This window comes from Engystomops pustulosus, chromosome 1, assembly GCF_040894005.1.
Source record: "Engystomops pustulosus chromosome 1, aEngPut4.maternal, whole genome shotgun sequence".
Classification (NCBI taxonomy): Eukaryota; Metazoa; Chordata; class Amphibia; order Anura; family Leptodactylidae; genus Engystomops; species Engystomops pustulosus.
In genome coordinates this window covers 202885730-202957818 of record NC_092411.1, presented here as the reverse complement: position 1 = coordinate 202957818, position 72089 = coordinate 202885730, and the positions used below count along the sequence as shown (strand labels likewise).

The following is a 72089-nucleotide window of genomic DNA, read 5'->3' as shown; positions in this document are numbered from 1 at the left end:
CACACAGCCCCCCACCCCCACTCAGCCCCCCAGTAAGTAATGTCCTCACACAGCCCCCCCAGTAAGTAATGTCCCCACACAGCCCCCCAGTAAGTAATGTGCCCACACAGCCCCCCCAGTAAGAAATGTCCTCACACAGCCCCCCCGCAGTAAGTAATGTGCCCACACACAGCCCCCCCAGTAAGTAATGTACCTACACAACCCCCCTGTAAGTAATTTCCTCCACACAGCCCCCCCAGTAAGTAATGTGCCCACACAGCCCCCCAGTAAGTAATGTGCCCACACAGCCCCCCAGTAAGTAATGTTCCCACACACAGCCCCCCAGTAAGTAATGTGCCCACACAGTCCCCCCCCCCAGTAAGTTATGTGCCCACACAGCCCCCCAGTAAGTAATGTGCCCACACAGCCCCCCAGTAAGTAATGTGCCCACACAGCCCCCCAGTAAGTAATGACCCCCACACAGCCCCCAGTAAGTAATGTCCCCCACACAGCCTCCCAGTAAGTAATGTGCCCACACAGTCCCCCAGTAAGTAATGTGCCCACACAGCCCCCCAGTAAGTAATGTTCTCACACACATTCCCCCAGTAATATGCCCACACACAGCCCCCCAGTAAGTAATGTTCTCACACACATTCCCCCAGTAAGTAATGTGCCCACACACAGCCCCCCAGTAAGTAATGTCCTCACACAACCTGCCATGTTCTTCCCCTTCCCTGGCCCCTGTCATGTCTCCCCCTCACCTCACTCAGGCAGCTCTCTCTGTGTGTGCACTGCTTTTCCCGGCAGGTCATGTGACCATTGCATCATCAAAGGTCCTTCAGCCTCCTGGAGTCTTATACTCCAAGAGGGTGCAGCAACTGCTGGGGAAAGCAGTCACTATACATGTTCTCATCACGATCTGTGTCCTGAGGACACAGATCGTTATGAGAGAGGGAAGGATGATCTAGCGATCCCCCTACTGTACTCACCATTCAGTGGTCCCACGCAGCTCCCTCATCTTCTCCAGCCAGCAGCCGCTCTGTGAAGGGACACAGGTGGGCACGTGGTGTCGTCATCACGCCGACCTGTGTCTTGCAGAGCGGTATTTTACAGGTGGCACTGCCCTTCCAGCCATTGGCAAGTCCGTGCTACCAGCGGCAAAATGCCGCTCTTAAAATTGGTCCGCTATCTGCCGCCTGAGAATTTAATAGTTGCCACCATCGTTCCTGGATAAACAACATACCGAAAGGCCAATTAAAAAGGATTCAAAGGAATTGTAGTAAACAAGAGGTTTTTTCTGCACAGGCTGAAATAATTTTAAATAGGTTTAAAGAAAGGAACTACACCAGCGACATCCTGGGGAGGGCGTATGAAGAGGTATCTAACAACAGGCAAGTAAGTTTAGGGGAAAAGAAAGACAAAAGAGAAGAAACTTCCACCAACCCCATCTTCATTACTAATTACTGTAGGGAGGCACTGGATGTTAAAAAAATAATAGAGAAACATTGGCATCTCATAACTAGCGATCCGGTGTTAAGTGCAGTGGTTACTGCTAGACCTATGACTGTTTTCAAAAGATCACATAATATTAGGGATTAGGTTACCTCAAGCTTTGTAAGAGAGGGAACAACAAAAAGTCTAGGGATACAAGGATTCTCTAGCTGCAAAAAATGTCAGGGCTGTAAGTATAGGAGTTGGGTGGATAAAGGGGTAGTTAAGGAATTTAACCTGGATAGGAGCTCACCCACATACAAGATAAAAGATTTTATTAATTGTGACTCTTGTGCTATTATTTATTTAATTGTTTCTCCATGTGGACTCAAGTATGTTGGGAGGACGGGGAGAAAATAAAAAATCAGAATCGGCGAACATGTAAGAAATATATAAAGGGTTTAAGGACACACAGCTTGTCTGCCCACTTTCGGGAGATACATGATCAGAGCCCTAAAGATTTAATCTTTTTTGGTCTGGAAAGGGTTGAGGCACATTGGAGGGGAGAAGACTTGAACAAAAAACTAAATGTCAGGGAAGGTTTCTGGATTTACCATCTAAACACCCTCCAACCACCTGGCCTCAACATAGATTTCGAGCTAAAAAGCTTTCTTGTATAAAAATAAGAGCAATTACTAAAACGAAAAAATCTTTTATTCTAAAGATATACCCCCTTTTTCATCTACGAATACTGTTTTTTATAACTATGGTTTTATTTTCCATTTGTGTGCACCACATACGATGGTATAAGATGAAGGGAATACAAAGACCGTTTACATTTTGCGCTCTGCACAAGGACCTAAAAAAGTTTTGTTTGGGTGTGAAAGGGTTTTCTACCCGATAAGCACTGTTGTAAGGGTAGAACTGACAGACTACTGCACTCTGACTCCACTGCAATGTTCTAACTTGAGAATCATTGCAAGCCTCGCGATCGGGATGGGAGAAAGGGTGGGTGAGGGATGTGTGTTGAGCTCGACTGCTGATTGGTCCATGCAGTCCCGGCTTAGGAATAGCTGCCACTACGAACTAGCGAGACTGTGCAAGTATATTAGAAGCTAACGAATGCCGATATAAGAATGAAGGAGGTTATCTTAATATGAAAAGCGAGAATACTGGATTATTATTTAGGGGTTCTTTTTTAGAGTTGTTTGCACTTAGGGAGGGTATTGTATATTTTTAGATGTAAGTTAACTTCGGTTTGTATATTAATATATGATATCATGTTTACGTGGACAAAAAGGCTTTGTTTCTCTGAAATATGGAGGAAACACATTTTATGTCGTTATTCGAGAGATGTTTGTATAAAAACATGCATGCATGCATGCCCCGGAAGAAGCATGAAGAGGCGAAACCTGGGTCGGGCGAGGTGTTTTTGGCGTCTTATGTTTTTACTATATGCGCGCTTTTAAATTTGGAATGTGTGAGTATATATAATAAATACTATTTCCCTTTGAACCTGGAAATCTGCACTATTTTTTTGCAACCTCCTGATGCAGGATTGAGAATACACCGCGGACACGGCAACGAGACGAGGATTGTGTTTGAACCCACTAAAGGAGGACCATTGGTGATGCAAGGAGTCGGGGATATCTTTTATTTCCAGTCTACAACGAGGTGGTGAGAGGCTCATAGTAGCGACAGAGCTTCATTATCATAATGTTATATCTGTTTTATCAGCAAAACCACTCAGCACAGGGATTAACCAAGATCACAGGGATTAATCAAGGTATGTTTGCTTCATAAAGCATCAAATCAAATGGTAGTTTTCCTTTAAATCAGCCCCTTTCCCTAGAACTGATATAAAGATAAAAAATATGTTTTTCATAAAAAATAGCAGCCATGTCCAAAATGCCATTTTTTTTTACATTTTTCAACACATTTTTAAAAAGTATTAAAAAGGTCCAGCAGTCCCCAAAATGGTAGCAATGTAAATGTCATTAGGTTTGCACAAAAAATACCTTGTAAAGGTCTGTGTGCCAAAGTATGAAAAAGTTATTAGCATCCTAGTCAGCAGAAGCTAGGCTTATACCACTGTCACTGTGCCTGCGAGACCAGCAGCTGGGCTAGACAGCATTCAATAGGAGCCCCCACCAGATTTCGTGCACAAGGGCCTCCACCTTTACCCGACCTTTTATAACTTCAGTAGCTTTTATGGAATCCCATAGTGAATTCTTATGCAGTAACATGAAGTTTTTCTCACTTTCACAGTTTAAACAGCCACAACTCATCTGAAAGGTTTTTGTTAACATGTTGATGTTAGTAACCCCAATGGGTATTGTTCCCACGAATTGTGCTGTTTGTGCATATAAACCTATATCATTAAAGGGGCTGTCCATGTTGGCCTTGGTGGCAGTAAAATAATATAAACCTGTTCTAACCTTCCCAAGGCACTGTCTGTCGACAGGCACGCTTGGTCACCACAACTTCCGCCCATCTGGTACGTCCTCCTGTCCTCGGTCTCAATGTCTGATACACATTGAAATTACTGCTTTATCATGCGCTGGGACAGGGGATGGGGGGTGTGCCAGATGGGCGAAAGTTGTTGGAGCTGAGTATGCCTGCAAATAAACAGGGGCATGCCTCACCATGGCCCCACCCAGGCCACCTCTAGATTTAAAAAAAAAATCTCAGATGACCCCTTTAAGCTCCATATTCACAGTTCATACAGTAGGGTGATGTTAAATCAGTGTCTGCTACTTCATTGCTTTGGTTACTAAATTATTCCAGTTCTCAATAACATCACTCACATTAGACTACAGTAGATGAAATATTGAAGTGGGGAGAAAAACAGTGACATCCAATTACTATTCCAAAATGTTTACAATGGCAATAGGATTTAATTCTGTAATGAGGATTAGTGCCTTCACCCTTCACCTTCTCCAAATCATACTACATCTTTGAGACATGGATGCTATTAATAATGAGAGGGCTACACATGGCTCCTTCTCTGCTTCATTATTCTTTCTGTGACACAGAAGTTTGATATCATCATTACAACCTCCCGAGCTTAGAGAAAAGGCCAAAGCACAATATTAGGAAGACACAGTGGGAACGCAGGGAAGGTAAGTATTTTTCTTATTTTACAAAGGCGTCTCTGTAGATATTAAAATTATTGTGGATATGCAGTAACTAATTACTGTATGCACAAATTCATTATTGTAGGCACTGACTGTTCTAATTAATCATAGGGGGTACTCAATGCACTAATTCATAATTGTGGGCATTTATACACTAATTAATTAAACGGGCACTGTATGCATCCTGTCCTGTATTTCTGGGAGGAGCCTAGTTATTAATAAGAATTCCTTTATTTATATAACGCATACAATTACACACCGCTGCACAGAGCTTGCCAAATTGTTCCCTATCCCAAAAGGGGCTGACAATGTAATCAACCTACCAGTATGTTTTGGAGAGTGGGAGGAAGCCGGAGGACCCAGAGGAAACCCATGCAAACACGGAGAGAACATACAAACTCTTTGCAAATGTTGACCCTGGGACTTGAACCCAGGACCCCGGTGCTGCAAGGCTGTAATGCTAACCACTAAGCCACCATGCTGCCCCATTGGTGTATTTCTTAACCAAGCCTTGTCCAGCTGCTGTATTATGCAACATATTGGAACATATTTATCCAACATAAATATCCATAAGACAAAGTAATATAATGAGTCTCAATCACAACCTTTACCTAGTATTCATTTGAGAAACATTAAATTAGCCTATTAACCTAAGTCATCTCACAATCCAGTAATACTGAATAAAAGCTGTATATGCTTTAATTTTTTTTTTTCACAAAGCAACAGCTCTTGGATATAGAACACCTATTATCTTTGTTATCTACGGTATGTCCAGCAGTTTCTTTGTTATCCTCCTTAGTTTAACCTACTCTTGCAGCAGCTGTGTCTCCTAGCTGTGCTGACTTCTCCTGTTATTCAGTAGAGTTGTTTACAGATTTGTTTTCACAGAGGGGAGGCGCTGCTGCTCTCTGCTCCCTCTGGAGGGTGGAGAGGGAGGTCATGTGACAGTGCTCTCATTGTGTAGCTAGCAGGAAAGCCTTGTGTGTTCAGTTAGGTGTATGCAGAAATCTTATACACGGAATATTGAAGTACATTATCTGCCCTATTCCCTATTAGTCGCTCTGTCCCAGTCTTTCAGAACTACAGAACTTCCCCTGTCTCTCTTTCTACTTATCATGCTGTGTCATAGCCTCCTCTGCACCCCTCCCCCACCTGGGGAGGGGTGCTGAAGCTATTAACTGTTAGTATTAACACAGCATACATTTCACGTAACTGTTTTACTGCTAGTTTTTACTACTTATTGCATATTCCATGCTCCTCCATGTGGTGAAATCTGCCAGGCTAGTCAGTATATAGTCCTTTATTTATACTATACACAGCTCAATGGATTTACTGCTAAATTACGTAATGAGAAAGCCCAAGGCATCATGGAAAAAGTGGTCATCCTAAATTTGACTGAGCTTGAGGGTGGATTCAAGAGGATATAAATCTCCACCTACAATTTTTTTGGAAAACGCATATGATAAAAATATTGGTAAAAATCATTATGAAGTCATAGATGAACTTTGAGTAAAACTAGTAAGAGCCAAATGCATGTAAAATAAGTATGCAGTATATTTTTTACTTTAAATATAAAAATGAAAAATTGCTTGTCATTATTAAAGGCAGAAACAGGTAGTTTCGAAATCAGGCCCTTATTCATCAAAGCCATTTTGGCTGTAACTAGGTTGACTAACTGGAAACAATCTACAATTGTAAAGTACAGGTGGTCCCCTACTTAAGGACACCCGACTTACAGACAACCCATAGTTACAGACAGACCCCTCTGACCTCTGGTGAAGCTCTCTGAATGCTTTGCTATAGTCCCAGATTGCAATAATCAGATGTAAGGTGTCTGTAATGAAGCTTTATTGATAATCATTGGTCCCATTACAGCAAAAAATGTTTAAACTCCAATTGTCACTGGGGCAAAAATTTTTTTAGTCTGGATCTACAATTATTAAATACATAGTTTCGACTTACATACAAATTCAACTTAAGAACAAACCTCCGGACCCTATCTTGTATGTAATCCGGGGACTGCCTGTAAAGTAAAGACCGTGCACCACTGTAGAATATGCATTTGATTTTGTTTTTTTTAAATAGGCAGTGTGCACAGTGACGTTTTGACCACGTAGAGCCTATGTCAAACACACTGTAGAAAATACTGAAAGTGTACATACTACGCCATACACACATGCAGTCAGCACTATCCTGCAGAGCGTTCCACACACTTTCAGTCATTTCTACAGTGTGATTGACAAGGCCCTATGTGGCCAAAACATAACTGTGATCCCTTTCTACTTTCAATAAAAATCAACTGCATATTCTACAGTGGTGCATAACTTTTACTTATACACACAGGGGTAGGACCCCTAGGTTTGATGCACACCCCTACTTGTGGCAGGGCGAACCGTTTATATTTACAATTGAAAACAATCTACAGTAAGGGATGGGGGATGTTTTAGACAAATAAATGGTGGAATTGGAAAGCTGTCACAGGAAATCTGGTCTCCCTAAGCGGGCGATCTTTTTTTTAAATATATAAATGTAATAAATACCCTGTCATCATTATTATAAGTACTTTTTGGCAAGGTGTCATATATAGTTATTGTTGTATATTCCTATACAACAGCAGCACACAAATCATTTGAGAACGTTTTGGCAGGAAACTGGTTAAATAACTAAAGGCAATCATCACTATAGCGTGGGATGGTTGGCACATTACAGACTATGTTCAGCATGAGAAGGCATATTATGATAAAGTGAAGATTATGCAATGGTAGACAGACAAGTAACAAGGGGATAATATTGTATAAGCACTGTGTGCAGGAGCAAACACTTGTATATAACTGAACATAAATATAAAAGAAATAAAATTTAGGTCATATTCTGGTATTTTGCATTAGTCTTTGTAAGTCAAGGTCAAAAATGCATCCTTCAAATGCTACAAACACATAAATGCAAATCATGGTCATTTATTTTCTCTCTGTTGGCCTAAATGCTGTTTAAGGCTTTCGAATACAGACCATACATTGATTGAATAATAGAGGACTGACATAGGAGATAGAAAAAGGGGTATTGTATCCTTGAAATGCGTTGTGGTTCTGTCTTATGCATTTTCTAAATAAAGTATCACACGTTTGTAACTGACAATGTGGAATCCAATCTGGTGTGTGCCCTCCTCTTCCACTCACAATTGTCTACACTCCAGGTGATCCAGCCATCCAGACTTGAGTTTAAATTTGCCGGCTGTACCAATGGGAAATACCTAAAATGCCTCCACTAGAGTTGTGCCTTACATTCTGCACAACTCCTCTAGGTAAGCAGACTATTTATACACATGTTCTTGTTTACCTCTGCAATATTACCTGCTATCTGCTATCTTCTTCATAATTTTTTTTATTTTTCTAAATATGCTTTCAGAACACGTTTTTGGCATCACTCTATTCTGACCCATAGCTAATTAATATTTCTGTGTAAGGGCAAGTTGCAGTTTTTATTTATATACATTTTGAGCATATATAGTTTTTTCATTGCATAAAAGGAAACCACTCAATTTCCATGATTGTATGTCAGGGCTCGGGGTCAGTGGACCCTCTGGACCACCGCAGGAGATGGTGCTAGCCGACACCTGCGACCGGAATCTAAGTTGCACCTGGTCACCAGAGCCTGCCCGAAAGCGGGATAGTCTTGCTGCGGTGGGGGTGCCACCAGGTCGTTCCACGGGTGCGACTAGGCCCGCGGCGGGAGCCAAGGTAGCAGGGATAGGAGGAGGAGATTAAAACCACAGAAACAACAAAACAGAAGGGTGGTGGTCAGAGTAGTAATAACAATACATTCCACAGTGGGATATCACAATCAGGAACATAAAGGACAATCGAGTTGTAAGTTATGAAGGTAATACCAGTGCCCAAAACAGGGCACAATGTAGCCTGCAAGTGCCTACCAATGGTGTTCGAATCACCAGACCACCAGTCCATGTGTGGCATATAAATCCAAAGTAGGTACGCCCATATTAAGGATTAACCAATAGTTAAGCTTACCCAAGATTATGAATTGTCCAGGTGTGTATAGCGGCGCGGATCCCCCGCGTCATCATGAGTCCGGACCCGCCACCAGGATGCGCATGCGCACCGAAGGAATGCGCTCCACCCGGCCATCTTGGATATTGGCAAGATGTGGGCCGTACCTAAACATTAGGTAAAACGAATTGCGTGCACTCGATATGATGGAAGGCATGTAATATAACTGTCTAAATACAATTATTTATACAACACGTAGGCAGTTGCGCAAGTTAATACATACAATACATACAATTAATTGCAGCATATAAAAAATATATAAATATATGATGGATACATTTAATGACCATAAATAGAAGTTATAAGAATTTGGCACGCCCTCGTCTTCTGCACGCCCGGATGTGTGTGCAGCCGCCGAGGGAGTGTGCCGCTATACACACCTGGACAATTCATAATCTTGGGTAAGCTTAACTATTGGTTAATCCTTAATATGGGCGTACCTACTTTGGATTTATATGCCACACACGGACTGGTGGTCTGGTGATTCGAACACCATTGGTAGGCACTTGCAGGCTACATTGTGCCCTGTTTTGGGCACTGGTATTACCTTCATAACTTACAACTCGATTGTCCTTTATGTGCCTGATTGTGATATCCCACTGTGGAATGTATTGTTATTACTACTCTGACCACCACCCTTCTGTTTTGTTGTTTCTGTGGTTTTAATCTTGCTTTTATTATATTTTTGGAGTGTCAATATATGGTATAATAAAGTTTGAATTAATCTAATACCGGCATGGTACTTGTGTATTGATAGTGGTATGAATCTTTGATCCTATATACTGCTTTTTGGTATTTGTCTCTTGATTGGTATAGGGATTACATTTGATTGTAGAGAGTATCTTTGTTGGTATTCGTAGGAGGAGGAGATGCAGGCCACAGTCAAGCCTGGGGTGACAGCAGGAGAACGGCTTGGAAGCAGGAGCTGGCATACGACACCGGCAGACAGGAACAGACAGGCCCATGTAGGAATGCTGGTGACTTGGAAGCGTATGGGAACGCTGGAGACACAGAGGATCGTATGGGAATGCTGTAGACACAGAAGTGTATGGGAACGCTGGAAGGGTTTTCTCTTCAATAAGCACCGCTATGGGAAGCGAGGTCTGGAAACCTCGGAAGATCCTTGGGAAATGCTGAAGATCTGGCCAGGAAGAAAGGGAGGTGCCGGATTCTAAGGGCTGAGCTGGATTAGCCAGCCAAATACGAAAAGATGAAAAAAAATGCTAATGCTCACCCACGGGAATGCATGTAAAAGGTAACTCCGTGCTGGAAGGGAAATGGAGTCCACTTGGTCTAGGTCCAAGGAAAATGGCGAGGAAAAAAGAAAAAAGAAAATATCCACTCGATCCGCACTGGTGTAAAGTTAAAAAGTTGTCCTGACAAAGCATTGGTGTGAGGTTGTATATATGGAAACGAACACCGGAAACAGGAGACTCCCTGGGGAGTTGAACAGGTGTGTGAAGACCAACGAGGGAGTTAGGGTATACGTCATGAAAGAAGAAATGTCATGTGATCGAGGTGCACGTGATCAGAAAGAAAAACAATTCCCGAGAGACAGGCAGAGTCATGGTAGCCAAGCAACCATGAAGGTCATAGTATGTAAAAGCGTAGAAACTTAATATGTTTAAGCATTGTTGAGGTAGCAAAATTATACAAAAGAAGAAGAATGTTAAGAGCAACAATGTAATAGCATATGTCAATAGATGTACATTAAATCATTTTTATAATTCATGCCCTTCGGGAATCTAGTTTCTAATCGCACAATAAGCCTCGCGTAAGTGTAAGCGTTTTTCTCGATCACCACCTCGTTTATCAAAGGGGATTTGTTCAATAGCTGTAATGCTTAAATGTTGTACTGAACCTTTATGTATGTCTCGGAAGTGTTTTGAGATGCCAGATATGCTGCGGGTACTGTTGTAACTATTGGTGTTAGCTCTACTAATGTGTTCTGAAAAATGTGTTCAGGAGGACGCTGGCCCTTTAAGTCCAGAAGAGCCGGCGTGCACGCCCTTGGAGTGGGGATGCGCGCAGCCTAGTCGGATGAGAGGCAGGCTCGTGGAAAGTTAAGTCCGTACTGGGGGCCCGGCACCACACATGGGGAGGCATGGGTGTGCCCGCGATCCGCTAATAATTATGCACGCCTATTATAGCCACCCACTCCACTCCCCCTGCTCAAGAGCTGGTGACATTGTCCAGATCTCGGGAAGTCTTGTGAGTGCGAGCGCTCATCTGTAAAGGAAGCACTGGCCTGTGAGAAGCGGCGAGCGCTCACACACAGGTGACTTCCCGAGAGCTGGGTGACGTCACTGGCTCTCAGACAGGAGTATGGGAGTGGGTGGTTATTGTAGGTGTGCATGGGTAGTAGCTAAAAGAGCGCCGGGTCGCCTGTGTGACATCTACAGATGCGAATTAGTATATTTTAAAACTCCGGAATAAAGGTATTGTAGCACTATTCAAGATATGTCCCGGAGTCTGGGGCAGCAGGCGTGGTGGTAAATTTCTTTTAATATTTTGAATATTCTCTACAACCCAAATCTTTTTATTTAGTAAGGAAATATAATATATGTGGGAAGTGCCATTTATATGGTGGGTGATGCTAAATCTTGTAAAATTAATAAAATAAATGTAAAAGCCTTAATAAGAGTCGCTGGGCTTGATATTTTTATGTAGATGTAATACTTTACACAGCTTTTAAAACCTTATAAAAGCACCTAGTTTTTGTGGTATTATGTCTGTCTTTTGTGCCACTGGCAACTTTATTGAATAAGGTGCTCTGTCTTCTATTAGACTTCCCGAACACGAATGTGCTTGGTCCATGAAAAGAACTGTTAAAGCGTTTTAGCTGCTGTTCGGCGGGCAGGCAGGGACTCCTTGGATCATATATCACCATGATGCTTGGACTCCTGTCAGTTTTTTGTGTGCCACAGGCCATAATCATTTGGTTATAGCAGAATCATCTGCAGTTAATTCACAACAATTTACAACCAGTACACAGCAGAAAGTTTTCTACAAATCCCACCCCCATGCTGCAAGGAACAGTGGAAACTGATATCCACAATATTATTTATTGAAGTGCAATGCCAACCTCTAAAGCAACTGGAATATTCACAGTTAAGATTCTGCAGCAATTCTGATGCTTTTTTTGTGTCAGTTTTAAATAAGTCTCTTAATCCAAGATAATGAGACTACACTTCTGTCTTTTGAATCCAGTTCCTTGGTGGCTTTATGTAAGGCGCTGTTATTTGCGCTTTGAGTTTCCAACCTTCTCAAATATTTTCAAGCTTACAGTACAAGGAAATACATGCGTTACTATTTGTTTTGACTGCTAGTCCACTTCACATTCAGTAAATTGTTGATGAATGCTCTCCATGCTTTTAAAACTTGGATGCAGAAAGGGTTGCTAAAAGAGTTTTTCCAGTGCTCTGTGCCATATGAGCTACGAGAATGTTTAGATTGGCCTACAGCAAGGGACACGAATTAACTGAAATTAAAGCTGGACTATTTGATATCAACATCTCAATATGCTGCTCACTGGTGAACATTGTATCAAGTGCCAACATGTCCTGAGGGTCATTCTTGTTTGGATTTCTACTTTCATAGACACTCCTCTTTTGTATATTAGTTTAAGTTACTGTAAGGTTCCCATAATGATTGTAGATAGTATTTACCTTTCATACCATATCCAAAACCAAAAGCCTTTATAACTAGTATTTTTTCCTTCCTGTCCTCTTCGCTGGATATGCTGAGATACGAGTATTACATATGAAGCTTCTTTTGACAAATAGATTTACAATGAAATCCCCACCCTCTGTTCCCAGGTACATCAAAGGCTCCAGACTCTTTATGTATCTACAGGTCGGGCTGCACATTTTTTATTTCTATGCCAGGTCCTATCTGTTGTAGAAATATGCATGGCAGGAGAACTTTCACTTCCAAGGTGGCCCCCACCGGCTGATCCTTTCTTCACACTCCTCCAAGCTTCTTTGGCATGGAGATGGTGTAAAGGAGAACATAATCACAATTTCTGGTGGTTCACTGGCTATTAGGATAATTTCTTTCTTCTTTCTACTTCAGAAGCCCTGATAAATCTCCCCATTGATTACTTTTGTTGTTTCAATACATTGGTTTAGTCGACTACAGCCTATGGTTTTCCCTGAATGCTACACATAGGAAGATTTGGAACAGGTGGACTGGTTCCTATATGTCCGTTATTCTTTTGACAAATCAAAATGATTTTATGACTGTTTAACCCCATGCTAATTATCATAAATGTGTCTCTGTGCCAATGAAGTGGGAGGTGTGTGAACTGCAGTATTTGAAAGCTTTTATCATATTGTGTAATTATGTATTAAATGTATTTTATGCAATTGTATAAGTTAATCAAACTGGAGATCAGTAAAGTGTATAAGCATCTCTTTATGTATCTTTATGTATGCATAGTTATAAGGATTATTATTTCATCCTGATACTGACATAAAAAATGGTCAGGAAGCATGTAACCACTAAAGCCAATCAGCGAGTGTTGAAGTGTTGATGTTCCTTATGGCTCGATGACCAGACCTTTTGTGTAAGGAATATAACTGCTTTTCTAATTGTCTTTAGCTGTCAATTGCCTGTGATTAAAAGATTAAATACAAATTTTATTATTTACATTTTTTTCTTCAACCTGAAAAGATATGACAGGATTTGGGCCTATTGAATAGATATTGTATTTTGCCACCATATGGGGCAAATTTAAGTTTTTGCACTTATTGTGCAGTTTATAGTAGTGTAGCATTTTTTATCTGATATTGCACCTATATTCTGAAGCAGCTGGGGACCCTAACTACATGTTGGTCTGTGAAGAATACCATATATGTCATGTTTCAGCGGTAGCGGACCCACCGCAGATCACAACGTAAGCCCACACCTGGGAGTGTTACCCGGTTTTCACCAGAGCCTGCTGCAAAGCAAGTTGGACTTGCTGAGGCATGGTACCACCAGCAACTTTGTCCGCCGTGGTGGTCAAGGCGGTGTGCAGAATCATGAGGCAAAGATGGAGTCGGGGACAGGCAGCACAGGATCAAAGTCGGGGATGTAGCGGAAGGTCAGCACAGGCTGATGTTCCTTGAATGCCTCTTAGCATTGCCGGATTTTAATGTATGCACACACGCCCCACCTCACTGTAAAAGTACCTCCTGCTCCCGGCCGGTGAGCTAAAAGAGAGCACACACAGCCTTGCTATCTCCACTTCCCAGGCCTCTGACAGGCCAGCCGACTCCTAGCTCCCTGGCCAGGAGCAGGAGGTACTGTTACAGTGGTGATGGCGTACAATTAAATTCGGCGATTAGTGCATAAGGACATGAGCATGTCATGCTGGACGTTTACCATTAGTCAAATTGAAGGTAGATGTTCACTAAGTTATTTACCACAAAAATATAATATAGAACCAATAAAAGGATATTTGAAAAGAAAAGGGAATATAAAAATAATTTGTAATTAATTTTCATAATTTTTTTATAATTTTTTACACTGTTCAAATTTGCCCTAATAAATGATATCTTAAAGAAATCCTGTCACCACATTTTATCATAAACACAACTGGTAACAGGTTCCAATACAGCCCTATTAGCTTAATGCTACCTATCTGTTAGCTAAACATATTTTCCTTACATCCATATAAAATTAACTGTGTTTTCTTTCCTGGCTTAAAGCCACGAGTGAGTCTCAGGGAGCATGTCCGCTCATCCTCACTCATTTCTACTCCTCCCCATTCCCCATGCCTTATCCTCACCATTCAGCACTTCATCTTATGTGACCAGAGCGTTGTAATCTAAGATCCATTACATTTGCAAAATCTACACCATGTATGTATCTGATCACAAGAAATAACATCATACCTCCATGAAGGAATGGGGAGGAGTAGTAGTCCATGGAGGAATGCTGTTATTTCATGTGATCAGAAAGATACTTTGGGTATATTTTGCAGATAGTAGTGGCTAAAGGACCTTAGATGACAACATTCTGGTCACATGACATAAAGTGCTGAATGGTTATAAGTACGCATGGGGCATGTGGATGAGTAGAAATGAGTGAGGATGTGAAGACATGACCCCTTTGACTCGCTCGGGATGGGACTTTTTACCTGGTAAGATAACAAAGTTGATTTTATGGAAATTTGGGAACTTATAACTAGGAAAATGGTGGCATGTTCCTTTTAAGGTTGTCACAGTAACGTGGAAAACCCATAATTCTATTTTTTTTTTAAAAAGAAACTCACTAGAATGGGTATTCTGGTTACAGAAAATGATCAACTATCCACAAGATAAGTGATGACCTGATGATCACGAGATAAAAAGAATGCAATTAGACATGGGTTAGCCCTTTTGTCATCCAATGGCACTAATATGCATACATCTTACATTAACTCAGGAATGGAAACAAATTATGAATGGATTTAGATGCAGAATCAAGAGTATGTGAACATGGTCTTCAGCTGTGATGTTTAAGTATGCAGAATTGTATCGTCAATGTGCTAAAAGCTAATTTATTCCTCAACTGACTGTCATGTACAGTACATTCTTTTACCTCATGTTCAATGTCCTCCTCATACAACCTGTGGCATATTGTCTCTCAGAACTACTGTAAATAGGAAAACACCCATGGAAGTATTATAGTGTAAAGTAAGTCAATATTATTTTATCTCTCTCTTAGGCAAACAGACAAGCCAGGGAATAAATGAAGACGGTGCATTGAAAATGTTATGGGTGTATTCACACTGATAATTGTAAATGGGATCCTTTTGATGGCATTTGATTGTATGGGTTTGTGCAAATGACAATATGGGTCAATTGGACAGCCACAGAAATGTCTTCCCTCCATACAATTCTTTGTTTTCATTTTGTATGCCCTTTGGTCATGTGTGTTCTGCACTATAGCTCCTTATATTACTATACTATAGTATATATTTCAGGTGGATTATTTCCATACTCCAGAACTGTTTGCATGCTCTGGACACCCTGGCTACAGACCCCCTGACAGTGGCAAAATTTTAAACTGTGTTTGACACATTTGGATGCAGATACAGTTGCGTACAGTGCTGCAATACAGTGGAGGATTGGTGAGTATAGTAGATATTGAAAAGATCCAGGCTGGTCCTGTCACAAACTGACATCAAGATCAGCAAGTAGCCAGAAAAGTGGCTTAAGAAGATGAATGGTGAATGAATGAATGAATGGTGCCAGACAGAAAGAAAGAAGTGGAGCTACTGGAAGGTGTAGAGAAAGAGGATCAGGTTAGGGAATGGAGATAGAATTGGGCAAAACTGGAATAGAAAAGGCAATGGGAGCATAACAAAATATTGAATGGAGGAACAGTGAGGAGGTGCTACACAATAATTAATTAAGGGTGTTATTACACTGGGAGATGAAAGGATAGGAGTTGTGGTTACATGAAGTGTGATTATTGTAGTATGCCATTGGCTTTGCCTGAACATTGTCAATGTGCAGAATTTCCACAGCAACGCTCCTGTGGTGGTTATAGTCCACCGGGCTGTCTGTTATAGGGTCCAGGATGGTTAGTCAAATAGATGGTTAGACAAATTCACAGATATAATAGACATCCAAACTTACATTTACTGAGGCCTTTGCTTGAAAATTACAAATGGGTAAGAAAATCACATGAACAAGGTGTCTGGATGGAAACCACAAAGGTCTTAATAGTGTTTTTCCCAGATGGCAGTCAATAGGTAACTCTACATTCTGTACCTGTGGGATGCCGGTATCTGTCTGAGACAGAACGTTTCAGATGCTGCTTAGAGAAAGTCCATGGAGTCTCACAAAAGTGTTTGCTGCATAATGCGCAATATAGGGTATGTTATAGTATCTAACCAGAAGCCTGATACAGCAGTGACTCAAATCAAAGGGCAGTAGCTACTACTAATGGCACACACAGTGTTATAGTTAAAAAACTCTAGGAGGCCAATACCTAACACTGTTTGTTGCTGTATAGTCAAAACTGCTGGTAGACTCCCTTTAACTCATAAAACACAGGTCAAGCTGTGCTAACTTTATATGAAATGGCCCTGCAACTTTCTACTCATCACTAAAAGATTGTATAACATTCATGTAACTTTTAGGACCAACCTACCGTTGAACCCTATAAACATCCATGAGACTTTTCTCATTCTATGTTTTAGTACGGTATAACATCTGAAAATAATGAAACAAAAATTAAGCGCAAACAAGATTTCAGCCAACAAAAGTCCTTAGCCAAAACTGTTAATGTGATCAAACAAAGCGACTTGATGTCGTTTATTAACAAAGCCAAAAGCTTTGGTAAGGCACTATGTAATTGTAGTTGTAATGAGGTTCTGCATTCCAATGAAATTAAGCTGTTTTCTATAACTAGGATGAGGCCAATTCATCTGGTAAGGAAGTTAGTGGGATGTCCAAGAACAAAGGAGCTCTCCCTGACTGGAAGAGTTACTATTATGCTTTAATTCACTCCCAGGTGTTGTATTTTTTATGATTTTTCTTTGGGAAAAATTACTCATTAAGTCAGTAGTACAGATTTGTTAATATTTCCGTACAAAGGCCATAATGTCAGTCTTTTAGATTTTTTATCTTTTAATACTCATCACAGCTGTTTCTTCCAATCTCTTTTTTGTCTGCGACATACATATGTATACTTTTTTTCACTCTCAAAGTTTTATATTTATATCTCCTTTATCAAAACTTCTCCCTGATGGTATGAGCTCTTTTAGGGCTCCATTTCTTTCTGAACAATTTCAGCATTTTAGTGAAATGCAGTGAAATTTTCAGTTTTAATTGTAAAGGATGTTTTCTAAATTTGAATGCATAAGTCATGTGGAATCTCCTCCTACTCATTTCATTTCAGTATTACTATTTGTGGATTTTTTCTCACCAGTTCCTTCAATATATTGCCCTCTTATTATGAGGCATAGAAAATGGAGGTAAGGACATTTTTTAAAAAATTGCGATGTATCTAGCGGACAACCAGACCTTGTCACCAGGAGAAAAAACAGGATAAGGCCTGCCTTTCTTATCAGCTTAGAGTTTGGTACGGACGGAAGCCTGCAGCAATGAGTTTGCTCCCAGATGGTCTTCAGATCTCGTAAGAAAATATTGCGATTACCTGCTTTCCTGTGTCTCCTGCGTTCCTGTGTCTCTGGCGTTCCTGAGTCCCTCTGTGTTCCTGTGTTACCTGAGCTCCTCCGCGCTGCTCACCTGTGTGCCGTGTTCCTGTACCCCTCGGCTCTGGTGAAAACCGGGTACCACTTAGACTACGGTACCAGGTAGTGGCTTGTGTCATCGTCTGCAGTGGTCCAGAGGATCCACACCCGCTAGCCTGCCACCTACATTGTTATACCACTGCTTTTTGAATGTTTCAAAGATTGTTGGCACTGTGGTCGGCATTTTTGGTGGGGTAACCTAACTGGCAAACATCCAAAGGAAATCCAGCACAGTCACGGAGAATGCATTAAAATCCGATAGCTTTTACTTCTTCATATTAAAAACGCTTGACAACACATAGAGCAACACATGGACAAGTCAGACCTAAATCTAAATCGACTTAATCATGGACCATGTGTTGCTCTATGTGTTGTCAAACGTTTTTAATATGAAGAAATAAAAGCTATCGGATTTTAATGCATTCTCCGTGACTGTGCTGGATTTCCTTTGGATGTTTGCCTTTTCACTGCGTGGAGGGTCCGCACGCTGAACACATCCGTGCATTGGGAGGATTGCATCTTTACCACGAAGGTGCGCTGGCTACACCGTTTCAGTAACCTAACTGCACTTGAATAAATACTGTTCTTTATATGCTACCCACATGTTCTTTCTCAGACCTAATGGCTCTCTGAAGTGTACTAACCCCATCAAATAGTTAACATTACAGAACAGCTGGAAAAGTTCCATCATACTTTAAAACATGGACAGAATATTTTATATAAGATCTGTATCAATCAGTATTATAGTTGGTATATACCAACTCCTCTATTGATGATGATGATTTTTATTTTTTATGTGAAAGTTTAATTGGTAATTTAGTTGTATTCTTTTTTCTAAACATTTTAATTCCTTTATTCCCTTTATTATACTTCCCCCTTTTATCATCTTCATCTGTCTTTAGATTTGTCTAGGATTACAGTTGGTATATTGCCTATTGTTAGTTTAATTGTAAAATAATTAACATGGTCATTCTACTATGAAATGAACATGCTTATTCGCTGTTTATTGGTATCATAAAGTGACCATTAAAGGGTTTGGCCACTTTTCAATAAATCTGTTCCATTAGATATGCCTCTGCATGTATATGAACCTGTAACTTTGCCTTCTTTGAGAACTTCATCTCTCTCACTACTCCAGCTCGTCCCCATGGCATCACCCACTGTTTCTCTCTCTCACTGACAGAGATAAGAAGAGGGGGATGGGAGGGAGCAGGATGAGTCATAATTCTCTTGCTGTAGGTGCTTTCTAGAGTCTGCAAACGGCACTAAAGTATGTAATCATTTGATGATCATTCAAGGATTATTATTGAGGCAACAAAAGCACATTAAAAACTTATGTAAAAGAGTGGCCAACCCCTTTATAAAGAAGCTAGGAAGTATGTTATACTGCCTAAGGGTACCGACATGTATAGCAGACTTTAGTGAAATTATGGTAAATTATAGGTTGAGAAATGTCCCTTAGCAGAAATATTCACTGTATGGACACATAAGGGCAGAAAGTCTCTACTATTTGAGCTGGCAGCAGAAATAGTTTTTCCCATTAATTACATAAAATAACAAACATTAGCTTAAGAATTGTAAATTATAGGATACAAATATTTGTCCATTACGTTATCTGCTTACAATAAATGATCCTATATACCCACATTGTGTTCACATGTTAGGCCATAAAGAAGTTGTCCAGTAAAAAAATTGTGTGTATTGACACTGTATCCGGGAGGAAGTAGAATGATAAAACATTTCTAACAGCTCCCTGCCTCTCTGCCACTCCTTTCATCTCTGCATTTAGAGTGTCTCCTGATACTATAGGATAAATTAGGAGAGGCCTTTCAGCCAATCGCTAGTTGGAACAATGGCAGGCATCAGCATGTGATTGGCTGGTCAGGCCTCCTCTAAATTTAATGGAGCAGCATTGGATAAGGAAAGAGTAAGTCATATCATTTTATTGCCCATCTGTAGTGCAGTTCTCAACACATTTTAACTTTTATTCTTAATTGTCATTGGCAGCCTTGTGTCCAATGGACCAAAACAATTCTGACTTTCTTTGGCTTTCATATTAGAAGAGAAGATTTAGCAGAGTTTGTCCAAAACTATCTGATGTGTACTGCTTCTTCATACTGTTCGAAGCACATTAGGTGATATATTATTTATTAGAGTTTTGCATTATTTTGTTGCCGTGAAGGGAGCAGCTTATTTGGCATCTAAACCTTTAAAAAGCAAACAGCAAAGTGAGTGTGGGAGCTTTTACGAGTGTGCGTTGTCCAAAGTGTGATTTAGGAATAAGCTACTTGAGATTGAGGGACTTGAGGAGGTAACTGCTGAATTTTTATGGTATTCTGTTTCTGTGAATTCTTACTTCACTGAAGCTTTTTTTTCTTGCAACAGTGCAAGGGGCATACTGCTGTATGGGAATTGTGAACATTGCTCACCTGGAAGCCCAGATTCTGAATCTAAATGAGCAAGTTTTAAGGCTGGGGCAATCACCAATATCAATTGGAGTTTGCTGCTCCTCAAGCACAAACTCACTGGGTAAGATGGGTTTGGGATGGAAGTATGGAGGCGCAGAGTGAGGGCACAGTTAGTTGAGTAACATGTACTGTAAAAGGTGTGGTAGGAGGGAGGGTAGCAGGGAGTCTACTTCTGTTCTGGTGCAAGTAAGTTTGCTAAGCTGGTGGATAAGGGGGATATCAGCACAGACAGGGCCGGTTCTAGACAAAGTTCAATCACAAGAGATTACAAATGTTTATAATTTTGCTATATAGCTTGGTGAGAGGTTCATTTCTAACATTTTGGAAACTGTACTGCACAACCTTTTGGTCCCTTTTAATAATAATAATAATAATAATACAGTTCTTTACAGTTCTTGAAGCTTAGGACTTATGATTGCTTACACAAAATTCTGCATTGCAGCACAGCATTTTGAAAATGCAAAAGGTTACACCTGGCCTCTGGCATGAGTTTAATTGTTTTATCATATCAATGGAAAAATATTCATCCATGTGTTTTCTTATAAAAATGATTAAAAACACATGTGTTTTCATGACAGTTAAAATGTTTCTAAACACAGTAAAAGCACATTACAAATGCAGAATCATTGTCTCCTAAGAAGCTAAGTGATAAAACCATCTGCTGGAAGCCACCACTAGTGGGTGCTCAATACATAGGAATGAATACAGCTACCATTGAATGCAATGAAAAGCTGCATGAACGTCATTGAACTGAAATCCCCCTTAATGGCAGCTGCAGTTTATGTTGGAAAGCAGAAGACCATCTGGATGGTGATGCAGCAGCAGCATGGACTGGACAAAGAATTTTCTGATGATACCCAAGCAGGCCAGTTAAAGAACCATCAGGTAATTGAATGGTAGATGCTTACTACTCACCTCCCCATCCCATGGACATCAACAGTAAGCTTTTTTGCATATATCTTAGAAGTACTGCGTTTAGTAGAAATAAAGCTTTTACAAATATGCAAATGAGTAATTATTCATGGCTCCCTGCCAACTGGCTCTGCCTTCACAGCAGTCAGAGAGCCGGTGACATTACTGGCTCTTCCAATGCAATTCTTGCTCTATACACAATCATAGCGTTGCCTCTTTCATAGTATGAAAATTGCAGATGGAGAGCTGGTGACATCACCAGCTCTCTGGCCGCTGTGTAGGTAGATGCATTCGGGCCAGGAGCCATGGATAATTACTATTATTGGTGGAGCAAAGAGGTCTCTCAGCAGAGCGCCTCAGGCGTATTTGCATATTTTTAAAAGCTTTATTTATATAAACCATGGTACTTCTAAGGCATACTAAAAGGAGCTTACTGCAGTTGATTGGCATCAGCAATTATCCAGGGCCATAAAAGCATCATGCTCTAGAAAACATTTTCTGCCTCATACGGTACAAGGTACTGATGGTGGTGGTTTATTACATTCATTTCTGGAGTCAGTTTTCTTTATAGTGTAAAGTACATTGCATTTCAGTGAGTCAATCTGCTCCCTATATGCCTGAGGATAGAGATCAATGATTCAAAATGTGTTGTACTTTACCCTTTACGTCTTTTAATCATTAAGTGACAGCAATTCAGTTACCTAGTTTTCCATATCAATTCTTTTACTCATGGATTATTGTCTAGTACATATAAAAGAGATCTATAAATCTTTTTTTTCGAATATCAAACAGGTTCAAAAACTTCAACTATAAACAGAACACAAGTTAAATGTATTCACAATGACTGCTCGCTATTTTATTATAATGTATTTATGATGGTCAGTGCTGGTCAGTGTAAAATTCCAGAGCATAGGCGGGGACTCTATAAGATAGATGCTGTGTGCTGACAATGTGCATAGATTATCAGGGTACAAGGTTTATACACACTTTCATTTAGCTTCTGAACATTCACATTCAGAAATGAGAGATGATGGGATGCATATAACACATAACATTCTCAGCTCTGCTATCACAACCATAACATACACTGTCAGCTCTGCTGTGCCTCCCTCCCCTTCCCCTGAATAAAGACCTGTAGCTTGTAGGTTTACTCTCCTCACACTGCTGTTTTCTGGCAGGAAGTCTGTGTGTATCTGTGTGTGAGCTCGTCTTTGAATGCAATCGTGGGGGTCACTGCAGAGAAGAGCTCATTGCAGCATCAGACAGGAGAACAATGTGTCCTGCAGAACAGGTTGGAATTATATCTGTGAAATTTTTGTTAATAACAGTGAATTACAGAATTTGTTATTTTGTTATCCTGAGTATGTTTAAGAATCTTGTTTTTGTGGAAATTACAACAGAGCCTTTCTATGGTATGTGTCTTGTTGTGTAGACTTTCATACTATAATGATGTTAGTATTTTATTCATATGAGATCAGTCTTGGATAAGTTACATATTTCTAAACAATCATATGAAGCAATGCTTTCTGCTTTGATGAACAATGAGCCTTTGTGTTGAACGCTGTATGGTTTCAGAACTTCAACACTGTACGTATGCTGTAGAGAAAGATAGAAAAAAGATAACAATTACATTTAGTGGTAAAACTACATTGAGGGATATATTGTACATTGTAACAAATCATACAATCAGGGTGACCATGCAGCATGTCATTTATTGCTTTTGTTAAACATTCTGCATTTTTTTGGGGACTGATCACTCCTGTTAATTATTTTTTATCTATTTGAGTTGCCTATTTTACACCAAAATAATAGCCCATTGATTCTAATATTTCAATATTCTGGTTGGATTAAAAATACACCATTTGTCAACATTCCTTTGACAAAGCCTGGTATTGGAAATTATTGCATGAATCTGTTGGTGGATAAAGTTTTACACATTCAAGTTAAATCAACAGTGGGGTCAATGTATTATCACTGTTGCCCTTGTTTTTGTGTGCGTGTTGTTGTGGTTTCTTTTTTATGCCCCACTTTCGACTGATTTGTGTTTCCTTCTGGCGCCTTATATTTTCAAGCCAGTATGTTTTCAGAAATCTTCACTAGATTTATATTGTGCTAGACCCCTTTAGTGGCACCACTTTTTGTGCATTATTAGACCACAAGTCAACCATTGTAAGATACAAACGACAATGTAACTCGTCTTTTGGGCACACAGGTGTTTTATTAGCAGTGTGCCAAAAGTATTACCAGGCATTCAACACATTGAGGGGATTTATTAGTGCTTTTACAGCAGTCTTGTGGAGTACATGAAATGGTCGCAAGATTTTGGCACATGCGCAAGTGGACGTACACCACGCTTAAGTGGACCAGCATAGGGTATCCCGCTGCGTGTTTGGACACTACCTCTACCATGTACCAGGATCTAGCGGAGGCTATGGGCCAGGGACTGCCTGGCATAGAACTGACGCACTGCATGTCGGTCACCAAATATATGATATAACATTATAGGATACCGGGGGTAATGATAAATCATACCCATAAATGATTAAATTGTAACTGTAAATTCAGTTAACTGAAACACCAAATTGTGATTCTGTATTCTATCTGTACCCATTTAAATTTTAAATACATTCTATAAATACAAAATTCCTGCTCTTATGCAATTGTTAATGGTTTGCACTAAATTGAATATCAATTTTTTTGCAACAGAATTGTCCTGTGATATTTTCATCCATACCCTCTTTCCTGGAGAGTTTAGAAGTCATTCAAGGTATCCAAATTTGTGATAAAGGTGAAATTTCAAGAATTTTCAAGTGAGTAATTTGTGATCTAGAATAACAAACAGTTGGCTTTTCTGGCAGTGGTTAACTGCTGCAATTAAGGGGGTATGATGAACAATTAACTTCTTAAAGGTGCAAGTTTCCTTTTATACATGTGGCTGACAGTGTTCATATGTGTCTTCTAATGATTCCTTAAACCACTATCATTGGATAGACAGTACTAGGTGATATGCCTATGGGTTGCAACATATTTTGGGCTGAAATTTCTATGATAATCCAGAATCAAAAATCTTCTATGATGTAAAAAACTACAAAATTACTTAAGGACTAATACCTTCATTGGTTAAAAAAAAATATATTTGTTGCAAGCTTACAGGGCACACAGGTCCCTTCATCAGGCAAGGTTTCAAGAGAAAAATACAACATTTGAGAGATGTTACACTAAGATGATTAGTAGATATGGAGACACCAAACATGAAAATTCTCCTGGTAAGAAGTGCCCTCTCATCACCAACACAGACGGGCACTTTTCCCTGCAACAGCAAATGGTGCAAGACTTGTGCCCCTGTTCTATCATCAAGCACAGTCCACATCCCCAACACACAACAGGACTTAAATTCGGTGCACATTCTCCTGCACATCCTCCAATGTTTTACATTATACTGTGCATGAAGTGTCGCAAATATTATATATACATTGGGGAGACTAAACAAAAACTACAAAAAAATCTTCAGAGCAGGATGAATTCTCACAAGCAAGGAGATGGATACACCTGTGGGAAAACACTTCTCAGGAGCAGGCCACAGCGAGAAGGACTTAAATACTCCCAATACTGAAAGGTGACTTTAAGGATAGCAGAGAAAGGAAAACCCAGGAGTTCAAGCTGATGATGACCTTCCAGTCACTGACACAAGGCCTCAATATTCCACCTGGGTTTATGTCTCATTACATGGACTCACCTCAAATCCCACAAAAGACTGACTCCTGACCCCTGCTATCCTAGGCCATCCCACTCCATGGCCCTTCTCTGTGTAACATAACCTCCAGTTTTATTACCCCAGCTTATCTTAATTGTGTCTCACAATATGTACTAATTATCTTAGTTTATACTTAATTTGTATTCATGCCTGATGAAGGGGCCTGTTTGCCAGAAAGCTTAAAACAAAAATAATTTTCTGGTTAGCAAATAAAGGTATAATTCTTTAACCCCTTCCCGACGCGGCGTACTAGTATGGCGCACGCCGGGTCCCGGTGCATGGATAGGGCTCACGAAACGAGCCTTCTCCATAGCCGCTAAGTCTTTGCTGCATATTGCAGCAAAGACTTACCGGTAACACCCACAATCAGTAACACACGTCGATCGCATGGGCGCCGCCATCTTGCCGCGGATCGTCGCTCCCTGATAATGTCACGGGGAGCGGCGATCCGTTGCCATGACAGCTTCGGGTCTCACGTAGGCCCAAAGCTTTCTCGTTTTAACCCATTCATTACAATGTGCTATCAGCAGTATGGCAGTATATGTTAGGAGCGATCAGACAACCTAGGGTTAAAGTACCCTAGGGCGTCTAAAAAATAGTAAAAGTGAGAATAAAAAAAAGTTAAAAAAAAAATTATAATAAAAATACCTAAAAATTCAAATCACTCCCCCTTCCCTAGAGCTGATATAAATATTAATAAACAGTAAAAATCATAAACACATTAGGCATCGCCGCGTCCGAAAATGCCCAATCTATCAAAATGTAATAACGGTTTTTACTGCGTTTAACCTCGTAACGGAAAATAGCACCCAAAGTCGAAAATGGCACTTTTTTGCCATTTTGAAAAATATTAAAAAATGTATAAAAAGTGATCAAAAGGCCGTACAGTCCTAAAAAATATAGCAATGAAAACGCCATCTAAAGTTGCAAAAAATGACACCACTCACAGCTCCGTACACCAAAGTATGAAAAAGTTATTGGTGCCAGAAGATGACAAAATCCCCCCAAAAAATTTTGTACAGGAGGTTTTAATTTTTGTAAATGTACGAAAACATTATAAAACCTATACAAATTTGGTATCCCCATAATCATACTGACCCAAAGAATAAAGAAGATATGTAATTTGTGGTGCACAGTGAAATCCGTAAAATCCAAGCCCACAAGAAAACGTCGAAAATTTGTTTTTTCACCATTTTCACTGCATTTGGAATTTTTTTCCCTGCTTCCCAGTACATGGTATGGAATATTAAATATCGTCACTATGAAGTGCAATTTGTTATGCAGAAAATAAGCAATCACACAGCTCTTTATGTGGAAAAATAAAAAAGTTACAGATTTTTGAAACTAAAAAGGGCCAGGTTGTTAAGGGGTTAAGCACTCTTTTAGTTTTTACACAAAATTATTTACATCATAGAAGATTTTTCCTGGCTAACACGGTACTTCTACACTTTTCTCAACATACTATGATAATCCAGCAAACATATTTCTCCACTTGTGGAAAAAGTAAACAAGATGCTTTATTTACCGAATAGAATCCCGTCTAATACCACTACAAATTTAGACCGTGCAGTTCAAAAAACTGCAAAGTGTACATGCTGACCTGGACTTTGATGCCCGTGTGAATGTACTATATGGTGGTAAAACATTACTGAGGGAAAAAAGGACACAAAACAGTTGTATAGTAAGGACAGTGTCAGTGCTGCTGTTTAGTGAAGAAACATGGACACCTTACATCATAAATAGTTCAGATATCAGGAGTCCCTTCGTCAGCAGTGTTGTCAGTCTGTGACACAGGATTCTGAACAATCTGTAGTTCATGGACACACAACACCAGTATGACACTGCCCTAAGTCTTTCAGTGCAAGTTTCACATACTTTTTTACACCTCTTTGCACCGGTTTCAAAAGTTGAAGAAAACATTCTGGAATGTGGAATTACTTGCCGCTGTTAAAGAATGTAATATTGCTAGTAATGTTCTAAATCCCATGTTGCCAAGTTCAGTCTACTTCTACTAGTATACTTAAATAGTGGATCTGAAACCTCATAATGTATCTCACCACCTCAGACATACAAACAGACTGTAGTGGCTTTTTACAAAACACACTTATTTTCCTTGAATGAAGGTAAATTGTAATATGGATTTTGGGGCTAGGATGGGTTCAGCTTGGTCTGTGTTCACATGACCGGTGATAAATGTCTGAAAGGTAGCAGTCCTACCACTGGAACTCACGCTGTTCATGATATGCTCCTGTATGTGTATACCAGCAGATCAAGCATGCTTACTGCTAAATGCTTACTGCTGATCAGTTTATCTCTATGGGCCTGCTAAGGGTAGACAAGCACTGTACTTTTTTTTCAGATATCATTTCTATACAGATAATAGAAGTGTAAAACCTGGCACCATATGAGAGATCTCAATCCTCCTGATCTGGCTTACGTTGTCTGATATCAATATATCACCACTGGTCTTTATGGGTTGTCAGAATTTACAATTTACAATTTACAATGTGTAAAACTGTGCAATGAGGTAATTGTATAAATGAATGGAGCACCAAACTGAGCATGCTCTCGAGTTATACTGGTGCTGTTCTCTGCTGGTAAATGACAGAGATTATTGCAGCGGAAGTATCCATTGGTTTCCAAAATGTGGCATTTATAATATATTTGTTTTTAATTTTCTAAACAATAATAGAATATACCTTTCACCATTCCGCAACATTTCAAATCCTTTATTAATTTCATTGAATGGCAAATTGTGTGATATCAAACCATCCACTTTGAACTTCTCAGCAATCAAATCTGATACCAATTGAGGAACACATTCTTTGCTTTTAAAGCCTAAAATAATAATGTTATTATTATATGTTATGCCATAAATATGCAGTGTTTCACTTGATAAGAATCTTTTCCAAATCAAATATACAGTACTTTGCAAAATATAAACACATATTTTTGTAATTTGTGGTCAATTAATAAAGATTTGTTTGTGTGCTACTTGACACATGGTACTTATGTATTTTTCATTCTTCATTAATCTGGCGCCCAGTGCACTGCTTGCGATGTATGCACCAACATTTCTTTGATGCACCTTTAACAAAGAGCGTGCAAAACCATTCTGTTGAGTCACTGTGGTGCACATTCTGCTCCAGAACACCCTGTAAGGTGCAGAATTTTATGGCGCGTCGGGTATAGTGCAGCAACGACACAATACTGGTGCAGACACTTTAAAATTTCATGTGCAAGCAGTTTGCACATTCTTTTCAGTGCAAAGCCAGGCAGAAAACTGGCGCAAACACTTAAATAAATCTGGGCCATAGTTTTGTTACTCACCTCCAAATAAAGCTCCTTTTATAGTTCGTCCAGTGAGAAGCAACATTGGTGCAAATGAGAGTGTAGATACTGAAGGAGCTACTCCAACTATAACAGCAGTGCCACAGCTGACGTGGCTGGACAATAATGCAGAAACCTGTGTTAAAACACAAAGAAAACAGTAAAAAATCTAGGAATACATTTATAAATGGTAGATTTGAGAGAGTCAAACCTCCTCTTATATACAATTCATTGTTAGGCCACCACAGTAGGAACAGGCTTACATTTTTCCAGTCACAGTTTTTAATTCTGATTATTTTGGGACATTTTTTTCCCCACAACAGTGTTTATAGCGTTTATAGCACAAACTATTACATTTTCTTCTTTTTTTAAAATAATCAATTCAGTTGATATATGCATCAGCTCAACTTTTCATTTCCATGTAAATCGGTTAATTTTTTGTGTTGTCTAAACTAACCTTTCATAGTTAACATGACCGTGTCCATGCCAGCTGTTACAGAAGAACGAAGAAAAAAGAGGAGCCGCGGGCAGAGAGAAGAGGAGCCATGCGGACATCGGGGAGCCGGACTGAGCATCGGGGCCGCCGGAGGGTGAGTATATGAGTTTATTTTTTTTAAGTGCTGGCTGGCTGTATACTACTGGGGGCTGGCAGGCTGTATACTACAGGGGGCATGCTGGCTGTATACTACAGGGGGCAGGCTGGCTGTATACTACAGGGGGCAGGCTGGCTGTATACTACAGGGGGCAGGCTGGCTGTATACTACTGGTGGCTGGCTGTATACTACAGGGGCTGGGTGTATACTACGGGGGCTGGCTGGCTGTATACTACTGGGGGCTGGCTGGCTGTATACTACTGGGGGCTGGCTAGCTGTATACTACTGGGGCTGGCTAGCTGTATACTACTGGGGGCTGGCTGGTTGTATACTACATGGGGCTACTACAATTCAGTTGATATATGCATCAACTCAACTTTTCATTTCCATGTAAATCGATTAATTTTTTGTCTTGTCTAGACTAACCTTTCATAGTTAACATGATCGTGTCTATGCCAGCTGTTACAGAAGAATGAAGAAAGAAGAGGAGCCGCGGGAAGAGAGAAGAGGAGCCACGTGGACATCTGGGAGCCGGACTGAGCATACTTTTTTTAAGTGCTGGGTGGGCTGTATACTACTGGGGGCTGGCAGGCTGTATACTACAGGGGGCATGCTGGCTGTATACTACAGGGGGCATGCTGGCTGTATACTACAGGGGGCAGGCTGGCTGTATACTACAGGGGGCAGGCTGGCTGTATACTACTGGTGGTTGGCTGTATACTACAGGGGCTGGGTGTATACTACGGGGGCTGGCTGTATACTACTGGGGGCTGGCTGGCTGTATACTACTGGCGGCTGGCTAGCTGTATACTACTGGGGGCTGGCTAGCTGTATACTACTGGGGCTGGCTGGTTGTATACTACGTGGGGCTACTACAATTCAGTTGATATATGCATCAACTCAACTTTTCATTTCCATGTAAATCGATTAATTTTTTGTCTTGTCTAGACTAACCTTTCATAGTTAACATGATCGTGTCTATGCCAGCTGTTACAGAAGAATGAAAAAAGAAGAGGAGCCGCGGGAAGAGAGAAGAGGAGCCACGTGGACATCGGGGAGCCGGACTGAGCATCGGGGCCGCCAGAGGGTGAGTATATGAGTTTATTATTTTTAAGTGCTGGGTGGGCTGTATACTACAGGGGGCAGGCTGTCTGTATACTACTGGGGGCTGCCAGGCTGTATACTACAGGAAGCATGCTGGCTGTATACTACAGTGGGCAGGCTGGCTGTATACTACAGTGGGCAGGCTGGCTGTATAATACAGGGGGCAGGCTGGCTGTATACTACTTATACTACTGGGGGCTGGCTAGCTGTATACTACTGGGGGCTGGCTAGTTGTATACTACAGGGGCTGGCGGACTGTATACTACATGGGGCAGGCTGGCTGTATACTACAGGGGGCAGGCTGGCTGTATACTACAGGGGGCAGGCTGGCTGTATACTACAGGGGGCAGGCTGGCTATATACTACTGGGAGCTGGTTGTCTATATACTACTGGGGGCTTGCTGGCTATATACTAGAGGGGCTGTGACCAATGCATTTCCCACCCTCAGCTTATTCTTGAGTAAATAGGTTTTCTCAGTTTTTGGTTGTAAAATTATAAAATTAGGGGTCTAGGCTTATACTTGGGTCGGCTTATACTCGAGTATGAAATTTGTAAAAAATTTTGAAAAATTCTTAATTTTCAGAGTTCTAAATTATTGGCTTTTCAGGTAGATAGTCATACTACCCAAATAACTTTATAAATAACATTTCCCAAATGTTCCCTTTACATTGCCATGCCTTTATGCATCCTCTCATTTTACTAGGTTGATGTGGGGCTTAGAATTGTGGTTGCAGTTTTTCACTTTTTTATGAAAATCGCCAAAACTTATATATACAGACACCTGCTCAGTTTTCAGGTGACTTTGAGAGGTCTAATAATAGTAAAACCACATAAATTACCCCATTATAGAAATTACACCCCTCAATGTATGAGAAGTTTGTTAACCCTTTAGCTGTTTTACAGAGGTAAAAACAAAATAGAGGTGGAATTTACAATTTGTAATTTTGTTTGGACAATACATTAATTTTGGTCAAAGCTTAAAAAATCACAACGTATTAAATGACAAAAAGCTCCATAAAGTTTGATAAACAATTTCTCTGGAGCATGCCGAGTATGGGCACACACCAGGGCATACAAGGAAAGGAGCGTCATTCAGAGCAGAGTTACATTATCACATATTAAAGGCTATAAAATGTTTACTTTTTTGTAATGTGGACATATGGGGGCTTATTATTTCCAGGATGAGATCTGCTTTTCAGATGCATCACTTAGGGGGTTCAATAGCTAATTGATGAGATTTTATTACGGTAACTCTTTCTTGGTGGGGACAAGAAAATCATTAATTTTGGTTTAGGGTTTTTATTTTTTTCTTTGTAGGCAGTTGACTGCTCCATACAAATAATATGTTATCTTTATTCTACAGGTCACCACGATTACAGCGATACCCAATTTATATAGCTTTTTTTATGGTTACCTTGTTTTGCAGAATATAAAGAAAAGTTGTTGTGAAATTTGCTTGTTTTTGCATCACAATGATCTAAAAGTTTACCACAAGGGTTAAGTATCCATTTCATTTTATTCTATGGGTTGTTACGGACATGGTGATACCCAATGTGTCTTGTTTTGTGGTGATTTTTACTTTTTTTATTTACACTTTGTTAAAAAACTTTTTTTCCCATGTTTTACTTTGTCCCAGGGTGGGACATGAACAAGTGATCATTTGAGCCCAGCTGTCACATACAGCATGGGCTCTGTTACTGAGCTCGGGCAATCGCGGAGAAGTACATGTAACTCGGGATGCGGCAAGTGACCGCATTTCCCGATGTACATGTACGTCATATTGCGCTAAGGGGCTAAATACTGGCTTACAGACTGTTACAGTCAAATTCAGAAGAGAAGAGTAATGTTTCTCCAGGCTGCTAGTGAACCATGCCTTCTTTTGATTGACAGCTCTTTGTCCCATCAGATGTTTGGGGAGTGATTTTGCTGGTGAGAGGAGGCAGATTTAAGCTGGGACGTTTACACTGCACTTTTCAACAAAAGCACAGTGTGGGGTTCAGTAAGGTTCAGTAAATTACCAGCATTCAGAGAACATTGCCAGAGGTCACTGTGGGCAGAGAGGTCCATTTGTGACAGTCTGTAAGTTAGGTGCTCTCAGGTCAGAGACTGCCTGTATATGTATAGAATAGCATTTGGACATTATATCACTCTTTCTGAAGACTTCAAAACAAACTCCCAGTTCTAAATACTGGAAGCTATATGTCCAGCTAGTATCATTATTTCTAAAAAGAAGCAGATATGTAGCTAAAGGTGCAAAGATAACAATTGGTGAAACCTAAGTGAACCTATACAGAACAACACATAAGAAGACCTACTTAGCTGAATTAGCTTAGCTGTACCTACAGGTATGTCTTTTAAAAAAATAAAAAAAATTGGTGAGCTGCCCTCCTTTTTGTGATTTGTAAGTAATGGAAGAGATATTTTCTCAGATAAAATGAATTACAAATCTTCTTTCGTTTGCTTGTGGTACTAGTACGTGGAAAGTTATTGACCATTTAAAAGTTTTACTTATGTCCCCTATCGCCATTCTTACACGTGTTGGTGATGTAGAACCTCTTGGGGGCTATATGAAACAATCCGGACATCAAAGGTATCCGGATTGCAGGAATGGAGTACAAATGTTCAGCTTTCTCTGACTATCTACTGGTTTATATTACAGAACCTCCCTCCTTCCTCCCGGCCTTGATGTCTGAGCTAGATAACTTTGCCTGCTGGTCCAACTTCAAGGTCAATAGTACAAGATCTGAAGTTCTTCATGTTTCTTTTTCAGCTTCCAATGTACCCCCTCTGATGTCTGGATGTCGTTTTGTCTGGCCACCAGGGTGTAATAAATACTTGGGGACCAAAATCTGCAAGGACTTGAACTGTATATTTTCTGACAATTTCAACCCTTTACTGGCCAGGTTTGGGCTGGATTTAGCCTCCTGGAAAAGAATTAGTTTCCTGATTTGGGCGGCTTAACATTCTCAAAATGATGCCCTGACTGCTGTACAGACAATACCAATCTTCATACCTCTTTCCTTCTGGACAAAGGTTCAGAAATGCTTTAGTTCCTTCCTTTGGTCCCCAGGTAGGCCCAGGATCCAACAGGAAACTTTGTTTCCTCCTAAAGATATGGGGGTTATAGGACTGACTGCTGACTTTGCTATCTGTTTGCCACCTACTGACGCCTTCTTGATTTCTTCCATAGTAAGGCCTCTAAGACATGGATAGGCCTGGCACAAGGAGAGAACTAGAGAACTTTCCCTAGAGAACTTTCCACTCCTCCATGGATTTGGAACCCGGCCATGCAAGACTCCATCCCCCTTTGTTTTTGTTCCCTGAGAGGGGTGGTAAAAGGCCTCTCCCTGATGGACATGAAAGGTTTCTTGTATCGGTTTGTGGACATTCCCTCTTAGGAATGACGGTTGGCTCTTTCCTCACTCGCCCACAACATACGCCACTTAGATTTCCCCAGGTGCTCGCAGGCTCTACTATTCAAAATGTACAGGTCCTAATCCCTAACGTGACACCCACCTCCGCACACCTTCTCCAATATGACAACTAAAACATTTCTATGACTACATCTAGAACTCCACTGACCTTGCCCGGGCCCCATTAGACTTTGAGCAGGCATGCTTGGTCTCCACAGCCACTCCTGATATTTCTTTAATCTACAAGCTGCAAACTACCTCGCAGTCTACCTCACTTACCCCATGCTGTGCGGCAGGGGAAGTTGTGCTGGGTAAGTCCTTCTCCCCAGAACAGTGGTTTAATGTTTCCCCCTTTCTCTGCAATCTGCGATTGCCACCAGGCATCAAAAGACTTGTGACAAGATTTTACACAGGTGGTACAGAGTTCCCTCGCGACTGCAAAGTCCCTGATGTCTGCTTGCAGTGTGGCTCTAGCAGAGGCATCATGGCTCACCTTTGTTGGTCTTGGCCACACCTAAGTTATTTTTGGTCCACTGTCTTCACCTGTATAAAGGACGTTACAGGCACGAAAACCCGAATACCCCTGAAGCAACTCTTTTATTCATGTTTGACATGCCGGCTTCAATATATATAAAATCCCTCTCCTGACAACTTCTCCAGGCTTCCAAGACAGTAATCCCCATGAGAAGATGTTCAGATTCTTCCACCCCTCCTTGATTTCCAAATGGTTAGCAGAAATTGCCTCCACCCATAGGATGGAGGAATTAATTGCACTCACATTAATTTTTGACATCTCCTGCATACCACGCACTACAGGATAAATGGTGTCTGTGGGTCTAGTGGATCCTATCCCTACTCCTTTGTGCTCGCCTGTCTGGCCCCCTTTCTCACGCATTTGTCGCTTTCCTCCCCCTTCTTATGTCCCAATTCTTGCTTACTCTCTAGTAAATCCTTCATCTTGTCTCTTTATTCTTCACCTAGTTCGTTTTACATAGTTTTTGCAATATTGCTTGATTTTATATGGCTATCGGTTTCATTCTGCCCCAAAAAGCAATGTATCCCTGTCATTTTATTGTCATGCCATTGTTCTAAATCTGTCTCAATAAAACTTTTTCTATATTAAAAGAAGAAAGGTATTGAAGTGAATAATGGATTGAACCTTTCTCCAGGTACTATGATGTTAAATAACAATGTCCCTAAATAACCCTGCCATTAACAATACATGATAATAACATGAGGCTATATACGGGTCATCATTGTTTTGGAGGAGTTTACTTTCCTGTGTTTATCATGTAAAGTAAACACAGCTGCGATTAAATTATTTCCATATCATTTGGTTTTTAATTTTCTTGGCGGTTGTAAGAATCTCAATCCTTTTTTCTCTCCAATTTGTTTTTATTGGACCTTTATGCGATGTTGAATCCAAAACTAGTTTTTGTTTAATTATTGATTTTTTGCATATATTTTTTTAAATTTTAAAGACAATGAGGAGAAAACTGTTATTTCTTTTGTTAGGGTTGTGTTCACCCTGTACTACTATATATGTGCTATATGAAAATATGCAGTAGATGTTAAAAAAAGAAAGTTTTAAAATTTAAAGGACATCTACCACCAGGATAAAAAACTGTATGCAAATGAGCCTGAGGGGCTCCATGCTCTATTAACAACTATGTAGCCTGGAGCTCCTCGGGCTCATTTGCATACAGCCCTTCATCCTGGTGGTAGATGCCCTTTAACTTAAAATGGTGTCTTCTCTATATAGCATCAAAGTCTCCTCACACCTGCAAAGTCAATGGCAAAGTCTCTTTAACCACTTGCTGTCACTGAGCTAGCTTTTCATAGCAGGAGCTAGAAGCTGTGTATGAAAAGATCACGCGTTTAAGTCCCATAGGAGGACTTAAAAAATGTCAAAAAATTGATTAAATAAAATGTTCCAAAAATCCCCTCATTAGGTATTGTGTGTCCATAACAACCGTATAATAATATATCAATAATAATTAATATATTAACAATAATATAGTATATTGAACCTGCATAGTGAACACCAAAATAATCAGGGTGAGCTGGTGCCGGCACTTATCTTCGTTATGTTCTTAAACGGTTTTAAAGCGTCTAAACGGTTTAGTCATCTTTATATATGAAGCAGCTTCACCGCACGGTGGTACGTGCAGTGAAGCTACTTCGTATATAAAGGTTACTGAAGCGTTTAAACGCTTTACCCCTTAAGGACAAAGGGTTTTTCGGCTGATTTCTCGCTCTCCAACTTCAAAAATCCATAACTTTTTCATTTTTACGTGTACAGACCTGTGTGAGGGCTTATTTTGTTTGTAACAAATTTTACTTTCCCGTGATGTTATTTATTTTAACATGCCATGTACTGCAAAGCTGAAAAAAAATTCCAAATGTGGAAAAATTGTGGGCTCAGTTTTTACGAATTTCACTCTTCACTCCAAATAACATGCCTACTTTATTCTTTGGTTCGGTGCGATCGCGGTGATACCAAATTTATATAGGTTTTATTGTGTTTTAATACATTTTCAAAAATTAAACGAATGTGTACAAAAAAGAAAAAAAAATTTTTGCCATCTTCTGACGCTAATAACTTTTTCATACTTTAGCGCACGGAGATGTGTGAGGGGTCATTTTTTGCGAAATGAGGCGACGTTTTCATTGCTACCATTTTGAGGTCTGTGCGACATTTTGATCATTTTTTATTTCATTTTTTATGTTATGTAAAAAGGTGTAAAAGTCGCATTTCGGACATTTGGGCGCCATTTCCCACCTCGGAGGTCACCGCCGGCCGTAACCGTTTTTATATTTTGATAGATCGGGCATTTTGGGACGCAGCGATACCTAATATGTCTGTGATTTTTACTGTTTGTTATGTTTTATATCCGTTCTAGGGAAAGGGGGGTGATTTGAACTTTTAATATTTTATTAATTTTTTTTATTTTTTAAACTTTTTTTTTTTCGTTTTTTTTTTCACTATCTTTTAGACCATCTAGGGTACATTAACCCTAGATGGTCAGATCGCTCCTACCATATACTGCAATACTACAGTATTGCAATATATGGCATTTTTACAGCACATTCATTACAATGAGCCACTGGCTCATTGTAACGAACCTGCATAAACCATGTAGCCTCGTGTCAAAAGAAGACCCGAGGCTACCATGGTAACCGATCGCCGCCCCCCGATGACGTTCGGGGGCTTGGCGATCGGAAAAAAGATGGAGGCGCCCGCGTGCCGCCGTCTTTTAAACGCCGCCGGCGACTTTGCCGGCGGCGTTTAGAGGGTTAATAGCCGCGATCGGTGCAAGCACCGACCGCGGTTATTAGCTGTGGGGGTTTTGTGCAAAATGCAAAAACCCCCACTTCTGTATGAAGAGGAATCAGCCCGTGAGCCCTCTTCATACATCCCTTATACCTCTGCGCCGTAGAGCTACGGCGCAGAGCGTTAAGGGGTTAAACTGTTTAAGAACATAACGAAGATAAGCGCTGGCACCAGCTCACCCTGAGCTGCTGCACGGCATTTGCTGCTTAGAAGCCTTATTGGAAGTGGTAGGTTTCCTTCAAATTTTACACTCAGCAGCAACCACTCTCTAGTTATTCAACACTGTGGGGGTCATTTACTAAGGGCCCGATTCACGTTTTCCCGATGTGTTACCCGAATATTTCCGATTTGCGCCGATTTCCCCTGTATTGCCCTGGGATTTTGCCGCACGCGATCGGATTGTGGCTCATCGGCGCCGGCATGCACGCGGCGGAAATCGGGAGGCGTGGCCGAGGGGAAAACCCGACGGATTCGGAAAAACCGCCGCATTTAAAAAAAGAACTGTGTCGCTTGGGACGCGCTTACCTTCATTTGGTCCGGCCCGGTGAACTCCAGCGCGTTCAGATGCTTTTCAGCGCAGCAGCGCCACCTGGTGGACGGCGGAGGAACTACCTCGATGAATCCCGGCCGGACCCGAATGCAGCGCAGAGAATGCGCCGCTGGATCGCGAACGGACCGGGTAAGTAAATCTGCCCCTGTATCTTCACTGCTATCTTAGTATTGTCTCTCTGTGTCGAGTATCTCCCAGTGTGTCCCTGCTTTCCTGGTCTCTGTTTGGGTAATTTCCTTGATGAATTACTGTCATTACTGTCTCCTAGTGTGAACACTGGTCTGTCTCTTACTTTTTGTTACCTGTCCAGCAGCTGCCATGTCTGCCCTTAACAGAGAGGCTTTAGGTTAGTTTGATAGCCTGCAGAGACATAACAGAGTACGTTCCCTATCACTTACCCAGATTGCACCAAGCCTGGTGGTGGTTGCGCTGTTTGGCAGACAGGTTTGTGACAGTAGGGCTGTACGAATTCAATAGTGTGACACATACTGTAGAGTCCCCTATCAATTTTTTTCTTAATCATTTAGTGCACATTCCATTCTCAGCTAATGAAGTCTGCTACACAAGAAATCCACAACTTTTGTCCAATAGAAATAATTGGATGTACTTACCATGATATTAGTGTTTCCAATGCATTCAAAAGAGTAATGAACTCCACCATTAGTCATCTTCTGTATTACTTCATGAATGGGATTTTCATAGTCTTTTGGGTTCACACATTCTGTGGCTCCAAACTCTTTAGCTTTTTCAAACTTTTTGTTGTTTACATCAATTGCAATAATTTTAGAAGCTCCTGCTACTTTGCATCCTATAATCACTGAAAGACCAATGCCACCCAAGCCAAAGACAGCACATGTGGAGCCAGGTTCAACCTGGAACATAAAATAAGATTAAAGAAAATGTTAAATTGTTTTAATTCCAAAAAATTATGTAAAGGTAAGAACAGACTTAAAGGGGTATTTATGAACTGTGCATGTGATAACAATGCACGTTCACATTTTCCTGGCAGGTTCAGAGGCCGGGAAGCCTCATTCCAGGCACCTACGCGGCCACCAGTTCTGACGAGCGGTGGTGGTCGTATCTTATGTCAACACATTGCTGTTGCTAGGGGGCAGGTAAGCCCTATTTACAGTTATGGGCATGTAGGTAGGTTTTTTCAAAAAACAATAAATTGTAGAAATATTTTTGTTCTGTAAGGCATTGATTAAACCAAGCTTGGTCAACTGAGATTACCCCTTTATATTTTGTGAGCTACATCATTTATGAAAAGGTGGCAAATGCTAAATGTATTTTTTTGTTTTAACCTGTGTCAGACAGGCCCAGAGTACTGAGGATCTTCTGTCGGCCCTAGGTTTTAACCATTTTCTAGACCCCAGAGGTCCAGCAGAAGGCAACCTAATTTGTACTTTATGAATGTCTATTTACTAGGTGTTCACAAAGGACAGGCCCTGGCTCAGTTTCCTGCTCAGTTTGACAAAGGTAATGGTAACACCTAGTTGTAATCCCATTCACACATAGATGTAGCAGATCTGCAAATGTAATACTATAACATACAGTTTCATTTTCACTGTGTACAAATATGTAGAATGTAAAATGATGGCAGCAATTTATTTGTTTCTGTTGATTTGGTCAAATATTTTAAATTGGCTTTAAATTTTACCTTGGCCACATTAACCGCGGATCCATATCCTGTGGAAAAGCCACATCCGATCATGCATACTTTCTCCAGCGGTGCATCATCATGTATCTTGGCCACACTCATTTCATCCACTACAGTATATTCAGTGAAGGTACTTGTGTTGATGAAATGGTGAATCCGTTTCCCATTACAGGTAAATCTACTGGTGTTATCTGACATCAGACCAGTTTTCCTGCCAATGCTGTTAACCATAAATATAATAAGTTGGAGTATATATAGAGTATAACATACTGCTAATATTTCCATAAATATCAAGGTCAAATATATATTTTTGTCTTCTATCATCTAAATAATTAAAGTCTTAAAAACTATTCTACTATCAAAATTCTGTGATTTTAACAAATTACTATTAGGGATATGGAAGGCATATAGGGCTTGAGTCCCAGGGCCACCCACCAGTGAGCAGGAGGAGGTGGCCCCCACCATCCTGTCTGACTCCACCCCTGATGATCATCACTATGGGTGTCCTATGTGTTCAGTGGAGAACTGGGAGTCAAACTCATTGTACAATACTTACCCTGGTTACAGCAGTGTGTGTGTGTGTAAAGGGGGTAGAGCTTAATGGGTGAGTGGGAAGAACTATGCAGGTCATGTCTGGGTCCTCCAAGATCTGGATATAACAATGAAAATAGGAGCAGTCATCACTCTCAGGTAAGAGCAGCAAGGCCATGAAGGGACAAAGCTATATGTGTGGAAGTATGTTCTAGGGGTTGTTAAATAAAGCAGTGATTTAAGAGGTTCTGTGGGAGCTGAGGTGTTTGGAAAGAGGTTCTGCAGCAGCTGAGGCGTGTATAAAGAGGTTCTGCAGCAGCTGAGGTGTGCTTTAATATTTTCCTTGAAGTATATAAGTGACGCCATGCTAATTTTATTCCCTGTAATATAATATCACTTATAATATTAAAGATAATCATATAGGGATAATAAACACATACTCAGATTTGTAACAAAAGTTGCTCTTAGGTTCAACGCAGCCTCTGCATTCTCCACATATGGGAAGAAACAGTGGTATTACTTTATCACCTAGAATAAGAAAAATGGGTTATACATTTTTTATCAGCAGTCCCAATGCTTATGTATGAATGTTTTATGGTAAGAATTATATGTGGACACAAATCAGGTTTCCAGTAGTGCTCTGGCTTCACTATTCTTTTTGTAGGAGTCATAAAACTAACAGACTTGAAAGATCCCATGGACCAATTTGTTGCATTAGTCAATCAAAATCAATGAAGATATCCTTACCCATAAGGCAATCAATTCTAGGTTTTTTGAGACTTACCTGGCTTGACAGTAGTTACTCCTTCCCCAATACTCTCTACTATGCCAGCTCCTTCATGACCTAAAATCACTGGATATTTATTGTCTTTTATTAATCCTTCCACTACATGGTCATCAGATCGACATATTCCAGTAGCGATGATCTAGTAAAGGCATTAAGCATACTGTTAGCATTTCATTATAACTGCTTTATGGCCCAGCATAAATGTTTGGCCTCTAAATTTACATAAAGCGCATAATTGATACGTTTTTATGGGCCTAGAAGCTATTTTACACTACAATTGACTTAAATTAGTTCTGAAGGCTTGATTTTAAGCCATCGAACATGACCTTGGATTTCCACCACCACAGGGCTCTAGGGGCTTCATCCATCTTCCCTACCAAGTCAGCCAAGTATTTGGCTGCCTGACCTGCATTTCAATTTGACCATGCAGAACTGTTTAGATATGAAGTATATCCTTTGCTTATTCTTGGTATATTACCTTTCCAATAAAAACATGTGATATTTTATTTAAGTGCATGAAAACACTGTACAGAGCATGATCTATAGAGATCATGTGGTCATGTTGTGTGACTATTGATTCAACAACACAACTTCTATTGAGTGACGCTTTCCACTATTCAGTGTACTGGGAGAGGGGATACCAATGAACAAGATGAGCCAAAGCATCAGTGCATCCTTGTCAGTGTAGAAATATAACCTCTACAAACTTTACTCTAAACAACTACAGTACTTGTCTTTTATACACTGCAGTTCTTTTGTGAACAAGGAACATCTACCACCTGCAGATGTCAGGTTTAAAATCTCGTTCAGAGTCTTATTTGCAGCTGGTCATCTTTCCTAATTGTCACCAAAAACCTTCAATACAGAAATTTGTTTTAGAAGCACTTCTCAGATACTTTATCGGGTACGGTAGGATTGAGATCTGACCCCATCAAAGTACAAATGAGGTAAAGCATCCAGAGAGTTTCACCAGAGGTCACAGTGGGTAGAGAGTGTCGTCTGTAACTAGGGGTCGTCTGTAAGTCGGGTGTCTTTAAGTTGAGGAACATAGACGGTATAATACTATATAATCCAAATACATACATATAAGTCACATGACACCTTTTCCAGTAGAAACATCACAACTTGTAATTGCACGATTTATACTGCAATAAAATGAATTTATGTTTGCAATTCTCTTGCTTGGATTTATTTGTTTTAGATTGAGGATAACAGATTTAAATTTTATTAAAATTGTAGGTTAAGTTACAATGATGCATTTATTTACCTTTACTCGAACTTCATGAGCCTTTGGTGGGGCAACTTCAATCTCTTCAATTTTGAATGGTTGACCCGGTTCCCACAAGACTGCAGCTTTGCATTTAATAACCTGGAAAATATAAATGTATATATAACTCCTTTCTTACTTTTCCTGTTCATCATAGCCTTAACATTAGTAGCACAAAATGACCAGCTTTAAAAAAAAACACAGGTATGTATTCTATATTTGTGGCCACCTAGGTTAAGTGTTATGGGACTGTCATATGATGCCAGATGTCTCAAGTCAGAAAACAAAGGTTGTGTTCAAGCATTGCATTAAAGGATTATTTATCCAAATCATATCTCACACAGAGAAGACGTGATGCTTCCCTATGTCTCTGCAGCTAACCCTTAGAATATCAGCAGCATGCAGGACATTATACAGTAATTAGAAGTGTTACTGCAACCCTGCGACTCGAGATACAGATATTCTTTTGTAGTTTTGTCTGTGGCTTTACTGCCCCCTTTTTAAGCCTTACCCCTTTTTAGCCTTTCAGAGTATTCTATAGCTATCGTGTAACATCTCTAAGGAAGCTAAGCTGTTTACCCTCTTGGGATATGTAGTTTTATTTACTGCAGTAATTAATACAGTACCATGCTGAGAGAGTCCAAGGAGTGAGTACTATACAAATTATTTATGGAGCTTCCCCTTCTTTCTTTTGGAGGAAGAGAACTCTGTCCTTTGATACAAGGGTAGTGGTTTGAGTACTTGGAATTGGAAATGTAGAAATTTGAAGATAAGTCAGGGAGGTTACTTGCCAATCTCCAACATACTTTCCCACATTCTAAAGCCACTAAGGTTTCATGCATATGACTGTATATGTGGACCATGAGCTAGTCTCACCAATTGTGACCAGCTCACAGACCCATAGAGGTCTTATATGCTTGGTTACGGTGCGGTGAGTTCAACACTTCCATTTCAACATGGTCGTGTGCAAAATGCACCAGTGCCTAGTTTCCTGGAAATGCAGGGTGGATTAGGGTACAGTTGACATAATGTGTGTTGTTAGGTCATGTGCCAGTTTTCAAACAGAATTTATATGCATAAATAATAGGAGGAACAATTTTATTTCATTCTCATGGTGTGACAGATTTATCTTCACCACAACCAGTGCGGTATCAGACTGTAATCTTACTTTTAGACAATATTAGTATTTATAATGGTAAAATATTCTGTGCTTCATTTCTACATCTCCATTTTGCAAAATTAGTATTGATTCCTGTAATATTTCTGCTCTTTACAGAACACACTGAAGGTGTTTTTATTATTTTAAACCTGTACTCTGCTCCCACTAGAGAAAAATCTTTTTTTTTTCTTTGCTTCTGACATTCTAACGTTTAAAGAACCTGTCATTAAAAATTGACCTAATAAACCCCTACCAGTGTGTTGCCAAGTAGCTCAACACCTTCGAGATCATGTTTCTTTCTCTGCCCAGCGTGGTGGCATCAACAAGAAAATCAGCTTTTAAGTGACATGTAAATTGGTTGTGTAGAGTCAAGGAGGCGGAGATTTTAACACTAAATTCAAGCTCTCTCTTCCCCAGAACAACCCTTCACTGTAATTAATGGTACAGCATCCAAAGAAATCACTAACCAGATCTCCTAAAGTCCAATGCATCATGTCAGTCACAGAGGAGGAGGAGGTGCTCAGAGTTTCCTACATTGACTTCAGTGTTAAACTCCCCTCCTCCTTGACCTAACCTATTTACATCTCACTGCAAAGTTGATTTTTCTAGTTGATACCACCACAATGAAAGAAACAAAAACTAGAAGGTGCTACACTGCATGACAATATACTGATTGCTAATGACAGGTTTCCATTGAGTGCACATTTTCGCCATCGAGATGAACAGGCATATACACTGCTATTCCTAAATAGAGCTTTCCAGTAATAATTGTGTTGTCAACAAAACATTAAAGGATAGTGAACCTTCATGGTTTTTAAAAAGGTTTCAAAAACCTAGCAGTCATGGTTTGCTAGCGATATAGCAACATCCAATCCAGGAAGATTCTATCATATTCTTCTTTATTATTAACCTAGGCCAGTGGTGGCGAACCTATGGCACAGGTGCCAGAGGTGGCACTCAGAGCCCTTTCTGTGGGCACTCAGGCCATTGATCCCAAAACAGAGCTCACCAAACAGGACCAAATCCACCGAATCTTCCTGCAGTCCCAGGCACTTTAAGAGATGCTACAATCAGCGCTATTTTAAAACGACACTTCATTGGATGTTGGGAACTTCTGTAAAAGTGAGAAAGTGTTGATAGAACTGCAATGTCTTTGGAGGTCATCCTACTGGACCCTTCATTCTTACTGTACAGAGAGACCCCGGTGAGAAGCTACAATGATAGTCTGAATGTGCCCTCCTTCTTTCAACTGTATTGGTGGCCTCAAAGGACCGATACAATTGAGCAGGTAGCAATAAGGTACTGCTTAAAATTTAATGTTGGCACTTTGCGGTAATCAAGTAGATTTTGGTTATAGTTTGGGCACTCTGTGTCTTAAAGGTTCGCCATCACTGACCTAGGCCATACAAATACTTCTAGGTAGATCCCTTTCAAATACATCTAAGTTGAGCCATAACAAATACTTCTAAGTTGTTTGTGGTTTCTCTTCAAGGGGGCAGTATTGGAGCTGTTTGCCTGCAGTGTTGGGAAAGGGACACACAGAAATCAGCTGACGCCACTGTTGCCTTTGAGTGAATGATCACACAGTAGTGACAGAGGCCATTTTTGATTGCTGGTGATTTTATGCTTTGTCCCCCACCACCACAACATTTTACCTGATATTATCTACTTATTCTTAATAATAATATTAATTATGACATTAGTAACAGCAATAACATAGATTTAATAGAAATGTATGTTACACAAATAGTTCAACTCTGCACTTAGCTTCTGCTTGTCAGATGTTATCTACTCATTTCCTCTTATCCCTCTACAAGAGCTTCTCAATGACTTGTCTTAGTAAAACTTTAACATTGCTCTGAAAAATTAACACAATTTCTAATATTGAATATAGCGTTTCTTACTTTTCCAGCTGTATCCATTGGGTCTTAGTACAGTTCTTTCTGGAGGACTGCAGCTTCTTGTAGTGTAGCACTATATGCGGGGCTTAAAACACAAGGCAAATGTTAGCCCCTCCCTGTATCTGTAAATCATTCCAATACTTCAATAACTGGGCAACCTGTTTTTCTGCAAGAAGAGGCTTTCTTAACTTTTCACAGCTAATGTGTGATAGACAGCATGCAATGAAGCTGAAAATGGGATTAGAGTTACATTACATCCTGAAATTTTTCACTTATTGTCACAAGTTATTATTATTATATGCTGAATTTAGAGAGTGAGAGTGAAAACATTCAATACAATATTGGACTCTAATGCACTGTTGTGAAATAAAATCTGTTTTAAAAAAAACCTAGGTAAATGTAGTTGTCACTTATTTTTTCCCGAATCCGCCCTTGTGATTTGCTGGCATTTTCCAACGCATGTGTTTTGTTAATGTTCGGTTCTGTTTGCGTTTTCAAAACGCAATTCTTTATGAGCTTTAATTGAATACATCTGTGTATCTTGGAATTTGCAGTGGTTTGCTGTAGTTTGATTCTTGTTTGGATTTCTTGCTCTCCCTGCTGTTTGTTCATGTGCTCGCATGCGTTTCAACCATTTTCAAAAAACGCAACCAATTTGAAAAATGCATCGAAGAAAAGGCAAATAAAGACGCTTAATCAAGAATCCAATTTGAAATCCCAAGAAGCAAAACTGATGCATTTTTAAATAAATCAAAAACCCAATGAAGAAATGCCACATATGTTACCAGCCTAAAGTTATCTTTTGCTGAGACATCTACACATGACCTATTTGTCACGAACTTTATTAACCCCTTAAGGACGCAGGGTTTTTTCAATCATTTCTCGCTCTCCACCTTCAAAAATCCATAACTTTTTCATTTTCCATGTACAGAGCTGTGTGAGGGCTTATTTTGTGTGTAACAAATTTTACTTTCCTGTGATGTTATTTATTTTAACATGCCGTGTACTGGGAAGTCGAAAAAAAATTTCCAAATGTGGAAAAATTGAAAAAAAAACGCATGTGCGTCACGTTCTTGTGGGTTCAGTTTTTACGACTTTCACTCTGCACTCCAAATAACTCAGCTTTATTCTTTGGTTCGGTGCGATCGCGGTGATACCAAATTTATATAGGTTTTATTGTGTTTCATTACATTTTCAAAAATTAAAAGAATGTGTACAAAAAAGAAAAAAATTTTTTGCCATCTTCTGACGCTAATAACATTTTTATACTTTGGGGTACGGAGCTGTTTGATATGTAATTTTTTGAAAAATGAACCAACATTTTCATTGCTACCTTTTTGAGGACTGTGACATTTCGATCACTTTTTATTCCATTTTTTATGTGATGTAAAATGGTGTAAAAGTCGCATTTCAGACATTTGGGCACCATTTCCCGCCTCAGAGGTCACCGCCGGTTACAACCGTTTTTATATTTTGATAGATCAGGCATTTTGGAACGCGGCGATACCTAATGTGTTTGTGATTTTTACTGTCTATTATGTTTTATATCAGTTCTAGGGAAAGGGGGATGATTTGAAATTTTTATATTTTATTAATTTTTGTTATTTTTAAACTTTTTTTTTTTTTTTTTTTCACTATTTCTTAGACCATCTAGGGTACATTAACCCTAGATGGTCAGATCGTTCCTACCATATACTGCAATACAACTGTATCGCAGTATATGGCATTTTTGCATGTGATTTGTTACAATGAGCCACTGGCTCATTGTAACGAATCTGCAGAAGCCGTTCAGCCTCGGGTCTTCTTTTGACGCCGCCATCTTTTAAATGCCGCTGGTGACTTTGCCGGCGGCAACGGAAGGGTTAATAGCTGCGATCGGTGCAGGCACCAACCGCAGTTATTAGCGGTGGGGTATTGCTGCTGTATGCAATGCCCCCCACCCTTGTATGAAGAGGACTCAGCCCGTGAGCCCTTTTCATACATTCCCTGCACGGCGCAGAGCGTTAAGGGGTTAAAACGTATGGCCATGTTCACATGCTGCATTTGTGTTGTGTTTTGAAGTGAAACGCAAAGGCTGCAGAGGAGGGGCTTGCCCGATTGCAGCTGCATTTTATTCTGAAACAATTGTTATTGAAAACTAGGACCATGTTTACATGCAAACATGTTTTGCATGTTCCCAATTCAAAGTGTTTAAGTTGAAGCCCATCTGTAGTTGGGAAAGCCCCTGTGTAAGGGGCCTAACTTGTATGTCTGTCCAGAACAGTGGATCCAATTATAACTACAAAGGCTAAAAACCTCATATTAACTGCAGGCGCAGGTCCGAGTCTGTCGTTGAATTTTTCTACCGCTCCCATGCTAGCCGCGAGAGCAGGACGAGGTGTCAGGGACACCCAGCGACCCTAGGGAGAAGGGAGATGCACTTCCCTAACGCTTCTCCCTTTTCTGCTCCTGACAGCATTGGGCTGAATGAGCACGATGCATAGACGAGTGGAGCGCTATAGACTTGGCCGCCGGGTCAACCACAGCTGCTGGGTCTAATTATAGCCAGAACAGCTCTGATCAGAATCACCAGTCACAGGTGGTGGTTTCCCTCTGTAACTGGGACTCTTATAGATGCCTCAGTTACAGGGGAAAGCTTGTAAAAGAAAAAAAATTAAAGTAAAATTAAAAAAAAAAAGTGAAAATGTCCCCCAGGGGGTTTTTATGACCTCATGAAGGGCATATAAAGTAAAAACACACATACACAGAAATATTCATTAATATTCATAAAAATACATTAACATTTCCTGATATAATGAAAAAAAACCCAGCTACACTACAAAAAGCACCGCCACAGTCGCTCTGTTTGCCCAAGACTATCCATATTATATCCAAATGACAGATGTGAAAAACAACCCCTATGTGTAAAAGTACTTATTGTGATGGAAAGGCAGAGATCCTTTGTTTGTTTACAATTTCTGACTTAGCACTATAATCTTACAAAACTAGAAAAACTTGATTTCTAGTATGAGGAATATTTGGTGTAAAAGCAATGCAATCTAACTAATTACCTAACTGGACACATCACTTAAAAATGGTTTTCTATCATAATTCTGTCAGGAGTGAGTCTCAAATACATCAGGCGGTCAGTTAAAAGAGTTTTCCCATGAAAGTAGGTTCTCAAATTTTAATCACCTAGAGATGTTAATAAAGATCATTTTAATGCCTTACTTTACAATTATACTCAGTTTTATTGCTGTTTTTGCTTCTATCACTCAGTAATGGTCAGTGAATTCTGGAGTGTGGGTGAGGACTTGCTGAGAATGTGCTTAGATTATCACAGTACAGGGTTTATCTACACTTTTACTTAGCTTCAGAACCTTCTACTAGTATCTGACACATAGAAACAGAGAGATGAGACCGATCAGAGATGAGTGATGATGAGATCCATGAGATGGATATAACACACAATGACACTCTCATCTCTGCTATCTCACATAATCAACAAAACAAGGAGTCAGCTCTGCTCCCTCACCTAATCCATAAAATACACAGTTAGCTCTGCTTTTCTGTAAGTCTCTGCATGCTACTGCTTTCTGGCAGGAATTGCCTGTGTCTGAGCTGGTCTTGTAATGCAGGAGGGGAGGGACAGAGGGTAGAGAGCACTGCAGTGTGCACGCAGGAGAAGCTTCTCATGATAAGTATCCGACCGTAGTCAGAAGATTTATGGGCATATCCAGAATTCCAAAAATCTAAACACCAGGACGGATAGAGACAGAATGAAATTGTATTTATGAAATGCTATATTTTTTGTTAATAATGTGTTATTTTGTTATCCTGCACATAGTTAAAAATCTGTAATGTTATCATTTGTGAATTAAACTGATTGGACTTGATAAGGAAAGGCACACACCTGACTATACAAGACCTCATAGTGCATGTCAGAGCACATGAGAATTATGATTTCTAAGGAACTGCCCAAGGAGCTCAGAGACAGAATTTGGGTGAGGCACAGATCTGGCCAAGATTACAAAAATAATTTCTGTGGCATTTAAGGTTGTCAAGAGCACAGTGGCCTCTATAATCATTAAATGGATGAAATTTGGGACGACCAACAATTGTGAGAGAAGATCCGTGTGAAAGAGGTAAAGAAGAATCCCAAGATCACTATGGCTGAGCACCAGAGATGCAGTAGGGGGATGGGAAAAAGGTCCACAAGTCAACAATTACTGCAGCCCTCTACCAGTCAGGGTTTCATGGAAGAGTGTCCAGGCGGAAGCCGCTCCTTAGTGCAAGACATATGCAAGCTTGTATACAGTTTGCAAAAAAAAAAACATATGAAGGACTCCCATACTTCTCTCTTCTGATGAGACAAAGATTGAACTTTTTGGTGTTAATTCTAAGCGTTATGTATGGAGAAAACCAGGCGCTGCTCATCACCTGGAAAATACAATCCCAAAGTGAAACGTGGTGGAAGCATTATGCTTTGGGGGTGTTTTTCAGTGCTGGGGACAGCACTTGTACTGATTGCGATTGAAGGAAAGATGAATTCACCAAGTACAGAGAGATCCTAGATGAAAACCTCTTTCCAATTGCTTTGGGTCTCCAAACAAGACAATGACTCTAAGCAAAGTAGTGACCATTCTTGACTGCTCCAGCCAGATCTCTGACCTAAACCCATTTGAGCATCTCTGAAGAGACATAAAAATGGCTGTCCACCAATATTCACCACCCAACCTGAGGGAACTAGAGAGGATCTGCAAGGAAGAATGTCAGAGGATCCTCAAATCCAGGTGTAAAAACTTGTTGCCTCATTCCAAAGAAGACTCATGGCTGTACTAGCTTAAAAGGTGCTTCTACTCAATACTGAGCAAAGGTTTTGAATACTTATGACCATGTGATATTTCAGTTTCTGTTGTTTTCAAAAAAGTAGAGTTTGCAGTATATCAAGGTAGCAGCTAATGCAACAGCAGCATTTTTTGTACCTTTGTGTACCATAGTAGTTGGGTACTACTATGGTACACAAAAGTACAAAAAATGTAGTCATAGATTTATACCTGCACACAATGAATAGGAGTGTGGACACACTGCCTGGTATACGCCACAATGCACGTTTCATCCGCTCAGGTCTTTGTCTTGCACTTTAACCTATAATGTATTTTCTAAATGGACACACTGCCTGGATTGTCCATTTTCTGAATTCCTCCTCATGAATTCACTGTTTGTATATATTTTTTATACATTATATTTAATACAGAAATACATTTTAAATACCAACTATCTTTTTGTGGACTATGCGTCGCTGTCCTTTGTCTTTTTTGGTTATGTAGTTGGCGCTGTGTCAATTTTTCTTTGGTGTACTTATGCACACTTGTGCATGACTCATTTCTTCATGCCATTTTCTATTGCCTTTTGTAGGTGTGGTTACTTCCTAAGCATAGAGCTCCTTCCTGTGTTGATGATGACTTCCTGTGCAGGGAGCTTTTCTTTCTCCTCCATCCTGGGACTGTCTGTTCAATATCGTCAGTGCACATCGTTCTATTCTGCTGGGCCGCTCGCACCATGTGGTAAAGTATGCCCCCAGATGGTGGATGCCAATCAGCCTGAAGTCGTTGATGTCACAGGATAATTTGCAAAATAAAATAATGTTATGTCAACTGGAAAATCCCACCATGACATAGATAATGCATGTTCCCATGTCCATAATCGCCTGGGTAAATGTTGCAAAGGTAACTATACAGGTCTTGCTTGGTCTTAATTTTTTGTGGGTATATGTACAATGGCCCCTGTTCTAGTATGTTCTGCTGAGCAATGCACATGTTCATGTAGGCAATGTTTACTTGAGAATATGAAAAAAAGATGGATGTTAAGAGATGAAATATGTACATGTCATTGGGTATTATTCTATATTATGCAATGCTCTGGTGTGTATACTGTATATCAAATATGTGAGAAATGTGCTATATAGGTATTGAACTATGTAAAGTAAGTGAGTGTTGGGATGAATGATATGGTGTGTGGGTGTATGACTAATGTGAAAATGTCTAGTGTGAACAGGACTTGAGTGAATGCTTGTGTATCCAGTGTATGTAAATATGAGTGCCAAAAAACTGTGACAAAAATCACAAAAAACATACTAAATCATAGTGTTATGACAATCCTATGTAAAATATAAACCCCTATAAATGTGCCTAATATCTATTCATATATATATATATATATAAATATATTTATAAATATTTATGTATTAAAACCCCTAGGGCAGTGGTCCCCAACCTTTTTCTAGTCAGGGACAGGCTGCTCACAATTTTTTTTCCAGGGAACGCACATAGACCTGTCTCTTGCCATCTGCTGGGAAGCCGGATGTGGAGCCGCGGGAGAAATGGAACTTCGGAGGTGAGTATAGAGTTTTTTTATTTTAAGGTGTTTTGGGCACGGTGGTTGAGGACTGGGGCATTTATTGTAGCATGGAGATCCATCTGGATTCCTTCTACAAAAGCCAAAGGTTTACATGCTCGCTTAAAATTTTGGAGTTTTTTTTCAAACCCTGCAACTTCTAAGTCTCTATACTTACCTCTATTACATTGCAAGAAGTGTGCAGCGACATGTGTTGTTGTTCATGCTTCTGGATTTGTTTCTTTGTCTGTCCTTGTTAAAGCATATGCTACATTTTGTGTAGTCTCATATCTGCAAGCACTTCTTGAATTCTATGCCTCTATCCCTTGCTCTAGGGCAGTGGTGGCAAACCTTTTAGACACAGAGTGCCCAAACTACAACCAAAACCGACATATTTTTCGCAAAGTGCTGATGCAACAATTTAAGCAGTAACTTATTACTCCCTGCTCTTTCATGGGTTTAAATTGTATAGGAACCTGAGGACACCAATACAGTAGAAAGGAGGAGAAGAAGTTTTGTAGCTTCTAGGGTCTAACTAGGATCCTGCGCTGCCTGTGATTGCAGGAGGCCTTGAGTCCTGTCTGGCGAACGCTGCCCTGATGGTGTGGGTACCCATATAGAGGGCTCTGAGTGCCACCTCTGGCACCCGTGCCATAGGTTTGCCACCACTGCTCTAGGGGAAGAGAAGAAAACAGTGACTATTTATAGTTTGGTCATTCTTGGAATAGTATACCAAAAATACATTGATAACTGGCATAGGGTCAGAACAGTGGGGAAACACAATGGGGGTCATTTACTAAGGGCCCGATTCGCGTTTTCCTGACGTGTTACCCGAATATTTCCGATTTGCGCCTATTTTCCCTGAATTGCCCCGTGATTTTGGCGCACGCGATCGGTTTGTGGCGCATCGGCGCTGGCATGCACGCGATGGAAATCTGGGGGCGTGGCCGAACGGTAACCCGACAGATTCGGAAAAACCGCCGCATTTAAAAAAAAAAAATGGTCGCACGGGCCATACTCACATGCACCCCGATGAAGACGATGAACTCCGGGGCACCTGGGCGGACTTCGGCGCAGCAGCGCCACCTGGTGAACATCGGGCGCAGGACCTTCATGAATCGCCGGAAGACCCGAACGCTCGTCAGAGAAGCCGCCGCTGGAATGCGAATGGACCGGCTAAGTAAATGTGACCCAATATCTGCACCCATGGGTGTTAAACACAGAGAGGAATGTGTACAGTACCACTCCTTCCCTTTGCCGGGCACATTCCTGGAATACCTTAGAGGTGGGGGTGCAGATGTGTAGACAAATTATGTAATACACATCACACTACTAAAGGGCCACGTTCTAATGACCCCAGTTGCTATAGCATCCATGCCAGGAGAAATAGCCAAGCTACAGTACTAGGGAAAGCTATTGTGAACACAGGTGGATACAGAAGCAAAGCAAATTTCCTTCTTTGGTTTTGCATTATACAGCAAACACCCAGGAGTAACACCCATGATCAGTGGTGGCACCGATGTTGAGGGTCCAACCACTAGGACCCAGAGTAATCAGGAGAACAGAAACCGACAGGTTCCCCCCAAGTGGTCTAAGTGATAGCTCTCCTGAAAGAACCTAATGGGGCAGATTTACTTACCCGGTCCATTCGCGATCCAGCGGCGCGTTCTCTGCGGAGGATTCGGGTCCGGCCGGGATTCACTAAGGTAGTTCTTCCGACGTCCACCAGGTGGCGCTGCTGCGCTGAAGTTCCCTGAGGCCCGCCGAAATGCACTCAAGTTCACCGGCCTATTCCTAGTGAAGGTAAGCGCGAGTTTCGCGACACTTTTTTATTTTTAAATGCGACAGTTTTTCCAAATCCGTCGGGTTTTCGTTCGGCCACGCCCCCCGATTTCCGTCGCGTGCATGCCAGCGCCGATGCGCCACAATCCGATCGCGTGCGCCAAAATCCCGGGGGAATTCAGGGGAAATCAGCGCAAATCGGAAATATTCGGGTAACACGTCGGGAAAACGCGAATCGGGCCCTTAGTAAATGAGCCCCATTGTGTTTTACCCAATGTACGTCTATGCTGTATGCTGAATAAAGAAAAGTTGATTTTATAAAGACCAAGGAGCCTGCGCTGGAGTTTTCTTTGTTTTCTTCTTTGCAAGTATATGCCTTTGCCTTGGGCACTCCGAGCGCGGCTGGCCGGTCCACTGTCAGGTGGGAGAAGTTTGGAGCTGACTACCGTGGGAGTTTAAGTCAGAGGTGAATGTAACACGTGTCAATCATGTGCAGCATTTCCCTACTCATTAGTAGCACTAAGGGGTACTTGTTGACCATCAATAAATCTTGTAGAATAGGTATCGCTAGGGGTACAACCCCTTCAAATCTGACCTTGTCCTTATTTGAGCTATACTAAGTTGCTTGTCATTAAGTTGTTTCACCTTATTTTAACCTTCTTATGACAACAGTTTAAAATTATACATTAACCAAGTTACTCAATGTCACAACAAATTGTAAATGTCTGCAAATGTAAGTCACACAATAATAATTGACACTACATCATTAAAACAAAACTTACAAGACCCAAAAGGGCAGTTGTGTGGGAACAAAAGGGTGAATTTAGCCTTTTTATTTAGACATTGCTGCATTTAAGGCATTGGGACAAATCTACTATGACTTTTCCACCAATTTTCCAGCACAGAAGGCATATAAAAAGCCAAATCTTGCCTGTTTTCTTTGATTTTCCACAACACACACCAATTGGGGCATGGTAGGCAGGGGCATACAGAGGTGTGAACGTCCCTCCCTGCCATATTTACTATAGTTCGCTGGAGAAACGCAGAGACAATGGGTGAAATCTCTGCCAAGTCAGAGCTAGTCTAAATAGGTCTGACCTGGCACAGATGGCTTCTAGATCTACTGAAAGACCGGAGCCTTTTTGTATACAGGCGGTACCCTACATAAGAACACCTGACTTACAGACGACCCCTAGTTACAAAAGGACCTCTGGATTTCGATAATTTACTGTACTTTATCCTTAGGCTAAAATAATCAGCTATAACAGTTATCAAAGGCGTCTGTTATTAAGCTTTATTGTTAATCCTGGTTCTTATGACAACCCAACAGTTTTAAAATCCAATTGTCAGAGAGACCAAAAAAATTCTGCCTGGAGCTACAATTATAAAGTATACAGTTCCGACTTACATACAAATTCAACTTAAGAACAAACCTGCAGAACCTATCTTGCATGTAACCCGGGGACCGCCTGTTTTTGGCACACTGTGTGCTGGCAGGGGAGAGATATTAAGATTGGTGTGCAAAACACCAACCTTAAAAGATTCTGCCCATTGCTTTTTTTCTTAATCATAGTATTGGATATTCTTATGAAAAATATTACATAACTGCAACTGCACTAGAGGAAACCAGATTTTTTTCTTCATGTCTAAGAGACTCACTTTAAATAAATATGTAATTTGTAGAAGAATGAATAGTAGACATTGAATGACAAAGAAATAGCCTTATTTTTTTTAGATGCCTGCTTATTTTCAGTGCTAGTAATTGGATTTTACTATTTTTCAGACTCCCTAGGGTACTTTAACCCTAGGTTGTCTGATCGATCCTACCATAAACTGCCATACTACAGTATGGCAATATATGGGGATTTTCCTCGTAATGAAAGGGTTAAAACAAGACAGCCTCTGGGCCTCGGAAGATCCGAGGCTGTCATAGTGACCTATCGCCACCATTTTTTTTTAAGCCGCCGGCACCGATCGTGGGTGTTACCGGTAAGCCTTTGCTGCAATATGTAGCAAAGACTTACCGGCAATGGAGAGGGCTCAGACCGTGAGCCCTCTCCATGCACCCGTACATGTGATGTAAATGAAATCAACCACTTCCAAAAACCAAAAATTCTACAAATACTCCCCTCCGCCCCTCTTCCTCTTGATCTTGACGCTGTCCGTCGCTGGTCTTCACACGTTGGGATCACCTAGAAAACACCTAGAATTTGTAGCCATTTTTTTTTTAAGTGGTTGATTTCCTTTAAGTTCCAGCTATTCTGCAGCTGCAGCATAATAGACATGGGCCATCTATAATGCTTATTATCGTGTGAGTGCCATTCATTTGTTATTATGGAAATTGAATAGTATAGGAAGAGTTGAGTTTTTCCACAAATTTTTGTACATACTGTATACAAAAATAAGCTGAGTACTAATCTCCCTCGATTACCCCAACTCCTCTTCTCTCTTGGCTTCATGTGTAACAGCGCTGGCAGAGAGGTATCCATGCTTTCTGCCTGTGTACACACTATGGCGCAGACTTGTCGCCGCCTGATGACATAATACTGTGTGTGCAAGCAGAGTGCATGGAGGAACATTTATCTTTTATACTGTTAATTACACATTTTTCTATTATCTGCATTTTTTGTTTAAAGCTCAGTAACAATTATTTGATTGATTCATTAATTTAATTGATTTTCTGTATAAAACAGTTCATCTGCTGCTATGATGCCCATAAGAAGGGAAGGCTGGCTGAGGATCTTGTGATAAATGATATCAGATGGTGGAGATATCACTCTCTGTACTATTAGAAAAGTAATAGAAAACAAGGCAATGGCACCTGTGTGGAGATTTCTTAAAACGTTTTATGTGGAAGATTTTTAAACACCAGATTCTGGTATAGAATGTAAGGGTACAATATAAAAAATCAGCCCGAATGAAGGGGTATGTATTGATATGATCTGTGACATGATTCTGTTCTACTTGACTCCCCCTGTACTATTAATGAATTTCATGTTAGTTAGAAAGTTAGTGACCACTGAAACACTTATATTTTGTGGTATCTAAGTTTATTGACTAATACATTTTTCATGAAATGTTAAATAAAACCCCACAATATGCTAATTAATGCAATCCAGATAATGGAGTTACTCTACATTTCTCACCATACAGAAGTTCAATCTTTTAAAAAACTATATATATTTATTGCATAAGACAGGAGAATATTGAATTGGTGAAGAGGAAAAAATGATTATTGAACATTTCTGCTTTTTTTCATAGTTCAAGATTATCCATATTTGTATTAAGGAGGGCTTCATCTCATCAGGTAGAACCCTTAAAAAGTCAGCACTGTGCGGATACTGCAGATAAAAACACATTTGTTAGTATTACTATTAATCAGAGCATGTTTACACTTTATAAGAGTAATTTATTAAAATTACAAGATAATGGGACGGTTTTATTAATAATTACATCAGAAATTAAATAAAAAATCTTGAAAGGGGTCGGCAGAGTCACCTATACCCTAAGACAGTGGTGGCGAACCTATGGCACGGGTGCCAGAGGTGGCACTCCGAACCCTTTCTGTGGGCACCCAGCACATAATTTACCAGATAGGACTCAAGGCTTCCTCCTGCAGTCCAAGACAGCCCAGGACGGGCCACGCTCTGTGCCATTTTAAAGTGGCTTACTTGGCTGCCAGGACTACAGGAGGAGCGAGAAAGTGTGGACAGAGATGGATTATCTTTGGAGCTCCTGCTTTTGGTCCCCTGATTTTTCCTCTTCAGGGGACCCTGGAGGGAAGCTACAATCCAAATGTCTCCTGCTTTCTATTGTATTGGTGTCGTCAGGACGTCAATACGTTTTAAACTTGTGATACAGCAGAGATCAATAGGTTACTGCTCATGTTGTCATGTTGGCACTTTGCGACATAAAAGTGAGTTTTGGTTGTAGTTTGGGCACCCTGTATCTAAAAGGTTCGCCATCGCTGCCCTAAGATAAAGTAATAAAGCTACATATTTTCCCTCTGGGATCCCACTGCACGGCAGGATGAAAATACTATAGCCATTCCGAGCTATATGACCACTGAGGTTCTGTAGCCACTAGCCTGATGATTCCTATTGTCACTACAGAACATCTCTACAGCCGCTGATTGCCTGTGCTTGTTGTCCGCAACATAACAATGACCAGGAGCTGCAGCCCTGGATCACATATAGCTATATATAAGGAATATTAGTTTTCATTAATGTTGAGGCATTCATTTTTTTTTTAACGTAAACAAACATTTTAATATCTGAGTAAAATGAAAGTTTTTGAAAAATTACATTCTCCGACAGACATAGGGTCATGTGAATGACCACTGAGTTAGCTTTTCTTTTTATCCCTGTAAGGGCCTCAGTGTGACTCTTAGAAGATTAACTCTAATGCATGTTTTTGTCTCATTCGTATACCATTGGCCCAAAAAGCCAATCGGAAAATTATGGACCTCTGTTGTTTGGAAATAGTCATTCGGTCTCTTAGCGATCTAATCTGCTAGGTAAGTTATATATTTGAATTTGATACTGCATCACATAAAAGCTTGGTACATAAAATAAGATTCTGTGATTAGGAGAAAATGGGGCAGATTTACTTACCCGGTCAGTTCGCGATCCAGCGGCGCATTCTCTGCGGTGGATTCGGGTCCGGCCGGGATTCACTAAGGTAGTTCCTCCGCCGTCCACCAGGTGGCGCTGCTGTGCTGAAGTTCCCCGGAGGCGTGCTGGAATGCCCTGAAATTCACCGGCCAATACCTAGTGAAGGTAAGTGTAATTTTCGCAACACATTTTTTGCTTTAAATGCGGCGTTTTTTCCGAATCCGTCGGGTTTTCATTCGGTCACGCCCCCCGTTTTCCGTCACGTGCATGCCGGCGCCGATGCGCCAAAATCCGATCGCGTGCGCCAAAATCCTGGGGCAATTCAGGGGAAATTGGCGCAAATCGGAAATATTCGGGTAACACGTCGGGAAAACGCAAATCGGGAAATGTGCAGATAAGGGAAGGAGGTCTGAGGATCAGATGCACAAGGGTTAATTAGGTGGGTGCCATTTGACATATTTTTGCTTAGTTCTTGCAGTCTTATTTTAGTCTTTAGTCTCCAATAATAGTTGTGCATTGCTGAATTGGGTTAAAATTTTCTGGATGTCACATAGTATAAAAATACTAAAGAATAAGGCTAAACTCTTCTAGCTGAGGTCCAGCAAATCCTCTCTAGGCTTAAATATATATTTTGGACTTAGCCTAACAGGAACATTAGGTCTTCTATCAAACAAGCACAAATGGACAGTTAAATAGACCATTTGCTATTCCACAAATTTCCTAGTGAGATTACTCTTTGTTTTGTATATTTTGTGACCTGTTTTTTTCTAACACTGAATATTTGTGTTTTGTTGCATAAAGTTATATGTTATATGATTCAGATGCACCACGAAGGCTAGTGGAAAATGGCACAGGCTATAGGAACCTGCCTCCTGTAAAAATGTAATTCCTGATGACAGGTTCCCATAAGGAGAGCTTCATAAGTCTCCATATGGAGAGCTTTTACTTCTCTCATAAAGTGCAACGAGACAAAGTGTTACAATAGTTTTACCTGCTGAAATTATGTCAGTTCTACAGCCAGTGGCTGTAACTAGGAGAGACAGGACCCACTAGCAGGCTACTGCATGGGGCCCCCCTTCCCACTTAAAAAATATACATATTATTATACTCACACATATAAATACACTCATGTGCATATACACATACATACAGTGCCATATGCAACTGTTAAGGAGGTCGCACTGGTTTCGTACGCCATCTTGACTACTGTCCGCCATCTTAGATACAGCGGCCATGTTCCCTGACCATTGTCAAGTTAATGTCATGATTCAAACTTAATTTTATGTAACTTGTTTGCTCGCCTGTCAGCTAATACCCTTTGACATTTAATGAGAAGCCAGTCTGTCCTCGATGCTGCATGATATTAGGATTCTGGAGCCCACTTATCTTATTCTGGCAGAGGAAATTAGTATAAACATGTCTGTGTACAAGGTCTCTGAGAACTGAGCACAATTAATTATTTTTTTTTTTTTCCCCAGAATGTGCTGATGACCAATAGTTTTACAGTATACTATTAACGCCTACTTTTCTGTCTGTGATATTATGCATTTTGAGATATTAAACGAGAGAAGATCTGGACATACAGTAAGAGATTGACGTGTGTCTTAGTCTTTATGTTCAATCATGAAAGGGTAAATTAGGACTCACCTTACAAAAGTCAAGAGGGCTGTTGGGGCCCTGCATAAAATATCCCTATCACAACATACTCACATACAGTGTATACAGACACCATACACACATCATAGATACTGCATATATACATCACAGTATATGTTATATACATATTATGCTGGACATGTGCTGTACAATATAGATATAATGGTGCACATCCTGCATTCTTTATTGTGTCAGGTCGGATGACGGGGCCCCCTGACACAGTGGACCCCATAGAGGCTGCTATGGCTGCTACCTCTTTAGTTACGCCCCTGTCTACAGCACAGTACACTTATGCGAGCAGTAAGGAATGGGAGGACAGTGCTATAACAACAGTCTCTGTTATTATTTTATATAATTTACCATACCGTCATAAGAAAACTATCAATATGCACAGTTTTTACCAATATCCAGTCTGCATATCAAAGTGTCATCTTGCATGACTGAAGGCTAGATTACACCAAGCACTTGTACCAATCAATTTAAGGTGTAGAATTTACACACCTCTCTCCATTGCACAAAAGCCGGAATCCTTCATTGATCTTTTCAAATGGTAATTTGTGAGTTATAAGCGTTTCCAAATTAAATGTCTTGTTCATATAATCACACACTAGTTTTGGAACACTATCTTTACTTTTCCAACCTGTAAAAAAGCATATATATATAATTAAAAAAGGCTGACAGTTATTTAATGACAATTATTAAAATGATTAAATGAAAGTTTAATATGTCAAAGCACAGCCATTACAAGTTACAAAGAAGGATATAATAACCAGAGTAAAAACAAAACAAATAAAAGTGACATACCTCTTACTAATAAGATTAGCAAAAGAGAGAAAAAACAAAACCCTGTACAGCAGAGGTCCCCAACCGCCGGTCCGCGGACCAGGACCGGGCCGTTGGAGTCTATCAACCGGTCCGCGCAGGGGCGAGCGCCTCCTGCTGTACGAGGGGGCGGCACCGTGCTCCCGCCAGCCGGCCTGCATCCTACTCCCACCCGCCCTCCGGCCCGCACTCCAGCCGGCAAGAGGCTCCCTGCGCCAGCCGGCATTGAGCTGCCGCCTGCCCCTTCTGCCGGCCGGAAAGCGACGAGTTCCCGCCGGCCGCCCGGAACCGAGCTCCCGTTTGCACGCCCTCCGGCCATCATCATTCTCCCGTCCGCGCTCTGGTCCCTGCCTGCCGAAACCAAGCTGCCCGCCCCCAGGCACCGAGCTAACACCCGCGCGCACCATGTAACCCGCCGTCGGCCATGACCATGCGACCGCCTGCAGACCGGCACGACGAGCTCTCAAGTGCCTGGCCGGCATGCACCGATCTTCCACCCGCCGACCACCTGGCACCGAGCTCCTGGCACCATGCTGCGGCAGCCCACTGGACAGCACCGGGTGCCCGGCTCTTCCACTCCTCGCATACCTGTCAGGACCATAAAAAAAGGTAATGTAACTTTATCTGTGCATGTATATATTTATGTGTTCGTGTATGTATATATGTGTGTATATGTGTATGTGTGTGTGTGCATAAGTGCATATGCTGTATGAGTGTTTATGTATATTCTGTATATGTATGTGCAGTGTGTGCATATGCTGTATATACTGTTTGTATATGTGTGTATATATGCTGTATGTATATGTAGTATTTGTGATATTTATCAGAGTTTCTATTTTGTACTACATGGTGATACGCTGGATGCATTTTATACTACATGGCGATACGCTGTATGCATTTTATACTACATGGGGGTATTCTGTATGCATTTTATACTACATGGCGGTATTCTGTATGCATTTTATACTACATGGCGGTATTCTGTATGCATTTTATACTACATGGCGGTATTCTGTATGCATTTTATACTACATGGCGGTATTCTGTATGCATTTTATACTACATGGTGATACGCTGTACGCATTTTATACTACATGGCGATATGCTGTATGCATTTTATACTACATGGTGATACCCTGTATGCATTTTATACTACATGGCGATACGCTGTATGCATTTTATACTACATGGCGATACCCTGTATGCATTTTATACTACATGGCGATACCCTGTATGCATTTTATACTACATGGCGATACGCTGTATGCATTTTATACTACATGGCGATACCCTGTATGCATTTTATACTACATGGCGATACGCTGTATGCATTTTATACTACATGGCGATACGCTGTATGCATTTTATACTACATGGCGATATGCTGTATGCATTTTATACTACATGGCGATACGCTGTATGCATTTTATACTACATGGCGATACGCTGTATGCATTTTATACTACATGGTGATATGCTGTATGCATTTTATACTACATGGCGATACGCTGTATGCATTTTATACTACATGGCGATATGCTGTATGCATTTTATACTACATGGCGATACGCTGTATGCATTTTATACTACATGGCTATACGCTGTATGCATTTTATACTACATGGCGATACGCTGTATGCATTTTATACTACATGGCGATACGCTGTATGCATTTTATACTACATGGCGATACCCTGTATGCATTTTATACTACATGGCGATACGCTGTATGCATTTTATACTACATGGCGATACCCTGTATGCATTTTATACTACAGGGCGATATGCTGTATGCATTTTGCATTGCTTTATTTTTACACCAAACCAATATGATGGATCTGGTCCGGACACTCCCTGATATCTTATATTATAAGTTCCACCCCTCCATAACCCCACCCCATATGACCAAAGCCCCGCCCCCACCGGGCCATGGAAAACTTGTCTAGCTTAAAGCCGGTCCCTGGTGCAAAAAAGGTTGGGGACCTCTGCTGTACAGCACTAAATTGCATCTCCTCAGACCCGGAGTGAATCCTGTTATGCTCTTTTTGAAGGATCTGGAACCTCCCTAACCCCAACTCCTTTGTCCTATGACAGAGCCTGCACCAACGTGTGACGTTGGGGACATAATTCTTACATATGTCAAATCTTCTCTAAGGACAAGTTATGTCCAACAAGTGACATGATGATTTTAAAAATCTAGACATACCAAACACTATGATAAAAAATTTATCCAGCTGTCCAACACTTGTTGGTTGACTTACTAACTCCTGATGCCTAGACCCTACTTTGCTATCAGTGGGGTATCAGTGTGAATTAGTGCAATTTAGGTGATCTAGTAGCCCTGGAAGACCATATCCAGCCCGCTCTAGTGTGAACACTTGCCTGGGGGACTGCATCATAACTCATCACTCACAACAGGCTAGGATAGCAAACCACACTTCTTGTGACAATAGCTTTCACAAAGCTCCACAAATGTGTTTAGCTGAGAAGTAGGTTGGTTCCATTATTTATGAATTTATACAAGGTATACATGGTTCAATTACACAAATACAAGATTCACTTTTACATAGTCATTTATTGAATGTTACTTAATGTTAACTCAATATTTATTTTAATCCAGAACCTATTTTCTATTTATGTAAAATGCATTACCTCCAAATGATGATCCTTTAATGGATCGGCCAGTGAGAAGCAGCATAGGATCAAAGGAAATCTTGGCATCTGAAGGTGCAACTCCAACAATTATAGCGGTTCCACAACCATAGTGAGAGGACAAAATAGCAGATTCCTAAACAAATATACAGGAATTAAAGAATGATCCCTCATAAATGAACTTCTAATAGCTATTCTTTAACTAACCATGACTTTGATGTTTCCAATGACCTCAAAGGCATAGTCCACTCCATTATCAGTCTTCTCTGCCAACACTTCATGGATAGGACGGTCATAATCTTTGGGGTTGATACATTCAGTGGCACCACACTCTTTAGCTTTTGTAAATTTATCAGTATTTATATCAATTCCAATAATCTTGGAAGCACCGGCTACTTTACATCCAATAATCGCAGACAGACCAACCCCTCCAAGACCAAACACTGCACAGGATGAGCCGGGTCTAACCTGTAATAGGTAAATGTTATTGAATTAAAATATGCATTATGTTAAAATAATATTTACAGTTTTTATTTCTATGGCTTTTCTTAGATAAACCACAGATGAAGGTCCCACCTACATGGACAGCAGGAAACACAGATACAGAACCCAAATACAATTTTTAAATATACTATACGGTGACTATGCCAAAAAAAACTTTTTATAGCAGTTATGTCTGCACAGAATAATGCATGTAGCTCAATAAACATTTATCAAAAATTCGGAGAGATTTCTCAGCCCCCAAAAATTATGCCAAAAGAATACTGCAATAAACAACTCACATAGTATTCACAATATATTGCAAATATATAGATCCTACATTTACCACTATTTGCAGCATTCACCAATAAAACTTGGTTAAAAAGTAGTACTGGAACAAATGACTCAACTCTTTCAACTGGAGAGGTTGGAAGCGGAAAAGGCCAAGTCCAAGCTGACGGGGAAATTATTTAGGAGATGGAAGGGTTTCTTGGCACACCATGTTTCCCCCGGGACCGTATCTTCCATCCATTTACTCTAACACACACTCAGAAACTGGGGTCTGCCTGGCTAGGGAGATGGAAGGGCCAAGTGCCGCTGATCAAATGGAAGGGAGGGAAGGCACCTAGTGGCTTAGGCTTAGGGGACAAGAACAGTTATATCCAACTAGTAGCAATTCCAATAAACATGTTCCTATCTGGGTACGAATTTTTCACTTGTGTATGGAAAGTTTACCTGTTAATCATATGACCTGCGAGTCAAATATCTAGTTTAAGTGACTATTGTGCATATATCTGACTTATAGAAATTTTGTTCATGAATTTTTTATCTGTATATGGAAAATATTCCTGTTCACCATATGACCACCATATATGACCGAGTCAGATACCTAGTTTATGGGACCATTGAGGTCTATGTAACAATCAGCCTGCGAGCCGCGTATATGTATTGTGACTGTTTGTATAAAATAAAATTTATTTTAAAAAAAACTTGGTTAAAAAGAACATTTGCCAATCATCAAGTTTAACAAATTTAATATTTCTAATTCAAAATCCGGCGCATGGACATCTCAAGATACATCGATATTATGAGGTTTACACCTCTTATAAAATTTAGAGTGTCTCACAACAACTCAAGGCTTAGGACTGAACTCCTACTCAAATGCCAGTCTCAAAAATAAATTGGACCTTGTGGTTTGTTTTCTGTCACATTGTTTGGAATATATTTTGCTGACATGTTTGGCTCCAACTTTTTTAACAAGAACCTTTAAAGCACAAAAACAAACAGGAATAATAAGAAGAATTATTCAAATTTTATACATGTTTGATTTACACATTTTTTGTTGTTTATGTATATAATGGGAGTGATTTGTCATAGGTCAGTTTTACCATAGTCTGCATTGCTATTAGATTTATCATACTCTCAAAGTTAGAAGGAAGGCAGCATGAGTTGTGTAGGAATAGACAACATATGGTTGATTTGTGGTCTGTTACCACATGTCAGCATAAGAGCTGTAGACACAAAATGGTGTAATATTTCTATAATTTTACCATTTTAAAAGTTAATTCATTTGTTTAAAGTGTTTGAATACAAAGGATTCTTACTTTTGCAGTATTTATGGCCGAGCCATATCCAGTCGAAAATCCACAGCCGATCAAACAGACTTTATCCAGTGGAGCATTGGCATCTATTTTAGCAACAGAATCTTCTTCCACTACAGTGTATTCTGAGAAAGTGCTAGTACCAAGGAAGTTGTAAACACCTTGGCCTCTGCAGGTAAATATGGTGCAGTCGGAGTTCATTGTGCCATCACAGTTGCCAAAGCTATAGAATACAATGTAAGGATTCAAATAAAATTGAGGTCACACACTGGTTCTTTCAATTGAAATACAGCCACTATCTAAGTCAAATAGAGTAGGACAAATTTCAGTATCTACCTCATTCATAAAGGTTTTGATAGTTCTTTTATGTGGTAGATTTCAAAAGGTCTGAACTAAGTGTATGGATTAAGTCTGGTGTACTTCCTTCGATAGTTTAAGAGTACAGTATTCAGAATAGAGACATACACCATAGAAAGTAGATAAATTCTCTAGTTTTACTTTATCTTAGGTCAGTGGAAACGGTTGTGTTTTTCTTTTAATTACCTCTTAGGAAAATTAATATTCAGTTAATTTAGGAGGCTCTTCTTTTCACAGCATTTACATATTTGGCTACAGAAAACAGCATTTACAGAGTGGTTTTATATAAGTGATCCACTGGATCTGTCCTGTTCTATATTAACTTGTCTGGACTTAAGACGTTAGCAGGCGCAGGTTCCGAGTCTGCAGCAACGTTTTTAGATGTTGCTGCAGTTTTCTACTACTCCCGCGCTAGCAGGACTGGAGAAGGGAGAGCCGAAGGGAGCAGTACTAGGGAGATGTGGTTTATTACCGCCCTGTAACTGGGGCTCTTGTTAAAACTTGTTAAAGAAAAAAAATAAAGTAAGATTAAAAAAAAAGAGAGAGAAAATGTCCCCCTGAGGTCTTTTATTACCTTATGGGGGGCATGTAAAGTAAAAACATGCACACAAAATACTAACAAATATTGATAAAAATACATTCGCATTTCCTCAGCTCTTGATAGAGTAAGACATCAGTCAAATTATTTTTGAAGCACAGTGCATGTGCCAACTTTCTTGTGATTATCCGGAGACTAAATTCTGAGACAATTATCAAGCGGGTTGTGCCTCACACAGTGTCTGACTGAAAGTGGCAAGTGGCTGAGAAGATACTGAGGAGATAGTTACCAGCCTTTGAATGCTGAGGGGGGGGGGTGATTTTGGATAGATTTAGGAGTTTCATTGGTCAAAATGAATGGAGCACAAGATTATGCATGTGTATTGCCATTAAAATTATTCTCTTTGGAAATGCTGAAGATATTCAAGCATACCGTGCTATATCCAGTCGTCCCATAGACGTGAATACAGTGTTGCATGAACGTATTCTTATGATTAGGAACAGTGGATTAGACGTTCTAGCTTAACATATTTTAATAATTATATATGTAAATACAATCAAAACATACACATTTTTGCAACAAAGATTACTCTCTGGATTTAGGCAACACCTGCATTTTCTACATTGAGGTACAATCAGTGGTATGACTCTGTCTCCTGCAAAAAATATAAAGTAGAGATAAAAAACAGATTAACAACATTTTATAGTTTATAAATATAGGCCCTTCAGTGAATTATGAAGGCACCGTCCTGCTGGTACCTGGTGCCATTACTGTAGTTTCCCTGTGAACACATGACCTTCAGGAATTCTGCATACCTGTTGGCAGTACCAAACAGGTGGGGCTTGGGGAGACTGATTTTGTGATGCAGGCAGCCAATAGGAAGGGTAGACAGTTACTGTGAAGTGCAAGGGGATGGGTGGAGAAGAGATGTTAGTGTTTGGTGTGGTGTATTCGTTAAATAATGTACAAGAGGGGCAGTCGAGTAATATGCAGGAGGAGACTTTGACAGGACCTTACAGGCACTTATTTTGGACAGCCCTGGGGTCTTAGATCAGACCCCAATGTTGCCATAGCAATAATCGTCAACTGTGGAAAACGCTTGGGGGGTCGGCGCCGAGCCAAGCAGCATGACCGAGGCATTTATCGGTTTTACACCCACGATCAGAGCTAGCACATCGTGGAGGGCTAAGAGGTTCAATATAATTTAAATCTTGACAAATATTTTATTAAAATTATCTAAGTATGTAGTTTATAAAGCATTCAAGTAAATGTTCATCTCAAGAGCACAATCCTTACCGGTTTTAATGCCTGTTACTTTTGATCCCACACTCTCCACTATTCCAGCACCTTCATGTCCTAAAATAATTGGAAACTTTACGTAAGTTAATTCCCCGCTTAAGACATGTTCATCTGACCGGCAGATTCCGGTGGCTATAATCTGAAAAAATCCAATGTTTCATTAGAATATATCACTAAAAGGAACATGCATCTTTACATACTGCTAATACTACTGTATATGAAAATATGTCCTCCATCTTTACAAAGATATGAACATGAGAAATTACACACCAAAATTCTCATTAAAATATCTTCTCCCCTCAGCTATAGGCAGTCTCAGTAGGAACAAACCAGTTGTGACCATGCTGAGCTTCCTAAACAATAGCCAAGAGTAGAAAAAATTACTAATTTTATTGACCAAAACTACGTGTTGCAGGCTCATTCCTTTAGCTTCTTTTAATAAAGTGAGCTGGTGATTTATCTCCTAAAACTACATTGACTGGTCATGAAGGGCTCTCTATTGTAATTTACAGCAGACACCTGCCGCTAACTGCTGCAGTCAATGCTGGCACCTCAGCTACATTGCAAAGGGGGGAAGGGATGTTGAGAAAAGGTAGATGACAGGAAGATTTAAGTGGAGGACATGGACTGCCAGTATTTACATGTATAATTAAATGTTTAATTTAATGAATTTAATTATATAGAGCACCCAGACTAAAATAAAAAAGTACTTATTTCTCATGGATGCCCTGGCTTCCTCTGTCTATACATAGGCTCAAATTACTGGGATCCATTCAAATGACGTCATTGTGCCCCCTTAGGCAACATTCACACCAAATGTCCTATCTTTACTCGTATTACCGCGCCGTACGCCATGTATCTCTATGGAGAGGGGCAGGGGCGATCAGCGCTCACCCCCTCCTCTTCTCCCGTGCGCCGCCGTGTGCCCCCCGTGCACATGTTAGTGTGAATGTAACCTTAGATGGTATGCACAAAGCTATGAAGATCTGCTTTGTCACTCTAATAAACAATGATCAATCTATGCCTTATGAAAATGCAGACCAATTATTTACTTAACAGCAGCATGAAGCTGTCGAAGGTCAGTGTTTTAGGCAGTCAACCTCAGGGATGCTTGGGCCACCTACAGTATACTTTAATCTGCCACTGCCTCTGCAAATCTCTATGACAAGGACATTGCAGGATTATTAAAGACACCTGAGCTTACATAGGAACTGTGTACTGAAGTAAAACTTTATTTTTGATTTAATTTCCCTTCATGTTTAGTATACCTTAATTGTGGAGGTCTCATTGGGACATTTATTAGTCAGGATATCCAAATATTTTTAATAGACTAAATATTCTTTTTAAAACATCAACTCTACAAATTAGATTGTAATCATCATTATAAATAATAAAGCCACATTAATATGTTCAATAGCTAATATTCAGAATAAACAAGAATTCAGGCAGACATTGTGTTAGTGCCTCCATAAGATGCTAGAAGTAGCGGATTGGGTAGAAGCTTGTGGGTGCTGGGCACTGTTGCTTTAATGTCTGGAGAATCAAATGGCATGGAAAGAAGAGGGAACTCATAAAGTGAAAATCATTCTTAACCATTTCTAGCAATATGACATGTTGCATTCAGCAAAGAAAGTCAGATGTATGGGTGTACTTAATCTATGAGATAGATAGATAAAACTTTATTAATCCCTGTCAAGCAATTGTCAGCAAAAAATTCAATTATTATAAAACTACGCCACTAACCATGCCATGTGGGTGTGGAGGGGCATGGCCAACTGCGGAGTAGGCGGGCACCGGGCTTTTCTGCTGAGTAACTGTATACTTTAAACCTGCAACTGTAAACCTGCCAAGGTTCATTCACAGGTTTTTGAGCAGCCGCTTGCTGGATATATCAAGAGACCTAAGCCTCTTGATGTATCTGGCAGGACACAGGGCATATAATATATTTCCCCCTTTGTGTGCATAAAATGTGTATATACTGTATGGGACTCAAAAGAAGGGTAGGATCATGTGTGTCGGCAGGGATTCATAACTTAAAGTTTTTTACAGATTTGCCATTGGCAAACTAGAAGACCCATATCCAGACACAAAAATTGTGATTAAAACGTAACTTTTACTTGGTAATCGATAAAAGGCTAATTTTCTAGCGATTAACATTGCTGGATACTCAAACTGGTATTTAATTTAAAAGTACAGTGCGCTACCCTGGTCTCATATGACCAGGCTTAATTTGCTAGTTTAGTGTCTGTTAGAGTACAGGCGCAGATATGTATATAGGTAGAGAATAACCTAGCTACACTAATAACAATGCTGGATGTGCGGTAGCAGAGTGTCTCTGGCGATTTTTGTCAGGAGGCCGCAAGTCTGTGATCTCAAGTGGCCACTTTGTTGTCTCAAAAATATGTTTTAAATTGTATAGACTGTACATTCATTCCACACTCCTGATGTGGTTGGTATGAGACTATGGTTTAGCCACAGGGGTGGCAGTGTTCACACACACACACACACACACACACTGGTATAGATAGCTTGAATTATTAGAGGCACTGGCTAATTCAGTATTTTAACTAGCAGTGCATCGCTCTCTGGCTAGCCAGTACCTCTAATAATTCAAGCTATCTATACCAGTGTGTGTGTGAGTGTCCAATTGAGTGTGTGTAATTATGTAATGCGAGCTGCGATAAGGTCTGTTGAGTGAGCCATACTTTACAATAGGGATTAGGTATTGTCATCTTCACCTATCTACTCTAGGACCACAGTGTGAACACTGCCACCCCTGTGGCTAAACCATAGTCTCATACCAACCACATCAGGAGTGTGGAATGAATGTACAGTCTATACAGTTTAAAACATATTTTTGAGACAACAAAGTGGCCACTTGAGATCACAGACTTGCGGCCTCTTGACAAAAATCGCCAGCATTGTCATTAGTATAGCTAGGTTATTCTCTACCTATATACATATCTGCGCCTGTACTCTAACAGACCCTAAACTAGCAAATTAAGCCTGGCCATATGAGACCAGAGTAGCGCACTGTACTTTTAAATTAAATACCAGTTTGAGTATCCAGCAATGTTAATCGCTAGAAAATTAGCCTTTTATCGGTTACCAAGTAAAAGTTACGTTTTAATCACAATTTTTGTGTCTGGATATGGGTCTTCTAGTTTGCCAATGGCAAATCTGTAAAAAAAACTTTATATACTGTATGGGCCATATTTATCAGGACCACTGCACCAAGTGCTAGCTTATTGCTAGCACTTGCGATTATTTGTCCCAATGCGCCACCTTTGTACCAGTGGGGCGTGGAGGGGGGGACAAGCTGGCCAGGAGTAGGCTGGCGCTGGGCTTTATTGTCCCCCACGCTGGCACACTCGTGCATGAGCACCGCCGTATAATAAATATCCCCCTATGTGTGTATAAATGTATGGATGTGAACATACTGGCACACATTTACTAAGTGCCATGCATCTGTTTTAAGGTGCACATTTTGAAAAAAGTGCGGGGCAAAACCCTTAAAATTGTGCCTCACTGTGTTTGAAATGTAAATCTATAATGATGGCTTACAATAGTTTACACACAACCAAATATGGAGCTCATATTATATACCGTACCACCACATAGGCTTTACCTTGATGCGAACTTCATGATCCCTTGGTGGTGCAACTTCAATCTCTTCAATGATAAGGGGTGAATTAGGTTTCCAACACACTGCAGCCTTACATTTTATTGTCTAGAAATATAAATTTACAGTTATCAATTGTAATTTGCTAATTATTCTTCTTTAAAATATTATTAATTTTACCTTCCTTAGAAACAGTGCCGGCGAAAACTGAGAAAATACAAAATGATGTCCTTATCGTGAAGAATTCATATGGCTTAAAAATCTTCACTTTTATGTGTTGTGACATAGTCTTAAATTCTATTCTGAATAATATATATATATATATATATATATATATATATATATATATATATATATATATTAGGCTTCCCTCACCTACCTCCCAGCCAAACACTGTGACACAGATATGGATAAAAGTACAGTTCATGTCGTACAGTTCATGACAGTTCACGTCATTTGCTAAAATGTAAAAAATATCTACCATGTACTCTAAAAATGAAAAGCTATTTTACTATTATTCACAGAAGACTATTTTATTTTGCAAGACAACTAGATTGGTCTGCTTTACCTAGAGATGTTAACATAAATCATTTACAAGATTTATATACTTACTTTCCCAGCTGTAGCCATTTGATCCCCTTTCTCCTGCACAATCTATGCTGAGAATAAACAAGTTAGCAGAGGAGTGCCGTAGCTTTTATACAAGTTATTCATTAAACCTCCCATTAAAATGGCTAAATGCCTAAAATCCTCCCAGCGAGCGAAGGTAAAGGGTTGTAAACAGATTATGTAAATGGATTAAAGGCCAGTGACACCTAGCACTGCCTATTGTAATAAATATCTAGTTTTGTAAAACACATTTTAGTAAGTTAGTCAAAGTAGCTGGTGTATAGTGTATAGATCCCATATTGATGAACCAAAGGAAAACATTTAAATGTTTAAGGTAAAAATGAAGACCTTGTGTTCTGCTAACATACAGAATACTATTATTGCATTCAATAAAGGATGTACCCATGTGTCCATTGAGGTGTCTCTTACAGCTAAGGCTCCAATGCATAGTTCTCTTCCCTACATATGTGGCAAATGTGTGACTGATCTCTTATAGCTCCCTGTATAGAAGATTTCACATGCATTGACCATTCCCATCTATCGGATATCAGGTGTGACACTGGAGCAGTGTGGTAGAATTGTGAAAGTGTTTGTGTTTAAGAAGAGTACCATTTCCTTCCTCCAGATTATACATAGTCCCAATAATAATCTTGAATCTCAAGATTTCTATGAAATTTCTATGAAGAACCATTTTTCCCCTCCCATTCATTTATAAGCACGGATTTACCCAATGGGTTACCATCCATTGGGGTCTACAGCTGCACACAGCAGCCCTAGGTTAAAAAACAAATACACTCAATAGCATTGTACCTACCTTTCTACACATATTATATTTTATACAACATCATATGAAAAGACGTACTAAATACCCAAAGGAGAAATTGTATTACAGCGGTCCAACACCAAGAAATACACAAATACACTGTCCCTGCCAACTTGCTGGCACTACCGAAGTCAGATAAATCGCGGGTGTTTTCCCGCTGATCGCCGCCCCAAGATGGCCTTGAGGTAGTAGATCAAGATATAAGACAGAAGAGCGGTCAGGTCTAGGTAAAAGGCCAGAATTATAGCTAATA

At 40.2% G+C, this 72089-nt stretch overlaps 2 protein-coding genes across 2 annotated transcripts; both read right to left on the bottom strand.

Annotated features, from left to right (window-relative positions):
* Nucleotides 1-22055: 22055 nt before the first annotated feature.
* On the bottom strand, nt 22056-44716 carry LOC140071085 (alcohol dehydrogenase 1-like). The gene is made up of 9 exons (XM_072118363.1): nt 44611-44716; nt 41548-41649; nt 40278-40419; nt 39934-40021; nt 38963-39182; nt 37914-38174; nt 28308-28443; nt 27677-27815; nt 22056-22819 (listed from the first exon to the last, which is right to left on the bottom strand). The coding sequence occupies exons 1-9, from the start codon at nt 44626-44628 to the stop codon at nt 22795-22797; spliced, it is 1131 nt and encodes a 376-aa protein (XP_071974464.1). The 5' UTR covers nt 44629-44716; the 3' UTR covers nt 22056-22794.
* An 11092-nt stretch (nt 44717-55808) lies between these two features.
* LOC140071063 (alcohol dehydrogenase 1-like) lies at nt 55809-71153 on the bottom strand. Its single transcript, XM_072118314.1, has 9 exons — nt 71017-71153; nt 70411-70512; nt 66780-66921; nt 66051-66138; nt 64592-64811; nt 62715-62975; nt 62508-62643; nt 59535-59673; nt 55809-56105 (listed from the first exon to the last, which is right to left on the bottom strand). The coding sequence occupies exons 1-9, from the start codon at nt 71032-71034 to the stop codon at nt 56081-56083; spliced, it is 1131 nt and encodes a 376-aa protein (XP_071974415.1). The 5' UTR covers nt 71035-71153; the 3' UTR covers nt 55809-56080.
* Nucleotides 71154-72089: the final 936 nt, after the last annotated feature.

Excerpts from the sequence above, each read along its gene's own strand:
- LOC140071085 (XM_072118363.1), bottom strand. Across the intron at positions 28,444-37,913 it reads TTGGAAACACTAATATCATG|GTTTCTGCATTATTGTCCAG; the intron begins GTAAGTACATCC and ends GTTTTAACACAG. Across the intron at positions 27,816-28,307 it reads AAAAGGAGCTTTATTTGGAG|GCTTTAAAAGCAAAGAATGT; the intron begins GTGAGTAACAAA and ends TTATTATTTTAG.
- LOC140071063 (XM_072118314.1), bottom strand. Across the intron at positions 66,922-70,410 it reads ATCATGAAGTTCGCATCAAG|ATTATAGCCACCGGAATCTG; the intron begins GTAAAGCCTATG and ends GGATTTTTTCAG. Across the intron at positions 66,139-66,779 it reads AGTAACAGGCATTAAAACCG|GAGACAGAGTCATACCACTG; the intron begins GTAAGGATTGTG and ends TATTTTTTGCAG.